At 40.3% G+C, this 72089-nt stretch overlaps 1 protein-coding gene across 1 annotated transcript; it reads right to left on the reverse strand.

Annotated features, from left to right (window-relative positions):
• Positions 1-13265: 13265 nt before the first annotated feature.
• LOC149781137 (uncharacterized) lies at positions 13266-58325 on the reverse strand. Its single transcript, XM_089934715.1, has 2 exons — positions 58194-58325; positions 13266-18382 (listed from the first exon to the last, which is right to left on the reverse strand). Exon 2 carries the CDS (start codon positions 18310-18312, stop codon positions 16024-16026), a length of 2289 nt encoding a protein of 762 aa, XP_089790841.1. The 5' UTR covers positions 18313-18382; positions 58194-58325; the 3' UTR covers positions 13266-16023.
• Between the last annotated feature and the right edge of the window lie 13764 nt (positions 58326-72089).

The raw sequence follows: 72089 nt of genomic DNA on the forward strand, positions 1-72089 counted from the left end.
GCTGGTGCACCCCAATGGATCGTTTTCTGAGTTTCCTTCATGTTGAATCACTGTCGCATAGATTGACTGCACACAGGCGCTAGCGAATCTATATAGACCACGTGACGTCACAGACTGCTCTCTTCGGATTGGATGCGGACTGACTGAATTTTGTAACGCGTGTTCGGATTGGTGAATGAACTCAATCCGTTTCAATCCTTCCTCTACCTATAAATAAGCGCAGTTCACTGCATCGATTCACCTGTTCTCGTCGCCTCACGATGTGGACCACAGTTGAATCATCCACCCTTGTGTCTTCCTTGATGTTTAGGACGGAGAAGCTCATGTATGTCCGGTCCAAGTGGACTGTTGTTGATAGGACAGATACTAGTCTATGGATGAGAAGAGTTTACATAGAAAGACAAGGATGCCTCAAGAGGGTACTTGTGCATGGACCTGCAGTTAGAAGGAGTTTAAGAAGAAGAAGAAGATGTGACAGATGCCGTCTATGTTAATATTAATATTAACATAAAGCCAAAGGCCCTTTTCAGGGCCACCCACATTTCTCGAAAAGAGATAGCCTTTCGATTGCCTACCCCTTTATAAAAATTTTAAAAAAAAAAATAAAAAAATCCCATGTTCAATTCCCCTTGTCCCTAAAGTAGTTTTTTTTTTTCTAACATGTTCAATTCCCCTTGTCCCTAGACAGACCCAAACTCTATTCCCCATGTTCAATTGCCTTTGTCCCTAGAATCGATATTTTTTTTCCATTGTTCGAATGCCTTTGATTCTAATCTCAATATTTCCTTTTTTTTCCTTTCTCCAATGTTAAATTCCATTGACGCTAATCTTACCCAGGGTTTTTTGCCCATGTTAAATTTCCATTGACGCTAATCTTACCCAGGGTGGTTAATGTTAAATTTCCATTGACGCTAATCTCGCCCAGGGGGTGTTTTTAATGCTAATTCCCATTGACGCTAATCTCACCCCTTTCACTACTGGCGGTGTTAGGAATAGTTTCCAAGATACCAGAAAAATATTTACAAGCGCAGATATGAGATCAAAATAAATTACTGAACGAAATACCCAACTGTTGATTTACTTGATTGATGCGTATTTAATCATTTTGACAATTAGTACATTCCCACTGGTGTTCATACAATGCTGGTTAGAAAAATGCGATAAAGAAACGCATAAGTCTTGTAATGATGCCACATAGTCAGCGGAAAGTACACATAGACAATCACACACCCGAGTACGAAACATTCAGAAAAAAAACTATAATCTTAGAGCAATCAAAACGACATGATAATTGTACGTACTTGTAGAGCAATTGACATACTCAAGAAATATACTTGCATACACACAAAATGCAATTCCAAACCTTGTAATATAACTCGGTTAGTTTCCGTCAATGAACACATACCGGCATTGTTTCACCGTGAAGCATTTCTCAGATAATCAATCTGCAAAGGCCGCTTGAATTTCAGGATAAAAAGGCGGAAAGTTTCAGGATGCTTTGCTTGAAGCAGACAATGCTATCACGGCTTTAATTTTCTTTTGACACATTTTATTACTACAAAAGAGGACATTCGGCGAGAGGTTTTAGAACTGTTTGTTAGACGATAAGCCATATAATTGTGTATGCAAGTTGGGACAAACTATGTTACGTTGCTGTAGTAAACGTTTGCTTTTCAGGTAAAGCATGAAAATGCTGGTAAATACAACACAAAACAGAGTGAACAAACTGCGACCAAGAAGCCATGACAACACACAGTTGTGGGATCAATTTTATCTAACAGTATTCTATCCATTATGCAGAGATCACTATTCTGAGTATGCCTCAAGTCGATTATCCTTTGTTTAAAATATCTGTCATATATGTGGTTCGTTGTTTACTATATAGCGCAGCCAAGTTTCAAAGGTAACTTGCCGAATGGAATACCCAGGTATTGTTTAATGCTTGTAAATAATCGTTGCTCATAAAGATATAGTTTAACATATAATGTAATATCTCCCCTAACGAGCGTAAAGTTGGAACTATGCTCTCATAGCTTACTTAGTGACTCTCCTTGAAAGGTTAGGGCGCACAAATAATAAATAATCTTTGCATTGGCGTACATTATTCAAATCGAAATACATACATCTCTAACATTAAACATACTTTGTCTTTGAAATTCCGTCATTTATTTTCTATATAGGTTAACATAGATTCAAACAAAACAAAACTTGACAAACTGAATACGGCGGTATTGTTTTAATGTCAGTGACGAACATGTATTTGTTTTATCGTAGAATGAACTTTTAAAGATATAGTTTCCAGTCTGCTTTACAATTTTCTCTCACAGAGAGGAATTTTTGAACTATCTAAGGATAAATATCTCTTTTACAATGTATCGAGTAAACTTGTTTTTTATTTATCAAACTATTTAAGTGATTTTGATAAACATTGTTCTCGCAAAAATAATTAAGGATTTCTTCACATTTTCATACTTTATCCCATCAATATCTAACATTTTAATATTTATTTCAGAAGGGTTTAATTCTTTTCAGAATTGTACGGTAAGTTACTGTCTTCAAATTAAGAGACCGAATGAAGAAAGCTTTACATTTCAACACAATACGGAGAACATAGGTCACGTGCCGTTCTTTGCGTTCAAAGTGTTTAGCTTTCGATACAAGTAAACAGACTGTCCTAATTAAGGATGAAGGGCCTATAAATGGGGATGTGGCGGATGGCTGAATATGTCGAAAATGTCTCTCAAGAGCTTGAACATGAAAATACAATACTTCTTCTGCCCATATCGATGTTTTGTACGGGAAATTAAGGAAGAGCTTTATTTTACAAGCCCAATATGAAGTTTAATTAGCATTTGTCTGATCAAGACTGGGTATTTATTAATAAGTAATAATATACAAGTTCCATCATTGTTATATTAAGCCACCACCCTACAAACCCCCAAATAAGATAATTATACTAGCATCATTTATGGCGCCCTTTTATTGTTTTCGTAGTTCAGGATATTTAGGTTGCTGTAGGCCGTTTTGAACATTAGAATTAACTTATGTTAAATAGAGAGTCTGTGTTTTAGACAACATAACCGACCAAACAGTTTAGATCTTTAACATAATGGTGCCCATGTATATTTTAAACGGCTACAAATCATTTCGTCCGTTAACTTGCTACAAACATTAGAGTAGCATATGTTCAAAATACGTAGATCAAATAGTAACGTAAAAGATGTTGTTGCCATGTAAATTATTTAAGGTGGATACATAACTAAAATAAATAAATAAATAAATCCACAGCATACTATATGTTTATTAATTACATCCAATTATGGGGCTTGTACGTATGTTATGATTTATTGTTCAAAACTAATCGTATAACAAGTTACATTATGCGGTAAGAGTACGTTAATTAAATTTGATTTATTCTCCAGTTTCTCTCTCTCTCTCTCTCTCTCTCTCTCTCTCGCACCAAATGTATATGGGCAACACGTCTATATCAAAAAATAATCTTGAGTCCCATTATAACGCAAAGGTAAAGATCGCCAAAGTGCAAGTTTAGTTCACTCTACTATGCACATTAAGTGCAAATTGCATGTGCTTAGAGGCCCCTTCATACTATTAATCCCATGACTTGTGTTTGATTCTTCAAATATATTAAACTGGAATATTTTACATGCAATGCCGCATTGTAAATTTCATGTTGAGAAAGAAAGAGCAAAAGACATTTACAGGAAAGCCTATCACCTTTCCATCTTTATTTCCAATGTCTAAATCACCATTATGAACGGTATATCTAACCTTGAGACAATTGATTTCACAATGTTTAAGGTAAATCTTTATTTACGCCAATGATTAATTCCAGACTTGAGTTTCATTTCATACTCACGTGTTGTGGTGAAATACTGATTTTAACTTTTGCCACAGTTTTTGGACTAGACTTTACTTGACATGATAACACTGTAATTGAAACATTAATTAAAATAATTAGTTAAAAAATTATTGACACGTAATTCATAATTTGTTTCCCAATTACCTATTACCTTGATCAAACCTGATTTAGTAGAGAAAATACATAGTGTTATACAGTTGAATACATTTCGTTACATCTTAAGATAAAGTATTTTGCCATCTACTGTAAATTTATGAATAGATCCTCCAGTGACTTTAGACAGCTATTTACGTCAAAAAATGACCTTAAATTAGCGACAGTTTCGAAAGAATACAAAACAGAATACATGCATGAGTGATTACGTAACTTGGAATCTTGCTAGCATTATCATGCTGATATCTTTGAACGTGCTTTTAGTTCAGGTGGATTGTAGTGGTGGCTGTCATTCTCAAACGCAAAATCCAAACCAGCAGACTATGCATAACGCGGTCCCTACGAGTATCGACATTTTCAGAGCGACAGTGAGAGGGTGTGCGAATAATCGGAAATTTTAAATGCGCACAACTAATCACAATTGATACATGGTCGCGTAAATGAAATGGTCACTGAAGAATCTGGATGAAATACGTATATTGTCCGTTTTTGATGAAGGACAATTACATGAATAAATTTATGAGTCAGTATGCGATGCTGACAATAAGAAGAAGATATTGTAAGTGTATAGACATTTCATGCAAAGATGATTTCATTCTCAAAGATGTTTCCTTTTTTAAGCTAGCTTCGAAAACAGGCTCATGCCTATAAGCAAACTGTTTATGATGTAGTAAGGCACTATTATCCGTTTGTGAGGCGAAAAAATGCTATGTTCAAATCGAATTGGTAAATAATGATTAAAGAGTAAATAATGCAATAACGTATTGCATGAAATTACATCAGTGTTTCATTTAAACATTCTGTTATGTACATCATGATTTATTATAGTGTAAGGCATTTTTCTTCATTTCTGCCGACAATTTTTGATCTGCTGATGAAAATTCCTGACAACGCTTGTATACGTTGTAACCTGATTGTACCCAGTGGGTCCTAAACCCTGCGAACTTATTAGAGTTTTGAATCAAAGAAGGGTTTCTTTAATAACACGGTCCCCATACCTGCATGTGATAGTCTTTATTTTTAAGCAACAGATCTCTTGTAGTTCACTGTCTTTGATAAACTCAATAATTCAATAAATGGTCGAGTCACAACTCTTTTATATAAATGTGATTCTCGTTTTTATTTGTTCATTTTGTTTTAGAAATATTAAAATCAGACATTAAAAATATTAGAGTCAGATTCAATTCGACTGTTCTAGAAAGTAGAAAAAGACAGTGAGTAGTACTTCTGATTATTTACATCGGGAACTTTTGTTTGCTTTGAAACGCCAAGAATTCGACAGTGTTATGGACTCCTTGGGAACCATCAGATTATAAATCAAAGATCAATGAATAGGATGACTAATTTTCGATTTGAACTTTTGCATATCATTGATGCTTTTCCGTGTTAAAAATCGGTAGGAAGTACGAACAATTGGGTGTTTGAATAACAAACAGGAGGGTGTTTGAATAACAAACATAAGGGCGTTTAAATGACATAGGTCGTCAGATGTATGATGAGAAAGTGCTTCGATTCATTCGAAGATTTCTTTTTCTCTACCACTGTAGTATTTGAAATGGTCGTAAACAATCGGAAGAAGGGATTACACTCTACTGTTGCATTTCTCATGGATTATCACAATAACATCGTAACTGTTCGAATGGATTGATGGTCTTTCGGCCTCAACACTATAAGAGCACACACACGTGGTTGAATTATCTAAATGATCTGCATTATCGAATTTTTGGTAGATGCTAACTGGATGAAAATGAGAAGCGATCATCAATGAGCTTGATCCAGTAATATCGCATTAATAACGAAACGATTCCTGGAGGCTGAATAAGACACTAATCATGGTAGTACTTCGATTTCGAAGAGGAAGTGTCCTGTGCAATCATGTTTTATCTGGAGGTACGGCGATGGCACTATATCCAAGTTTTGACATGCATAAATGTTGACAGATAATATATTGGAAGCCAGTTCTTGACATACGCTGACCTGTGGCGAAGCTTCCGGACCACTTCCATCTGCTTCTGGCTTTCACTGTATTGTCCTATTGTGTCTTTGAGGGCGAAGACACGACATTGAGGTCGATCTACGTTAGATTGTCTTCCAGGGGCTCTTTGTAGTCTGGTCTTCCTTGATTTCTTTGGCCATAAGACACTTTCTTTTTAACAAGCGGGTGCGATCCATTTTGATGACATTGTCAGACCAGAAAAGTCGGACCTTGATTAGTTTTGCTCGTTAGTTGTTGTCTTCGTTTTAACCATAATTTCGAGGTTAGTAACGTGATCTTGCCTTAGAACAGAGAACCCGCATATGGAATAATTCCAGATGCGTTGTGAGTCTGAATGGTCATGGTCTCACAGCCATAGAGTAGGGGAGGCTAGGACCACTGCATTATACACCTTCAACTTGGTGCATAGAGCAATATTGTTATGGTTGATTAATCTGTTGCGAAGCCTTCGTGTAGCTTTGATGGGTGGCCTATAGGAGCATCTAATCATAAGGCTCAACATATTATACAGAAACTGTACACATTGTAAAACCAAACATCAGTTTGGCAGGAAGTTTGGTTTATATTTTGTATGTAAAGTAATTAATTGGTACCAGATAATATAACTACTCATCAATGCAATCAATCTATAAAGACCTTATGGCATTGCTAAGAAAACGCTGGAGTAGTTTAGGAAATTGTGATTTGAGGGGTAACAGTAATGGTGGCTATAGGTGGAAGATAGTAAAGTGGACTCTGTAGATTTGGGCGGTTATAGGTGGTTAATTTTACAGTGAAATGGTTCATACTTGTTGGGATGATATTTGAATATTCAAGGAATGCAGGGCATACAACATTACTGGCAGATCAAAATCAATTTTGAAACAAAATGTGGTTTTCCACTCAAAATTCAAATATGATGGAGCAGAGATGGAAGTTTAGTGGTGCAGTTTTGAGACATTGCCTACCTGATTTGTTTGACTCATTCACCTTTTTCAGTGTAGTTTGCCTTCAATAGTAAGAATTGTTAGCCACATGGTGAGTAATAAATGTCAGTGTCACAACTGAGTAGTGAGACAAAATTAGTCCAAACAAGATTATCTACAAGCATGAGTGGAAAGAAAGATCAAGGCAAGCAACAAATAAAAACCAGGTTACAGACTGGCACCCTAGTGGAGACATCTGACACAAGTATGCGTGTATCAACCTTGAGTACAATTCAGCTGGACTTGGATGAATTAAAGCAAAGTGTCAGAGGGAGCATTTCAAAAGCAGATTTCACATCTGCTATTGCTGACTTGGTGAAAAAAGATGACCTAATATAAATTGTCTCAACTATTGTGAGGAAATTGTTAGAGAATGTGAACGAAGATCTGAGAAAGGAGATAGTTGCAGAAAGTGAAATGGTAGTAAACGAGAGGACAGGATAGTTGATGGATAGGGTGGATTCACTGGAATTCGAAAACCACCACTTGCGAGCAAAATTACAAGAGGCAAAGAAGGAAACTGATAAAATGAGGAGTGACGTGAAAGATTCTGAGAGGAGATTGAAGCAAGCAAGTGCGGCTTCAATCTAAATCTAACAATATTCAAGGAAGCTGAACATAAAAGGTTTGGGGCTGGAGAAGGAGGAAAAAAATGAAAGTCTGAGAAAGAGAATTCCGAAGTTGGTAAAGGAAGTCACAAAGATTAATTTGGACAAAAGGGACATAGTGTCTGTGCATAGGATTCCAGGTCGACTGGGACAACCAAGGCCAGTGATTGTCCCATTTTGGAGTGTGGATTGTAAACTTACAATTATCAAGAAGCGGAATGATTTTAAACAGTACAAAGGATATAGACTGGTAGATGATGTGACCAGAATGAATACTGAACTTGTCAATATATTATCAAGGCATCAAGAAATTGACATTGCATGGTACTTTCATGGATCTGTGTATGGTAAACCCAAATCAGGAGAAACAATAAAATTTGACATCTCTGATGAAATTGATGAGAAAATTAGATTATAAGTGTAATATGCAACCCTGTGAAATTGACCGAATAGGTATGTAAACTTTCGTGTTCATACTCCTGGTTCTACTCTAATTTGTTTTAATATTTTGTTTATAAGACACTTCTTTCCCATACCAGTTTTGTCCTTAATTAATATATTTGTTTATTCTTTATTCCACTGTCATATCTCTCCCTAATCAATTATCTCACTAGTTCATAAATCATCTTTCACTCATATACACTCATATACAAATTTACTCATTCGTTTACTCACCTTTTTCAACATTACACTTCCACGATACATTTCTCAGTCTCATATTCTTGCTCATACATTCAATCACCCATCACTACCATGTATGCGTTCATTCACACTTTCGTTTTCTTCCCTTTCACCCCTTATTTCATTCATTAATTTTCAATTTATATTCCTTTTAATCTGTGCCGTTTGGTTTACAAAACCTGTCTTAGCTCCGGAAAGGCCTGCCAGAAGTGCATAAGAGTTATCGCAAATGGAGTTGCTTCACTTGTTGTCCATCGCATACTGTATCAAAACGCAGCCAAATCTACAGCACTTACTGTAACACCAGGGATGATTTTATTATGGGTGTTTTTATCCTGTGTGAGTGTGAGTGTGAAAGCCATGCATATGATAAACTCAAGGAGATAATTACTTCATACATTCCTGTACAAGACTATGTATATGTAAAATTTATGCTGTTTTCATGGATAATAACATAAAAATTATCTTCTTCTTGGCATCCGTCCGTCTATGGGAGACGATGGCGTAGCTCCATAGTACGCTTTTGCTTATCCTTCTTTCTAGCTCTCTTTTCAGCTTGTTTTATTCTTTTCTCTTCCTCTGCGTTTTGAACTCCCTGCCTGACAGCTAGACGCCAGCTGGAACGGTTGTTTGCACAGCTCTCCCAGTCGTTGACATTGATGTTTGTCGTCTTCATATCCTTCTTGCAAACATCTTTGTAGCGCAGATGTGGTCGTCCAGTTGGTCGTGCACCTTCTGTTAACTCCCCATATAATAGGTCCTTGGGAATGCGACCTGGGTCCATTCTCTTGACATGGTCAAGTCAGCAAAGGAGCCTCTCACTGAGTATGGAGAACATGCTGTTCATGTTGGCGCGTTCCAGAACCTCTGTGTTGGATACTTTGTCCTGCCACTGGATGTGCAGAAGAGCCGCAGACATCTCAGGTGGAAGCTGTTTGAGTTTCCTCTCGTGTCTTGCAAAGGTGGTCCATGTTTCGCTACTGTAGAGAAGTGAGCTGAGCACGCAGGCTTGGTAGACACGCAGTTTGGTCTTCTCTGTGAGGTTGGGGTTGTTCCAGACCCTTTGGTTAAGTCTGGCCATCACTGCTACTGCTTTGGCAATCCTGCCGTTCACCTCAAAATCAATGGAGAGTGAGCTGGAGATGTTAGACCCGAGGTATGTGAAGTTCTCGACAACTTCCAAATTGTACCCATCGATGGTGACAGAGGGAGGGGAGTCTGTGTCCTGTGCCATGACATTCGTTTTCTTCAAACTGATGGTCAGTCCAAATTCCTTACATGCATGGGAGAGGCGGCATACCAGCTGCTGAAGTCCATCTTCCGTATGAGTAGTGAATGAGGTCACTTTAGCGACAATGGGAATTAGCATTAAAAACCACCCTGGGTCACTTTGGCGACAATGGAAATTTAACATGGGCAAAAAACCCTGGGTAAGATTAGCGACAATGGGAATTTAACATGGGGAATAGAGTTTGGGTCTGTCTAGGGACAAGGGGAATTGAACATGGGGAATAGAGTTTGGGTCTGTCTAGGGACAAGGGGAATTGAACATGGGAATAGAGTTTGGGCTTGTCTAGGGACAATGGGAATTGAACATGGGAATAGAGTTTGGGTTTGTCTAGGGACAAGGGGAATTGAACATGTTAGAAAAAAGAAAAAAAAACTACTTTAGGGACAAGGGGAATTGAACATGGGATTTTTTTTTTAAATTTTTAAAAAAAGAGTAGGCAATGGAAAGTCAGTCTCTTTTCGAGAAATGTGGGTGGCCCTGAAAAGGGCCTTTGGTTTTATGTTAATATTAACATAGACGGCATCTGTCACATCTTCTTCTTCTTAAACTCCTTCTAACTGCAGGTCCATACACAAGTACCCTCTCGAGGCATCCTTGTCTTTCTATGCAAACTCTTCTCATCCATAGACTAGTATCTGTCCTATCGACAACAGTCCACTTGGACCGGACATACATGGGTATGTCCGTCCTGAAGATCATTGTTGACACAAGTGTGGAAGATTGAACGTCGGTCCACATCTTGAGGCTCCGAAAACAGGTGAGTAATTGCGCTGAACTGAGTTTATTTATAGGGAGAGGAAGGATTGAAACTGATTGAGTTCATTGACCAATCCAAACACGCGTGACAAAATTCAGTCAGCCCGCATCCAATCCGAAGAGAGCAGTCAGTGACGTCACGAGGTCTATGTAGATTCGCTAGCGCCTGTGTGCAGTCAATCTATGCGACAGTGATTCAACATGACGGAAACTCAGAAAACGATTCACTGGGGTGCACCAGCAGTGGAGACCGCCCAAGGGAACCCGGACTTACTTTCAGAAGAGGTACATTGGGATTTTGTGGATTTTCTTACCTCGCAAGAATTTGTTCCGGAACCTTCGTCTCATTCCTCATTACCGCAAGTGGAGAATTTTAGACAGAGACAGAAAGAAGAATTGGAGAAATTTATGCAACGACAAAAGGAAGCGGAACAAGCTTTTCTCCTACAGCAACAGCAACAGCAACAAGAAGAGGCAAGAAAAAAACAACAACAAGAAGAAGTAGCAGCAAAGAAACAAGAGGGTGAAAATAAAACGGTCACGGTACTGTTGGACATTTTAGCGGAGTTAAGAAGTCTGAAACAAATGTATCAGACTTCTTTATCACGACCGAAGAGAATGCGACCTTCCCGAGCTAAACACGCCAACCCTGTGACTAAGCCTATCGTACCACCCTTAGTGATTTCAACCCAATCATCATCATCAGAAGTAGGCCTCGGCCGTGGCAAAGGCTTAAGGCAGTTAAAGTTGATTGCTTAAACTCACCCCTACACCAAAAAAGGCCCTTTTCAGGGCCACCCACTTCTCTCGAAAAGAGATAGCCTTTCAATTTGCCAATAACGCAAAAATCAACAAAAAAAAAATTACCCTTATAGTACGTGTCTGTGTATGAGTGCGTCAGTGTAGCTTCTTATTTAAAATCAAAACTCAAAGACACTTACCTTATATAATTAATGTATTATTTTCTCCATAGTTCCAATCCAATTCACAATTTACATCAGAACACTTTATAAAGTTCATACACTTGTTCCGTTTCTTTTTTTACTCTCTCTGTTATTTCAATTTCTTCACCGTCACAGTCTTCTCCTCCTCTTCCTCCTCACTTTCTTCCCTTCTTCTTTTCATCTGTTTCTTTTTCTTCACCTGGCTGTTTTCTTCCTCTGAAGAATCTCTATCTTCTTCTGAAGAATCCCTCTTTTCTTCTGACTCCTCTTGTTTCTTTTTTGGGCAATCTGGAGACCAATGTCCTTTCTCTTGACAATAATAACAGGTATCTTGACTTTTGTCTTTTCTAGTCCCTGTTTTTTTTTTCTTTTTTGACGGTCTGGACACTCTGAAGACCAATGCCCTTTCTTCTCACAGATATAGCAAGTATCTTGACTTTTATCTCGAAAGGAAGGAGAGTAGTCCGTCGGCTGGTCTGAAGAGAATTTTCTAATGACCCCTCACAAAGCTCTGATGAAACGTTCGATTTGGTTAGTCTCTTCCATCGTTGTGCTCGGTTTAAGAGTGAAATGAATAGTGAAAGGACAAGACACACACCCTTTTATATACGCTGGTTTGCCATGACTATAAATTAGTCTATGGTGTTTAAACTTGAGTCATTTGACGTTTTGCACTCAAGATGAAACGATCCTATTCATTCGAGAAGAAAGAAGAAGAAAGTAAGAGGCAGAAACGTGATCTATCGCCTCGTACCAGAGCTGAAGTCTTGGCACAAATTCATGCCAGTGATTTTGAAGAGGACATGAGTGAACCAGAATCCGAACACTCTAAACAAAGTTCACCACCCTTAGTCAACTCTGAAAAGTACTATTCCATTCGAGAGATGGAAAAGCGCTCCTCTAGAAAATTTAGAACCACGGCTTACACCTACACAGTGATGTTTAAAGATTTCAAGTCCGACGTACCATTGGAGAAAGCAGAAGGGCTTATCACCGAGATGTGGGATTCTTTGCTCACCGCACTCAAGCGACAATGTCAACCCAAAGAAGACGATCGCTTGACACTATCCATAGATCACGACAGCTTGAAATCCCCGATGGTAAAGCCACACTGAAAATGACCCACGTCTCTCTTCCTCAAGGGACAGGACGCAAAAAGGTCTTATTGCTGAACGACCTTCGCAGCACCAAAAAGAGTCTCGTTCAAATTAACAACCCTCAAGACCAGATGTGTTTAGCCCGAGCCATCGTGGTGGGACGAACCTATGCCAACAAGAACGACACGGGAGAATGGAAAAGAACCTGGAAAACTATTCAACAATCGGACCGAGCCAAACAACGAAACGAAGCAGAACTCCTGTTGCAACAAGCTGGCCTGTCCAAAGACACACCCTGTGGCATTCCTGAAATGCAAAAATTGCAAGACGTCCTAGCTCCACGCTACAGCTTGAAAGTGCACCCTGAAGAAATGCGTGGGCCTCTGTTGTTTCGAGGGAAAGACTTTAAGGATGGAAAATATATTCATGTCTATTATCACGATGACCATTTCGATACCATTACCACTATCACTGGATTCCTGGGATATGTTTATTATTGTGAGAAATGTGACTATGGCTATAAAAATCGAGAACAACACAAACATTGTGGATGGAAATGCTCAGGATGTTAGGCCTCTCCACCCTGTCTGAGCGAAGGACAAGAAAGAGTACATTTTCCTGCTTGTCTGCGCACGTTTGTCAGCCCTGCCTGTTACCAACAACATCTGAAGACGCAATGTTCACAGCAGAAATGTGCTTGTCAACCCCTGAGATTGCGCCCTACGTGTGGACAAGACCTACGTACCATCAGTACCAAGACACACGTATGTTCAGGAAAAAAAAAATGTCACATTTGTCATCACATCGTGGACTTCGAATACCAGTGCTACGTGCAAAAATACCAATATAGAGGATTGATTCCATGTTACAGATATACCACCCTTCCATCTCCACCCCACCCTCGCTTTCACCTGAGCAATTACCGACAGTTTTAGTTATGGTTATTGTTCTTGTCTCGGGGTATTGACATTTTTCATGTTATCATTTGTTATACATGACACAGAAAACCATGGATCAATATGACCGAACTGAAAGACGATTTGTGCAAGAGAAACGGTTAATATTATATTAACATTTGCCAATCAAATTTCAATAATTCATAAAAAGGGACAATGCATGGTATTTCGAAACAAATTCTAAAGTAAAGTCGAATTGTAACACGAAAAAGATAAATATTTTTCCAAGTTAGAAATACAGTTTCAGGTGAACGGCTGAATACGAAACAAATGTTTACTACGGACTCATAAGACTTTATATAATAATAATAATAATAATAATAATAATGAGGACTTTGTATAGCGCCTAATCTTTAGAAGCTCTATGCGCTTTACAACATTAGACAACACCTATAAGATAAAAACCACATATAATGATATGATTACAAAACCAACACCATGAAATTAGAAAACATAAAACAACATGGTGAGAATATTTAAGGTAGGAAACATTATTAGGTTTTTAAGTTTGTTCTTGCAGTCGAAATAAGTGAGTTGTGAGAGCACTCTAGGATTGGATCACTGTGTCTTTGTGTCTAAGTTCAGTGGGCAATTCATTCCACGTTGCTGGGCCCTCGTATGCAAACGAACGCTGTTCATATGACTTTGTTTTCATAGTGGGAACAATGAGTATACAACTGTCAGAAGAGGACTTTAAGTATCTTTGATGGTGTGTAATGCCGGGTGAGGTCCGATAGGTATGTTGGACTAGAATCCGACAGTGAAACGTAGCACGGAGAACAAATTTTTTGTTTGACTCTGGATCGAATTGATAGCCTGTGTAGGGTACAGAGCAGTGGGGAGCTGTTTTCTGATCGTGGTATTCTAAGTATAATCCGAGCAGCTGTGTTTTGACATTTTTAAAGTTTCTGGAGCAGATATTGAGATGAATTAGACATAATTGTTACAATAGTCCAGTCTTGAAAGTGCTAATGAACAAACAAGTGTTTTGATGGCATCAACTGAAAGATATTTGCGAATGGAGCTTAGGCATCTAAGCGCAAGATATGCAGCCTTGCGTAAGTTTATGACATGTTAGTGCAATGTGAGAGTACTGTCCAGAGTAACACCTAGGTGTCGTACTGATTTTGTGAATTTAATGTTGATGTTGCTGATATTTATTGTTTGAAATAAAGGATGTGAATGACAAACTCTTTGTGTTGTGATCAGAATGACTTCACAAGTATCCTCATTCATAGGCAGCTTATTACATGTCATCCATGATTTCACATCAGAAATGCAGCTCTCTACACCTTGAATGGTAGCATCAACTTCAGTTGGGTGGCTAGATTTGTTTATTTGGGTGTCATCAACGTACAATTTGTGAGACACTGGATGATGATATATGACTCTTGAGAGCGACTGAGTGTACAGAATGAAGAGAACAGGTCCAGAAACAGACCCCTGTGGAACACCACAACATATATCAACTGGACTGGAGTGTATTCCATTTGCAAATACAATTTGTGTCCTCTTGACCAGGTAGGGCTTGAACCACAGTAAGGCTGTATTATGAATGCCAAATATATGGTGGAGACGGTGAAATAATATATCACTTGTCCAAATGTTTTTGGTAAAGTCCGATGTTTTACATTTATTTATAAAGCAGAACACAATGAGCTTCCTAGCAGATAGGTAAGTTTAAGTTTTTGAAATCGCTTGTAGTTGTATCAGGTACAAGACGGTGAACCAAAGTATGCTCATCTAATGCAAAACTGCATCAAGTTTCAATGACAAAGACAAGGTAAGGCAGGTAGGGTTAACACTGTCCTTAAATAGAAGCGCAATAAATACACACATTATCCCGAAAACATGCCGTTTATCATTTAAGTGTAAATGCAGACCGCGGAGGGATAAACGCGGCACGTTTCAAGTCAGACAGTTCATCTTTAAGAGCATCGCTATAACAAAAAAGAATTACGACGCAACTTAACTCAAAAACGCCATACAAATTAGCAACACTTACACATTTTGCAACAACAAAGCTCGATTGATTCCAGATCGCCAGCGCCTCATCGAGCAATCAGACAAACGGTGATAACCTTTCGCAGTTAATTACTTTAAATGGACGGAAGCATTTTAAAGACGGATAATCCATTTTTTTTACAAAATGCACGGTGTGTAAGAATATACCTAAGTCATAGCTGAAGGATATACAATATAAAATCATATATTTTATGGCAATCTAAATCATTTGTCATTAATATGACCGTCACGCACGATGGCAATTGTAAGGCAAAGTACAGCGTCTACTGGAAAAGCGTTTCAGATACGATGATTGTTACATACTGTATTAGTATCAGCCTGTAGAATCTAGAAGACGATGATGGTTCGCTCTATGTAAAAATATTTACTTGTAACTCTTGTGAATAGACTTCTATATTGGTGTACAAAGTTTGTCAGACGTGTCGAACTAAGAAGTTATCGACCCAGCAAACAGTATTACAGGATCACTCATATGCGTAACAAAGATCTATGTAGAAATGAAACTGCAACAGCAAATTTTTCAGCAAAAGCATAAACAAGTATTTCATGACAGGCAACTGTTTATTTGCTGCGCCGTTGTATTAATACAGTCGGCATGTCTGAAGGGTTCAATTAATGTCTTTCCTATTTGCTTCCCATTTTCTTTACGTAAACGTCTTCTTCGACGTTTGCTAATAAATATCCGAAAGCTTTCCCCACACTATTCGGGCCACGTGCCACGGAGCAGCGTTTCTCCTGCTGGTTCGCTTCATTGACAGAAAAAAATTTTCTATTGCTTTTTCTATTTTTCCCTGTTTCAAGTAACATGTACCGAGTAAATTTAGAGAAACTGGCAAATGGGAATTGGGGACCACGCTGCAAATAATCTCCATTGCCTGTAGGACGGTGTTAGCTTCATCATAACGTTCCAGATCATGGAATGCCAGAAAAGCAAGATAACTTACATAGAAATAGGGGTCGACCACCAAGCACACGATTGATGTTGGTCGAAAGCTTATGTGACACATCCCTTCACCAACAACGAACATCTCAACCTTCGCGTCGTCTGGAATAGCAAGAATTTCGTTTTTCAGGAACACAACCACACTACCACACATGAGACTATCTATGAAGACATTTAAATTAATAGCATTCATACCAGCCTGTTCAGAGATTACGATGTTTGGCCTCAAATTGGCCTGAAACTGTTTATCTGAAGAAACACGTGAGCCAATGGCATTCAACGGACTTCCGAAATATCTTTGAAGCAATGTGAAGGCTGTAGAGAAAGTAGACTTGAAATTCCCACGCATGCATGCATAGTTGGCATGCTTTGCCAGGCAATCCGCTTGATTTCTCCATGAAGCTATTTCTGTGTACATCTCACCACGGGCTTCCATACTGTACATTCCATTGATATGGTCGTTCACCTGGCGGGAAAATGACAAGAGATGAGTCCCGTATATACTGCATACGCTTCCAAGGAAATCTTTCAACATCTCCTTTCTGTGTGTATCGTTGCAAGCGTAAATATCTAAAATTAAATTATGTATCATCTGACTAAATGTACAATGTATATTATCTTCATCATGAAGCTCAAGTTTGTCTAGCTCTTCTAGATATGAAGGCAATATAAATGCCTTTGCAAATCTTGTAATTGTTCGAGACAAATCGACACTATTTAATATCATTTGCTCCGCTTGATATCCTTCTGGGTTGTATTCATCACAAACACTATCAATGAATGTTTGATCAATGGCAAAGTTAGAGAGTCTTGTAAGAACTGGCCATCCTTCAGCAATAATGCAGTGTAATACAGCTACCAATTGTCCCTTCATATCTCCTGTAACCTTATTTCTGAACAAATTTTCGTCAGGCATAAAATAACTTGGACAATATAATTTGTTCACACACACAAACAGTCTGTTTAGAAGAAGAAAAATAAAATGTACTAAATTAGTCGGAATCCATAATGTTGCATCGGTCTCTTCTATAGTCCAGAACATCAACGTCTTGAGATGATAGGAACTGATAATGTCTTCCCTAAACTGTCTTGTCACATTTTCAGACACAATTCTCTTGAGCAGGACATAGCATTTTGCCTGTGTGGCATTGAATGATCGAACAAGCTGTCTCTCTGCATCATTAAATGAATATCTCCACTGCATCCCTTCGAGTACATGGCTTTTACAACCAACAGGAGCAAGATATATGCCTTGATCTACTATTTCTCTGATCTGTTCTTCTGTTGGCCAGCCATATTTTCGTGTCCTTGAAACCCATTCAGATGCAATTAAAGGCCACTTAGGACAGCGAAGGACAAATACAAAATCACCTCTGGTAATGTTAAAATAAATATTGTCAACGATATGACCATAATAGCTATTATACGACTTTAGGGCCGGACCATGGGTCAACAACTGATCATCGCGATTGACGCAAGAAACATTGTTAGGCGTGTCATTGAAATTAACATGTATATTGAAAGGAGTCACGGACGCTTCCAATATCTCCTTTACTCGCGAGCTAGAAATATACTTACTTCCGTTATTTTCTTCAGAGAGCGCAAAGAAAAAACTACATGTGCCCTCGTTTATCTCACGAAGATAACAATAACCAGGTACAGACTTTTCGTCTTCTATTAAGTATATCTGAGTTTCAGTGTTATATTGGTGTGCGTCTCTGACATTTTCAACTGCTACAGTATTTGGATAAATGAACACGTAGTCGACATCTCTATCAGGCAGAATGTTGACAGGATAGTAAAGTCCCTCACCAAAGCTTCCGTATATTTTAGGTTGAAATGTGCGGAATATTTCGCCTAAATGACCACCAGAAATTAACCATTCTAATAAAGACACAATTGTTGCCATCATTTGTCTGATGGTCTCAAATCCATCTATGAGCATTTTCTTATCGAAGTTGGCACTTATCAAGCGTAGGTTTGCGTATCCAAATATTTTATCTTTGTGTTCAGCCATTCATGTTGTCTATTTCCCATCTAAGCTGCACGAGGTTATATGCCTGCGTAAACGTTTACTCTCTTGTCACCTGCAAAATGCAAGCAAAATGATGTAGTCAAATGTTAGTCTTGTATAAATGTAATTAATATTTAAGATAGGCCCAGATAAAATTGACACAACATTAATCAACAAGTATTAATATAAGTTGAAATCTCATTTTTATTTTAAAATATGCTTTTACATTAAACGTTCATAAATTCTACAAAAGGTTGAACTAGATAGTGTGTCCATTTATTGACCATATGTCAAAAGTAGTGAATGGGGCTCCCTTAGCCTCAATGGAAATTAGCATTACAGAACCCCTTGGGTCAATCTAGCCTCAATGGAAATTTAACATGGGGAAAAATCATGGGTCAATCTAGCCTCAAGGGAAATTTAACATGGGGAAAAATCTTGGGTCAATCTAGCCTCAAGTGGAATTTAACATGGGAAAAAAAGTCTTGGGTCACTCTAGCATCAAGGGAAATTTAACATGGAAAAAAAATCGTGGAACTGTTGAGCGACAAGGGAAAATGGAACAGGGTCGGGACCCTATTTTAATAAGGTCCCGACCTGATCTGATGGGTCTATGGAAAGGGAAGAGGGGAGAGGGATAACACACACACACACACACACACACACACACACACACACACACACAAATACAATAAAAAAATGGGGTTGGCAATTGAAAGTCAAGATCTTTTCGAGAGATGTGGGTGGCCCTGAAAATGTTTTTTTAATAAAAGGGGTAGGCAATGAAAGTCAAGGTCTTTTCGAGGTCTATGAAAGGCCCTGAAAAGGGCCTTTGGTTTTATCATGATCTTCTTCTTTTATTTCCTCCACTTTTTCCACCAAGTTCTCACTTTTTCCATCATTCCTTTCTTTTTCTTCTTCTTCTTTTTCTTCTCCTCCTCCTTTGGCATCCAGTCCGGATGGCCCAAGACTCTGAACTTTTCCTGGACTTTGACCCAATTCTGATTGAGTCTCTCAAACTCTGCCTGTTTCTTTTTTGTTTTCCTGATCTTTTCTTTCTTTATTCCATCTCTCTTTAATCTTCTTTACCTCTACCTCCATCACTTTTCTCATTAACTCCTCTCCTTTCTTCAGTCTGTCCAGACCTCTCTCCACAAAAGAGCACTCGGTCCTAATGTGACATATTTTCAAGAAAGCACCTGACTTTGCTTGCATTGTCAAGTGCTTCCTTTAGGCTCCCCACTCTGACATAGGCATGATTCATCACACCTTTCAATCTCTTTTCCTCCTCTTCTATCATTCCTGCTACCACTTCTTTTGCTACGTTTAAGCATTTAGCGTAGTCCAGGTATTCTGCTATCTTCCATTCTTTTTCTAGTCTCTCCACTACATATATACCATCCATTATCCAATAGTATATATGTACCAATTTGTTGAACAACTCACTTGCAACCACCATCTTCGTTTCGGTTATTCCGTAGAATGGTTCGAACATCAGACTTTGTTATAGTTAAAGCGCGGACGTGAAGGAAAGCATCCCCCAAGAGATACAATTTATATTACCTAGATCATCACTTAAAAAGCGCGAACGTGAAGGAAAACATCCCCTACTTTTCTCATTTCATATTATCTACTATCCACATACGTGAAGCAGCAATAAACAAACCCCAAATCTACTATCCACACACGCAAAGCATTAAAATGAAATCCATAATCTACTATCCACACAAACTTACTTAATCACTTACAAAACCCCATAATCTACCATTCACACAAACCTACTTGATCACTTACAAACACAAACACATTCACTCACATTAGCGGAAAAGAGTCAGTGTTTATATTCACACTACTCTACATAGACACATTGGCAAATGGATTACTATTTCTTTTCTAAAGGTTTGGGTAGCCCTGAAAAGGACTGTATTTTTTAAGAACTCCAGGGACACCTGGTTAATGATGGCACCTTCCAGGCCTGGAAACACACTCACATCTTCTACTCCAATCTTTCCAGTTGACTCGTTTTACTGGGAGCGCAGAGGGAGGATGATTGGCTTCAACACCCCAATCCTCTGTCTCTGGTATATTGTAAGTCATCCTCTCTCCTATTTTTCCTCCTCTTCCTTTTGTCTTCTCTCCTCCTCTTCTTTCTTTATCCTTGCCTCTTCTACTATGGCCTCCGCGGCCAGTTCATTTACTATGCGCCTGGCATATTCCAGGTGCATCTGGAGTTCTAGCAGCTTCACAATCCTTGTATTCATTGTCTTGCTGTTAACAGGTCGACGATGGGTAGCCCAACTGACGATTAGTTTTCAATTTATACTAAAAGCGCTGACGTGAAGGAAAACATCCCCCTAAAACCCAAAATTTATATTACCTAGATCATAACCAAACAACGCGCGGACCTAAAAGAAACACTCACTGACTTTTGTATCCTACCCATCACTATTCTAAAACATTTTCATGAAACAAATGATATACTATCCACAAACGCAAAGCACTCGAATCAAACCCAAATCTACTATTCCCACACGTCAAACAGCAAAAAACATGATCATAATCTACTATCCACACAAATGTACGTAAGCGCTTGCAATCACACCCACACACACCCACACACACACATAAACATATACAATCACACTAGAAAAGAGTGAGTGTTTATAATCACACTACTCTACATACACACATTGGCAAATCGATTGTTATTTCTTTTCTAGAGATTGGGATAGCCCTGAAAAGGGCTGTTTTTTTTTGTTTTTGCTTGCGTGAAGTTGAAGCTAGGGCGATCTTTTAGTTTCTAAGAATGCGACGTCCTCTGACGATAGACTTTCTGATGATAGGTCTGCTTCTTCGGAAAGAGAAGAAGAACTCTTTGGTGTCGATACGACAATCGACAAAGCCTCTGTCAGGTTCAGGTTCCTGCTGCTGCTGTTGTTGTTATTGTTGTTGCTGTTGCTGCTCTCTCTGCTGTTTCTGAAGTCTGTACTTCTCTGTCCATTCTTCTTTTTCTCTGTTCATTTCTTCTCTGAAGAGCTCTTCTATCAGGTCTTCAGTGACTTTTAACATTCTCACATTCTCTATCTCTTCAGCCTTCGGTATCAGACTGTGTCTGACCCTATTCAAATTCACGTAGGCTTCGTTTAGCTTAGCTAGTTTGGAGCACATCTTCGTAGGAGGATGAGTCGACAATGAATGGTTAGACTGGAAACTGATGTCGTTACCCACTTTAGGTAACACTTCCACGCGTCGTACGTAGAGCCTGGATTCCTCGATGACAGTTTTGCAAACAGTAGTACCTATCAAATGGAAAGCGGCACTACTACGATTCAGTCTCAGGCGGACATTCACCCCGTTCAGCAAATACTTTTCTTGTAACCACATGTCCAAATGCAAACGATCCATCAGTTCTAAACTATTTCCACTTTTGATTTTGTCTCTTCGTTCTACAAATCCAGCATTGTGGTCTTTGAGTGGATTAATTTCGGATATTTCAAACTGGCCTGCATCGTCAGCTTCCCTTACCACACAGGCATTGAGATGAGTGTTCTTGGCGTCTATTCCGTACGTCAAGAGATTTTCCAGGTACGCTCGATAAGGGTAAGTATCCATGCTGCCACTGACTAGTTTGTTATTTAAGTGCAAGTCCACTCCTCTAAACAAGGAATGCATGAAATTGTTGACGGGAGCTATTACCTCATCACCATCTAGGGGCTTATTGTCCTCATCGACAACTTTGACTTTCAGGTACAAGTAACTGCTATTCACATCGGTGTAATCTTTAGGCTGTCCTTTGATTTCAAACTCGATGGGGGCTGAGGCTGTCAAAGAGGAAACGGGGTGAAATTCCACCCACTGAGATTCTTGCATCGTCATCATGGTGGGGGGCATGGCAAACATATCCAATTCCGACTTGCAACAAGCGCAAGACTCTTGGTGCATCATTTTTTCTGTGTGTCTCAATAATCGAAAAGTCTAAGTCTCGAACGGTTCTTCTTTCCTTTGTCTTTCTAGCTTTAGAAGTGTGAAGTCTGGTGAAAAGGTGTTTTCTTCGTCGTCTTTTTCTGCCTTGTCCTTGCTGTGGAATGCCTGACTCGGTAGCGTGCAGGGCATTTATAGGCGTTTCTCGTCGACCCAAAAGGTCTTTGTCTGTTTGCAATAAGACATTTTTGCCTTCCCTCAAGAAGGCTTCTTTACGGTTTTGTTTGTCAATGATGACATTTTGGAGAAATTCTTCGCCGTGTGTCAATGCCGCATCTTTCAAGGCGTGCAATCCGCGTGTCACCATCGGTTTCAACACCGAACGAATGGCCGATTTTAACATATCTCCTAAACCGTGTCCTCGCTGTCGAGCAACCCCTCGGTACACTGGATACATGACTTACAACTCGTGAGAGAATCGTTTCGAAAATGAAGTTTCACCGTGACTTTTCCTTTGGTGAATGGAATATTTTGTCCCAGATCTCCTTTTATAGCAATGTTGACCGTGTCCAAATAAGACTTGCTGACCGGCAAATAGTGAGGATGTACAAATTCGCGGTGGACGTGATAAGTGTTTCCACCTTCCTCGTCAGCGGTCGTGGCAGAATCCACTTTGAAAGGAATGACACGCAGTAACGGTACGGAGGTGTGTCCCACCACGTTATACTCCACCACATCCGAGTACACAAAGATCAAATTCAGTCCTTGGTTCAGTTCTACCGGGGCACGAAAAAACTTAGTAAAAGAATCGTTGTCGGAAATGACTGCTAATTCGACTTTTTGTTGTTCTACTTTCTTCCTCAGTTCCATGTCCCCGCCCAACATGGCAAACAATTCAGGACAAAATAAAATGAACATGATTTTACCCCCCTGAGGAAATTTCATCAGGAAGCGACGAGCTACTTTGTGGTATTCCAGGGTGACACTTTTCTTAACACTCTCCAAAGCTTTCAGAAACACGGCATTAAACCTGGAGGCTATGGTGCTGACCAAATGTTGACCACTAAAATAATAGCCTGGGGGAACGAACAAGTGATAGGTGGTCGACTTTTGATTTTTTATGCCAGGGGTTTTCTTATCATATTTGACGTGGGTATCCAAGTACTGTTGCATTTGCTGGTCATGAACTTCCACCGTAAAAAAAAAATTTTGATTGGGAAGGACATTGAAGACTTGGGTCGGGTGAATGATTTCTACTAAAGCCACTTCCCAATGGGCTTCGTGATCTAACTGGATGGCTTGAGGTAATTTGACCGTGTAACAGCACAACGTGTTATGTGGAAACATCTCCATAGAACTGTCACTAGGTAAGTTTAAGTAAAATTGGTTTTGGTGACTCATAATTCCAGAGTTCTGTGGCTGTCCGAGGGGTTACTGGAAGCCAGAGGCGTGTCTACGCCAAAAATGGGATTGTTGTTGTTGTTGGAGGGGTGACTGACACTGGCACTGGACACAAGGTTCCCGTTGTTCCCGTTCGATGTGAATTTCAGGGAGGGACTAGGAAGCAGGTAACTGATGCAACTGCTCAATAAAATGGTCCACAATTGTTTGTCTCTTGCTGCAAACTCAAATTGGCAATGGCTGCCCCGATGACACAATACACCACGAAGATTTGGCAGAAAAAGATTTGTGTTTTAGGCACTCGTTCTCCACACCACACCCACAAGGGTTGTTTTTGTAAATCTTGCAGAGAAGAACTGGGTGAAGGAGTGGTCACCGTAGCTGCGTCTGTGTGAAAGGGCATGATGGTCACTTCTTTTATAGTCGATGACTTGCGAAGCGTCGATCCAAGAATCCAAACTGGGCAGGTATCCTTTCCAACGTACTTTGACTTCTTTGACACGTCGTTTGCCCAATTTACGGTTATGCGTTCGAGAATGCTTTCGATGTCGTACACGTCGTCTCCATTTTTGGTGACACGTTATAACTCGGGCAAATTAAGCACTTCTCCGTTCATGTCTTCCAATTTATAGACGGCAGGATGACGACCATGCACTCGTCCAGTGACACGAAACAATTCGGTGGTCCAGTTAGGTACGTAACCTTTGTCGAAAGTGCGCTTGGTTTATCCAATGCGTACCCAATCTACTACGGTCAACATTCCACTTTTCTTGGGGACAGCTCTCATCCCGGACGTACCAAACAGGCGCTCAATCACAAGCACTTCGTTGTTGGGAGTCACCTCTTGCGGGGCACGTCCAATGTTTCGATGGTAAGATTGGTTGTACGCTTGCACCAGGTGCGGTAAGATGTCGATGTACTTCAGAGTGTGGTGATGCGTAAAATATTTCCACATGCGTTCTTTCAAAGTGCGTTGGAAACGTTCCGCGATGCTGGCTTTGGTTTCAGGATTCTCGGTGGTAAAAAAATGAATGTCACGTTTCTTTAATTCCTTTTGGAAAGCTTGGTTCAGAAATTCGGTACCTTTGTCCGTTTGCCATCGAAGAGGGTGACGACCGCTTTGTTTCAACACCCGTTGCAGGGCTCGCACTAACTCACTGCTCTATTTGGAAGTCAAGGGCACGACCCAGACAAATTTAGAAAGGACCTCGATGACACAAAACAAATATTTGTAGCCGCGATTGTAGCTGGCTAAATGAGAGACATCGGCTAAATCGGCTTGCCATTGATGCGCGATGCCTTCCACTCGGGTGCGACTTCTGGAAAACTTTCGTCGAATGGGTTTGTGTAAAGTGTAAGTAGCTTGTTCTTGCACCATCGTTGCACTTGAGGTAAACGGAGACTTTTTAGTCGCGTTTTGGCAGCACGATACAATTTTTGAACTCCTGCGTAACCTGCAGGATGTGAGGTATCGTAGTAGATGCTGGCTAAGACTTTTTCTATTTGTTATCTTCTGTGTTAATAAGGCACCCACTCTTGGAAGATTCTACTCTTTTTCTCTTGGGGTATTTTCTTGGATTGTAATGCTTTGCGTGTGCGGCCAGCAATAGGTGTCGAGGAGGGGAATGCCTGAACGGGGAATATTTTTTCTTGTTTCACTTCTGTCTTCACCTTCGTTTTCTCTTCTGATGAAGAAGGGGTGGTCATCATCTTTTTAATCCATCCAATTCTGGAGGTAGGTGGTGTTGTTAACTTTCGTACTTTTTCTGGTGGAGTTTGAAACCCTTCCTCTTCTTCTTCTCCTTTTTCTGTCTTGGTTACTGGTAGTAGTAGTGCTGGTGGTGGCGGTGATGATGCTGGACTTTTCACAAGGTCTTAAAATCTTTCAGAGTGGGAAGAGCTGTTTCGTCTAAAGCTTTTTGGTGAAAGAGTTGCAGTCGTTGCAAGAGTTGGCCGTACTTTTGCGATTTTTCTCTTTCGGACAAACCTTGGCGATCGATTAAGGACTGCAATTCGTGTTGCAACTGGGACATGTCGCTCAAATGGGGATTGGGAGGTAAATGCGGGGTGCGTTGTTCTTGCCATCGATGGTATTCCATCCATCGTTTGTAAGGCACTAAAGCTAGTTATCGTCCTTCCATGGGATGTCAAGGGTCGATTCTGAGATCTTGGGACTCCAGAGGTCCTTTTTATCTTGCTCCCATCAGTCCTCCCAACACGATTCCCAAGACTCCTTTCAGTACTGGGCCTAGCAAGAGGGGTAAAATTCCTCCACGTTGGACCAACATCTTCTTCTTTTGTCCGATGGGGATTTTCTTTGAACCATTTGGCGAAGAACGTGACGATGCTTGCCTTAGCATTGTTTCTGGTGTTTTGACAAAGGGATCGTACCTTTCAACACGTTCAAACAACATTCGCACACGGTATCGATGACCTCATTGGAGGCTGATTGAATGAGTTTTTTCGTAGCGGTGGAGAAGCTTTGGACAGGACAGATAGCATGTCCCCATGTTTGACTAAACGTGGAGGCAGTCCTTTCCTTTCTTTCCTTGGGGTTTAGAAGAGGAATGTTTTCTGGAGGTAGACATTTTTTGCTTGTGGGTTCCGGGACATTCACCAAACAGACACTAACATCGATGACATAACACATGCCCTTTTATCTTTTTTGGGGGACTATCGCTTTGTCATAAAGGTGACAACGTTTTTCCAAAGTCGCCAAGGAATCGTCCCCTTTGTTGACGCCTCTTTTTCTTTGAACGACTGTCTCTTTCTTAGGGTAACGTCGATGCTTGGTTAAGCGCTTTCTCGGATGACGAGTCTGCCCTTGTCTCTTTCTTTTTTGACTTCTTGACGGTCACATCTTTTGGAAGTTCATTAATACCCCTACTTGGTCGCAGGCCTTTTCTACACTGGAACGCGTCGCCACTGATTGTCTTTACGGCGTATCAACTTGAGGACAGGTATGACACGTCGTGTAGGGGTACGCAACGGACTAAATCAAGCCAGTTCTTCCTTGGACAAAGCCAGTAAACTTTGTAACATGCCCGATCTCTCTTGGACTTTGATTTTGGGAGCAGGTCTTATGTAAGCAGCGGCCACTGCCGCTCAACTGGAGGGTCCTGCCACTGGGGAAGTTCTTGGGGTCATCAACGGAGAAGTTCTTGGTGTGATCAACGTCTCCAAATACTTCTCAGTTCTTGGTGTCATCAACGGAGAAGTGACTGTACCTGAAGCTACCGGAGACGCGGTCACCGCCGTGGCAGGTCGTGGTTTGCGAGTGTAAGGTTGCGTCCTGGCTGAAGTGCCTCTCTTGCGACTAGTTTTCTTCTGTTGGGCTTTTCTTTTTCTGGGGACTTTATCTCTGTTTTTTTTTTTTGGGGGGGGGGCTTTTCTTTATCTGGGGTGGTATCTGGTAAGAGGAGGGTCCAGCCACTGGAGAAGTTCTTGGAGACACAGGTCTCCTTGGGGATCTTGTCTTGGCACCGTGGCTCTTTTTCTTCTTGGAGCTTCGTTTGACTTCTTTTTTCTTGGGGAGAACTTTGGGAGCATTAGGATCCCATCTTAAGAGAGAGCGAATAATGACCTCTCCTAGAGTACCGCTCCCTCCAGGTTTCAAAATGATATGTTTTTTGGTTTGAGTGTCAATGCGGGGATCGGCCAGTTGGGTCAAAGCGACTTTGTTTCGATGGAAAAAGCGTTTGGTTTGATGCGGAATCTGAAAGATCCCTTGTAGTAATTGACGTGCTGTCACCGTGAACCATCGTAAGACTTCTTTGAGACTAGCTTCTAAGACACGAGCCCGTATTTGTGCATTTTTTTCTCGACTAATGCCATACAAGGCACGAATTAATTTGACGGGAAGATGTGATTGAAGGGAAGTCATGTTCAAACTGTTTGAGACAGACAAAAATTGTCTGAGATTCTTATAGATTTTTTGGAGTGAAGTTAAGTCGAGGACGGAGACGTGTACAGGACAGGCCCTCCGTCTTGACACCAGTGGTGAAACAATTCGGTACGAAATCGCAAATCCTCGGGGGTCGTAGGTTTCAAATCGACGAGTAAATGGGAGTGTGGAGTGTGAGTGGCATCGTCATACGCCGCAGTCAACCATGGTGCGATGGGCTTTACTTTGTTGAAACAAATTGTGAGTGATGTAAACGACACTGGCATTACGATGATGCCCTTTGCGCGTGAACCACAGTTTAATTTCTTCTTCGTCTTCTCCTAACATGTCGTCGAAAATGACCAAATGGGTTTGACGGGAGTCAGAGACGATGCCATCGTCTTCTTTAGGAATGCCTTCCACAAACACGATGGAACCGCCTTGACTTTCTCGCAAGAGAATGTACGCCGATTGCCACTCTTTGTAACACCACACGATGCGGTGGGGTGGTCGATCGATCAAATGATGTGTATGTTCGATCAAACTTTTGACAAATTCGGTTTTGCCTGAACCGCTTGGTCCACCAATGAGATGTTAAAAGGATGGCGAAGATACAAAGCCTCCCAACTGGCACGATCTAAGTGTTCGTCGATGACTTTGACAGTAGAGGAAGAGGAAGCAGAGACAGCAGAGGTAGCCATAGTGTTAGGAATATCACTTGTGACACGAAAACAAACAAGAGAAGAGTTTATATACTTTTCTCAGGACACGTTTATTGAATGTTTTAAACATGAACACGAAAGACAAAAATACATAAAAGCCAAAGGCTTCAGTACAACGATAAAAGGCACATCGAAATTATCAACGTGGAATAGAAACAAGTGTCTGTACAACATCTTTTGGGTAAGGTTCTGACCAGTTCTATAGGGGGTAAGGTTACACAAGTATCCTCCCGAAAGGGTCTTTCAGGCATGTCCACGACAGTCCTGTCCTGGGTGACGAGTTCTTCTTCTGGCACTGTCACTAACACAGGTTGAAAAGTGACTTTTTTCCTTGAACAACACTCGTGCATACTGGGCCACTTCTTGGGTCCACGCCTCAAAATCCCATTCTTTCCAGGCACGGACATCTGTCCAATGGGGTGTAAGTCACGAGCTACATACACATCGTCATACACGTCTTGGGTAGCTAAAAGTTGACGAATCTTTTTTTTCCCGTAGAGGTCGAGAAGTATCCAGATGAAAACGCAAGGCTTTGAGCAAAATGAGTCTTTCGTGACCATTTAAAGCCATTTGGTGGTAAGTACTGATCGTAAAGAGTCCACAAGGAATCGGCTGGTAAACGAAATCCCAGAAAACAAGTCACTAAGACACACACCACTTGTCGACCCAAATTGAATGGATACAGTTCTTGTAATAATTGATGGTAATGATCCACGGTTTGAATATGGTCATTTGAGTTCCTTCCACGGAATCTGTTCAATCACATGTGACATAAGCCGTGGCATGGATTCCTGATTTTATAGTCTCTTTATTTCGGAAGCAATAAAGGTACTTTCTAACTAGACATCTTCGTTCTCCGGTGGTGACTCTAAATCTTGCATACTGTAACCTACACTTCAGAGTTTGTTTAGATGTTTCCTCTTCCGCTAAGCAGATTCCACGTAAAATATGTTGGTAATACTTTAACTTGTCTTTCTCAATGCGTTGCTGTAGGTGAATCTTGAAGTAACCAAAATGATGAACATTTCGTTCATTCACTAACTCAAAGTGTTGAACAAGGTCTGACCACTGAAACAATTTGTGACGAATCAATTCTTTTATACCATTCAGGTACCAGTGGTTAAAGATCTGGTGACGTAACGGATGCAATTGTTCTTTACGTTTCACTTGTATTTTGACCAGCTCTCGGTAAATGTATTCTCTCAACTCCACAGGCAAAGCACGAATGTTCTCTTGTAAAGTATCGATAAACAGGTCAGTCAGTGCAATTCGCAATCTTCTCCTAGAGTAAACGTAATTCACATAGTGAGTAATTTCTGAACACTGCCATTCAGGATAACATCCAAGAATCTCATTGAAGTCTTTTGTTGTAAACGGTCTAGAGTGATATAATAGGACCAATGCACACTTGACCCAGAGAAATCTAACACATTGATTATTTTTTTTCACTTTCCTCTTATGAATTTATCGACACAAAAGTTCTACAGTTACCCATTGAGATTTCACTATGGCAAGTCCCTGCCAAACTTCCTTGTAAATCTTCTCTTGCAGTTCTTTAGGTAATGATTCAATATCTTTTTTGAAATGAAGTTTAAATACTGGTCTCGGTGATGTCCAACATGTGATTCCTAACCAATCTGGTTTCTTCTTCTTCAACAACATGGTAAATTACTTCAATGTCTCGGTCCCACTAAGGGTCAGTAATGACAATTCGTTCACCAACGAGCATGTTCTAGGTAGGCCAAATCTTGTGGTTCCCAGGGGTGAAGTGGCACACCGCAACTGAAGCACTTGACTTTATCCCCTTCGCCCAAGTAGAAAATTCCGGCTCTGGCTAATTCTTCGGGGGTCGGTCCTCCCAGATACTTAGGCCATTTTCCTTCGTACGATTGAAGACGATTTTCAAAGTCGCAGTATTCAGACAAACGCACAGGGAACGAATATTCGTCTTTCACAGGTTCGTTTCGATGAGGGAAGGGTGACATGGACAGACATTTGCTCAGGGCTGGATGACATCCGTAGGGGTTAGACGTGAAGCTGAACATCCACATCGACCATGAAACCCAATAAAGTGTCCACGATGACCAGGGACATCGATTTTCATCCCTCAGGTTCGACACGCACATCATCACTTTCCATGATAGGGGTAGTGAAAACAAAGTTCCCAGGATGCTTTACGGCATCGCTAAGGTCACAACGTACAGCATCGTTCCCATCGCAAGGCTCACAATCGCATTCTACTTTAGAGTCCCCAAACTTGAATTGTACCTGTCTGAACTTGTTTCGTGTTTCTCTGAAAGTATTCATCTTGTTCGCTTGGTCTTGGTAGTCACAATGAACTATCGATCTTGCCTAGGGTTCCTTTTTATATGCAGACCAATACCGACGTGTCCATACGGTAAGGTGAAATGATTGGGAAGCCGCACTCGCTTCTGGTACACGATTTGATAGACTTTTTCCAAGGGTCGACTGACGATGTAGTGAGTGGGTAAACGTACAATCTTGTTCGGCTGGTAGGTGGTCACTTTAAAGTGTTGATCTTTTCCAGACTGTAAGGCTTCTTTCAATCGCCAAATTTCACCTCTCGACTGGTACGATAATTCAGAGTCAATCCTTTCACTTTACACTTCGTGTGCACTTCTCCTTGTTTGTCCCACTATTCGTAACCGTAATTTTTAGGATCACCACTGGCGAAACTTAGAATCTTGTCGTCGGGATGTTCGTCTGTCCAGGCTCCTAAACGGTCTCCTTCGATGTCAGGGTGCTGTTGACTTGGGTGATCGATGTGTAAATGCAACTGTCCGTGTCAAAGTACAGGACACGTTCCCCTAACAGTTCTAAAGCTTCGTACAACTTTAAGCGAGCATGAGCTGTCACGTAAGCCGCAATGATGACATTTCCAAAGGGGTCGTCTTGTACAATGTCCAGATCTTCTTCGTTATTGACGAAGATCAAATTCTCGCGAAAGACGTCCACGTGTTTCATAAATTTGGTTTTATCGTGAATCATCTGAAAGTAGCGGGAAGGTTATGTCAAATATTCCGTCTTGGATAAACACGGTCGTTGTGCCATTTTTCCCCACGAGCAATTTAACATCACTTTGGCAAACGATCGCCTGCCTTCGTTTTTCTCGATGTGATGTAAAGTGATGCCTTCTTGTGCCCAGTATTTCTCTTTGAATTGTATTTGGTCTTCTGAATTGTGACACCAGGACGGATAGCCGCTGGCTTCTTGCTTCGGATTCAAAAAGGCATCTACGTAGTCTGCGAAAATACCTTTCTGCGTGGGGTCACCCTTGTGGTATTGTTGTTTCTTGGGAAAGTAACAAATTTCGTACACTTCTAACAGTTGGTATCCCATGTCCAGAGCTTTGAACAATTCTACGCTGACCCACGTCCCCGTCAAGGTCCGTTCTTCCTGGGTGTGCTGACAATTCTAGTCTTGGTTGCACTTTTAGTTACAAGTACGGCACAAAGGAAACATCGGTTTGCCTTGCCAATGGTGAGGTAAGACGGGATGGTACAAGTCCGTGGGAGGCAAAACTTTACACTTAATCAGACCTTCGTATTGTCGAATGTTTTTCAGGTCGATGTGTTCCGTCAACAATTGTGGGTGCCCTGCAGGAAAGCGACAATATTTGCACACGTAGGGATACAGCGAACACACGTCCAAGTATTTCATTTTTTCTCCTTTCTCTTCGTCGGCTTGGTACAGCAAACAGGTGGCATTGGTTCTTCCTCCGTACAAACTATCCCGCGGGTCCATGAACTGGTAACTTTCCACGAGGCGTTTAAACTCGGGATCGGCCTTCAAACGGTGATCGTATTCATGTTCCCACAGTTCCACCACTTGGTATCCTTCCTGTTCTAACTTTAGGCGTCGCTGACAAGTATCCTGGTACAAGTCTTCCATGGTTCGTTGTAAAAACTGATTTTTAGTGCCACGATCAGGGTAACAGACGGGACATCCGTGAAATAAGCAACCATTAAACTCGTACACGATCTTGGGGTTTTCTAAGTCCCAGCCATCGACCGAATGCATTCCGATGGTCTTTTCTCCCCCTCCCTTGCGGGCATGCTGAATCCATTTGTCTTCCTTGTCGCACAAGTAATGTAACCAGCGTGGGGCTTTGACCGAGTATTGACGTTTGACATAGTTGGTCGTTTGAGGACCAATGACAGCCACGGTGTTTTCAGGCATGAATCGTTGCCGATAGACTGAGGAATACGCTTTGCCAATGGTGCAAGCTTCTTTCAAAGGATCGACCCCTCCGTGTTCCATGAACAGTTCTCGAAATTTTCCACAGCAACGCCGTAAAATGTCCACGTCGGAACGACAATACTTTAGCATTTCTTCCTGAAAGTCAAAAGGGTCTGAGGCGTGAGCCTGGTACCAAGCGTAGAAAGCTTCTCGTTGTTCGGTACGCATGTTGTCAGGGTCGTAATAATGAGTCTCAGGCAAATGGGGAAGAACGGCATGTTGATTGGATTCCGTATTGAAAAAGTGTGGAAAGTACCCTTTAGCCATTTCTGTCATTCCAAACGTTTTAGGCATTCGACTCAAAGGCATGGCTAAGTAACTCATCGAATCTTTAAACTGCACTTGTCCCACTTGCATGAAAATGATTTTGGCTCCGTTCAAAGTGACTTTAGGACGTTCGGTGTCATGTTCCGCACAGTATCTGAGAAGAAACTGTCCATCGTATCCGGAGAAATTGTGAGCTATCACTGTGGCATGACGATGACAATCTCCGTAACGTTCGATGTCCTCTTGGCTCCACGTCTTGTCAAAGGGGTCTAAGACCCATTGTGCAAAATCGGCTAGCGTGTTCGGTCCCCGAAAGATTTTTTCACACCCTCCAGGAATCTTGCTGCAGTGAGGGCAATGACTGAAGATAGGTTCTTGAATGCACTTTTCGCACGCTCGATGAGCCACACAAAAATTAGGAATGTGAATGCCAGTCTCTTGCATGCATTTGAAATCGAAAAAGATGAAATTTCCTTTCTTCTTGTGACCATCGTCTTTCTCTGGTTGGGGTTGGTATTTTTGCACGTAGCATTGGTGTTCCAAGTCCACGATGTGGTGACAAATGTGACATTTTTTCTCTCCTGAACATACGTGTGCCTTGGCACTATTGGTACGTATGCCATGTCCACACGCGGGGCACAACCTCAGGAGCTGACAAGCGCATTTCTTCTGTGAACCTTGCGTCTTCAAATGTTGTTGGTAACAGGTAGGGCTGACAAACGTGCGCAGACAAGCTGGACAATGCACTCGTTCTTGTCCTTCGCTCAGACAGGGTGGACAGGCCAAACATGCTGAGCATTTCGTTCCCCAATGTTTGTGTTGCTCTCGATTGTTATAGCCATTGTCACATTTCTCACAGTAATAACTGTATCCCCGGAATCCAGAGATACTGGTAATGGTATCGAAATGGTCATCGTGATGATAACGGTGAGTGTATTTACCATCCTTAAAATCTTGGCCTCGAAACAACAGAGGCCCACGCACTTCTTGAGGGTGCACTTTCAAGGAGTACCGTGGAGCTAGGATATCTTGAAATTTTTGCATTTCAAGAATGCCACAGGGTTCGTCTTTGGGTAAACCGCCTTCTTGTAACAGGAGTTCTGCTTCACTTCGTTGTTTGGCTCGGTCCGATTGTCGAATAGTTTTCCAGGCTCTTTTCCATTCTGCCGTGTCGTTTTTGTTGGCATAAGTTCGTCCCACCACGATATCCCTGGCTAAAGACATCTGGTCTTGATGGTTGTTAATTCGGACGAGACTTGTTTTGGTGCTGCGAAGCTCGTCCACCAATAACATCTTTTTGCGTCCAGTCCCTTGAGGAGGACAGACGTGGGTCATGTCCAGTGTGGCTTTTCCATCGGTGATGTCAAACTGGTCATTGGATTGTTGTACGTTTTGAATCTTGTCCATGACATTGGAAGCGGTCAATTCTGCAGGGCTGCTAAACTCGATCCAAACAGGGGATTTCAAACCGTCGTGCTGTATGGAAAGTCTCAAGCGATCGTCTTCTTTGGCTTGACATTGTCGCTTGAGTGTGGTAAGTAAAGAATCCCACACCCCGGTGATGAACCCTTCTGCTTTCTCCAACGGTACTTCGGACTTGAAAACTTTAAACTTCACCGTGTATTTGTAAGCCGTGGTTCTAAATTTTCTAGAGGAGCGCTTTTCTGTCTCTCGAATGGAATAGTATTTTCAGGGTTAACTAAGGGTGGTGAACTTTGCTTAGAGGGCTTGGATTCTCGTTCACTCATGTCCTCTTCAAAATCACTGGCATGAATTTGTGCCAAGACTTCAGCTCTGGTACGAGGCGATAGATCACGTTTCTGCCTCTTACTTTCTTCTTTCTTCTCAAATGAATTGGGTCGTTTCATCTTGAGTGCAAAAACGTCAAATGACTAAAGTTTAAACACCATGGGCTACTTTATAGTCATGGCAAACCAGTGTATATAAAGGGTATGTGTCTTGTCCTTTCACTATTCATTTCACTCTCAAACCGAGTAGAACGATGGAAGAGACTAGCCAAATCGAACGTTTCATCAGAGCTTTGCGAGGGGTTATTAGAAAATTTTCTTCAGACCAGCCTTCGGACTACTCTCCTTCCTTTCGAGATAAAAGTGAAGATACTTGCTATATCTGTCAGAAGAAAGGGCATTGGTCGTCAGAGTGTGCAGACCGTCAAAAAAGAAAAAAAGGGGTTAGAAAAGACCAAAGTCAAGATACCTGTTATTATTGTCAAGAAAAAGACACTGGTCTCCAGATTGCCCAAAAAAGAAACAAAAGGAGTCAGAAGAAGAGAGGGATTCTTCAGAGAAAGAAGAAGAGGAAGAAGAAGAGGAAGAAAGCAGACAGGTGAAGAAAAAGAAACAGGAGAAGAAAAGAAGGGAAGAAAGTGAGGAGGAAGAAGAGGTAAAGACTGTGAGTGGGAAGAAATTTAAAAAACAGAGAGAGTAAACAATGACACAGAAGAAGTCTATGAACTTTTTTAGAGTGTTTTGTTGTGAATTGTGAATTGAATTGTAAATATTTATAAAAGAATAAATTAATTATATAAGGTAAGTGTCTTTGGGTTTTTGATTTTAAAATAAGAACCTATTCTCACGCACTCATACACAGACACGTACTATAGGGGTAAAAAGTTTTTTTTTGAGTTGTTGACAACTGAAAGTCTATCTCTTTTCGAGAGACGTGGGTGGGTGGCCCTGAAAAGAGCCTTTTTTGGTGTAGGGGTGAGTTTAAGCAATCAACTTTAAATGCCTTAAGCCTTTGCCATGGCAGAGGCCTACTTCTGGACTGCGTAATGTTGATGATGATGATGATTGGGTTGAAATCACTAAGGGTGGTACGGTAGGCTTAGTCACAGGGCTGGAGTGTTTAGCTCGGGAAGGTCGTATTCTCTTCGGTCGTGATAAAGAAGTCTGATACATTTGTTTCAGACTTCTTAACTCCGCTAAAATGTCCAACAGTACCGTGACGGTTTAACTTTCACCCTCTTGTTTCTTTGCTTCTTCTTATTATTTTTTTCTTACCTCTTCTTCTTGCTGTTTTTGCTGTAGAAGAAAAGCTTGTTCTGCTTCATTTTGCTGCTGTATAAATTTCTCAAATTCTTCTTTCTGTCTCTGTCTAAAATTCTCCACGTGTGGTAATGAAGGAGAAGGTGACGAAGGTTCTGGAACAAATTCTTGCGAGGTAAGAAAATCCACATAATCCCAGTTCACCTCTTCTGAAAGTAAGTCCGGGTTCCCTTGTGTAGTCTCAACGGTTGGTGCACCCCGAATTGATTGTTTTCTGAGTTTCCCTCATGTTGAAAAACTGTCGCATGGATTGACTGTGCACAGGCGATAGCAAATCTATATAGACTACGTGACGTCACAGACTGCTCTCTTCGGATTGGATGTGGGCTGACTGAATTTTGTAACGCGTGTTTGGATTGGTCAACGAACTCAATCCGTTTTAATCCTTTCTCTTCCTATAAATAAGTGCAGTTCACTGCATTCATTCACCTGTTACTCGGCGCCTTAAGATGTGTACCGATGTGCAATCTTCTACGCTTGTGTCAACGATGATGTATGTCCGATCCGAGTGGACAATTGTCCATAGGACCGACACGAACCTATGGATACGTAGGATTTACGTGGAGAGGAAAGGATGCCTCAAAAGAGTTTTAGTCTATGGACCTACCATTATACGAAGCCTAAGACGAAAAAGATGTTGCAGATGCCCTTTATGTTAAGGGCATATTAACATAAACCCAAAGCCCCTTTTCAGGGCCACCCACATCTCTCGAAAAAAACTTTTTTATTTTATTTGTGTGTGTGTGTGTGTGTGTTTGTGTGTGTGTGTTTTATCCCTCTCCCCTGTTCCCTTTCCATAGCCCCATCAGATCAGGTCGGGACCTTATTAAAATAGGGTCCCGACCGTGTTCCATTTTCCCTTGTCGCTCAACTGTCCCACGATTTTTTTTCCATGTTAAATTTCCCTTGAGGCTAGAGTGACCCAAGACTTTTTTCCCCATGTTAAATTCCCCTTGAGGCTAGAGTAATCCAAGACTTTTTCCACATGTTAAATTTCCCTTGAGGCTAGATTGACCCCTGATATTTCCCCATGTTAAATTTCCATTGAGGCTAGATTGACCCAAGGAGTTCTGTAATGCTAATTTCCATTGAGGCTAGGGTAGCCCCATACACTACTGTCAAAGCTCAAGCTCTCTCTCTCTCTCTCTCTCTCTCTCTCTCTCTCTCTCTCTCTATATATATATATATATATATATATATATATATATATATATATATATAATTCCAATTTTTTATACATTGTGTTTTCTGAGCTTTGATTGTATGTAAACAGTCACGTGATACATATCTGGAATTTTTTACACATTGATGCATTCTGCGGACTACTTTTGTTACGGTTAGGGTTACCAGATGATTTGAAATCAAGTTTTATCTATATCTACGCTTTGCATAGTAATAACAACAATCTCCCACTCACCCACTCTTCTGATTTCTGATCAAAAACGACAAGCCACAGCTTAAAATTGACCGCTAGAAGTTAAAACAATGTAATTGCACAGACCTTCCTGCATTTCAACACTCACCCCTTTTGCCAAAGCAGGCATATGTCAGGTTTTAGAAGCCAATCTTCGGAAACTATTGCATTTCCGCTCCACAACATGTTAGAACAGCGGTCGTTAAAGTTCATGATCATATGTCAGCTAAGGGATGTTACTATAAATGGACACGATTTTGCTTTCGAAAGATCGAAATGCATATAAAGTAACTACGATAGTAGTAAATGGGGTCACCCTAGCGACAATGGGAATTAGCATTACAGAGACCCCTGGGTCACTCTAGCGACAATGGAAATTTAACATGGAGAAAAATCGTGGGTCACTCTGGCGACAAGGGAAATTTAACATAGAGAAAAATCGTGGGTCACTCTGGCGACAAGGGGAATTGAACATGGAGAAAAATCGTGGGTCACTCTAGGGACAAGGGGAATTGAACATGGGAAATAGAGTTTGGGTCTGTCTAGGGACAAGGGGAATTGAATATGGGATTTTTTTTTTTTAATTTTTTTAAATTTAAATTTAAATTTAAGTTTAAAAAAAGGGGTAGGCAATTGAAAGGCTATCTCTTTTCGAGAAATATGGCTGGCCCTGTAAAGGGCCTTTGGGTTTTTTCTTTTTCTTCTTCTTTTAACTTCTTAACTTTTTCCACCATCCTCTTATTTTGTCCATCATTCCTTTCTTCTTTTTCTTTTCTGTTTCTGGTATCCAGTCCGGGTGACCCATGGCTCGGAACTTGGCCTGTATTTTCATCCAGTTGTTATTCAGTTAGTCGAATTTTAATTTCTTCTTCTTATTCTGTTCTTCCTTTCTTTCTTTAGTCCACCTTTCCTTTATGTTTTCTACTTCTTGGGTCATCACTTGTTTCATTATTTCTTCTCCTTTTTTCAACCTGTTCAGTCCCTTCTTCATATATGACAACTCCGTCCAATACACTATATGTTCTAGGAAGCACCGGACTTGGATGACATAATCCAGTGCTTCCTTCAAACTCCCCACTCTTACATAAGGTGGGTCAATAAATCCTCTTGATTTGTTGACTTCATCTTCTATCATTCCTTCTATTATATGTCTGGCGGCCGTTATACGTTCGACTTGACTGGTTACCAAGTGTTCTTTATCTTCATACTCCCATTCCTTTTGTATCCTTTCTATAGCATATTCTGCATCTATTATCCAGAAATAGATATGCCTCAATTGATTAAATAAATCAGTCACTTGCGTCATCTTGTCTAGATTATTCTTTGTAGAATGGTTTGAACGACGAATACTGTGGGTTCTTATACGAAAAGCGCGGACGTGAAGGAAAACATCCCCTACTTTTTCATTTCATATAACAAAACCCAAACTATACTCTCCAAATACGCTAAGAAACAATTAACAAAATCCATAATCTACTATCCACACAATCGTACGTGAGCGCTTACAGAACTCTAACTATACTCTTCACATACGCTAAGAAACAATTAACAAAATCCATAATCTACTATCCACACAATCTTACGTGAGCGCTTACAAAGCCCTAACTATACTCTCCACATACGCTAAGAAACAATAAACAAAATCCATAATCTACTATCCACACAATCGTACGTGAGCGCTTACAAAACCCTAACTATACTCTCCACATACGCTAAGAAACAATAAACAAAATCCATAATCTACTATCCACACAATCGTACGTGAGCGCTTACAGAACCCTAGCTATACTCTTCACCTACGCTAAGAAACAATAAAGAAACCCATAATCTACTATTCACACAAACATACCTTAGCTCTTACAAGCACCAACACACAAACACATACCCTCACACTATCTTAAAAAAGAGTTAGTGTTTATATTCACACTACTCTACCTACACATTGGCAAATCGATGGTCATTTCTTTTCTAGAGTATTGGTTAGCCCTGAAAAGGGCTGTTTTTTTGTTTGGAACTTCATGGACACCTGGTTAATGGTGGCACCTTCCAGGCCTGGCGCCGCATACACATCTTATCCCCCAGTTACTTTTTACCTTTTGAGGGGAGAGAGCAGAGGCAGGATATGTTGCTTCAGAATCCCAATTTTCGCTCTCTGGGATTCTGAAATTTCTTCTTCTTCTCTCCTTTTCCTCCTCCTCCTCTTCTTTGTATCTTCTCTCCTCCTCTTTGTATCTTCTTTCCTCTTCTTCTTTATATCTTCTCTCCTCCTCTTCTTTGTTTCTTCTTTCCTCCTCCTCTCTTATCCTTCCCTCCTCCACAATGGCTTCCGCGGCCAGTTCATTTAATATGCGCCTGGCATATTCCAGATGCACATGAAGTTCCAACAGTTTCTCCAGTCTCGTGTTCATTTTTGGTGTTGATCAATCAACAAGGGTAGCTGGACTGCCGAACGAGTTTCAAATTATAGTGAAAGCGCGGACGTGAACGAAAACATCCCCTAAAAACATAAAATTGATCTTACCTAGATCATGACCATAAAACAACGCGCCGACCTAAAAGAAACACTCACTCACTTTTTATGCTACCCATCACTATTTTAAAATTTTTTATAAATCACTTCAATAGACTATCCACATACGCAAAGCAATCCAATCTAACTCCAAATATACACCTCAAACACCAAAAAAGACATCATTTTAATCTACTATCCATACCAATTTACTTAACCACTTACAAACACAAACACACAAACACATACCCTCACATTTTTTTAAAAAAGAGTTAGTGTTTATTTTCACACTACTCTACCTACACACATTGGCAATTCGATTGTTATTTCTTTTCTAGAGTATTGGGTAGCCCTGAAAAGGGCTGTTTTTTTGTTTGCTATGGCATTCTTTTTAGTTTCTAAGAATGCAATGTCCTCTGAGGATAGACATTCTGGCGATAGGTCTGCTTCTTCGGAAAGAGAAGAAGAACTCGTTGATGTCGATACGACAATCGACAAAGCCTCTGTCAGCTTCAGGTTGCTGCTGCTGCTATTGTTGTTGTTGTTGCTGCTGTTTCTGAAGTCTGTACTTCTCTGTCCATTCTTCTTTTTCCCTGTTCATTTCTTCTCTGAAGAGCTCTTCTATCAGGTCTTCAGTGATTTTTAACATTCTCACATTCTCTATTTCTTCTGGCTTCGGTATCAGACTGTGTCTGACCCTATGCAAATTCACGTAGGCTTCGTTGAGTTTAGCTAGTTTGGAGCACATCTTCTTAGGAGGATGAGTCGACAATGGATGGTTAGACTGGAAACAACCCGGTTTTTAAAGTCAAAGCGCGGACGTGAAGGAAAACATCCCCACACAGTTTTTGAGTCGCAACGTTTAGTGAATGTCATGAGAGGGATAGTAAGAAATGAAAGAGCATCGATCCAACATTCTTATAGCTAAACAAAAGACAAAGGCATTTTTTTCAAAACACAACATTTTTTATTCAAAAATCACTTAACACTAAACAACAACTCTAACATTTTTAACAATAATCCAACAATATAACATCAAAAAATTTTTTTCAAAACACTAAACAACAACAACTCTAACATTTTTAACAATAATCCAACACTAAAAGTTTCTCCACTAGGTAAAGAGGGATAACAGTCTTCCATGGTTTCTAGTAATCTAGGATGACTTCTCTCAAACTGTTGATTTCTATGGTATTATCGAATTCTGCATACATGATGACGTTCACCGTTTCATCAGGGTCTCGGTCTTTAAACTGAATTTCCACACGAATCTGGCCGGATTTTATAGGGTGGAAATGTCCCTCGTCGCTGTCTTGGTCTGGAGTGAAATCGAAAGCCCACAAAGCGTAGCCTCCTGCATAATCCTCGTACGTAATACCGTGACTGGTATTGGTTCCTAACTGTCCGGTGGCTTCGTACAGGGACAAGTACGATCTCAAGTAATTCTTCTTGGTAAAGACAGGTTCGAAAGGTCGGGTACACAAGGTCTTGCCATCGCGACTGACTTCGATTTTGGACACGCCAAAGTGTTGAAAAGTAGAAAGGATTTTTTTCGACAGCTCCGTTGAAGGCTGTATTCTCGACGAAACCAACGATCAAACGTTTGGGTAACTGTCCTTGGAACAGATGATCTTCGATCATGGATCGCTGTCCCTTGGGAATGGTGAAGGTTTTCACTTCCACGCGTCGTATGGGATACTTGGCGGTCGTTCTGCTCAACGTCTGACTGATGTCGTTTCCCACTTTAGGTAACACTTCCACACGGCGTACGTAGAGTCTGGCTTCTAGGATTTTGGTTTTGTAACCGTCACTATCAGCCATCAAATGGAAAGCGGCACTGCTACGATTCAGTCTCAGGCGGACATCCACCCCGTTCAGCAAATACTTTTCTTGCAACCACATGTCCAAATGCAAACGATCCATCAGTTCTAAACTTGTGTCGGCTCCCGTGATTCTCTTTCTTCGTTCTACAAATCCATCATTGTTGTCTTTCTTTTCATCAGTTTCCAATATTTCAAACTTGGTAGGTTCGTCAGCTTCCCATACCACACAGGCATTGAGATGAGTGTTCTTGGCATCTATTCCGTACGTCAAGAGATTTTCCAGGTAGGCACGATAAGGGTAAGTATCCATGCTGCTAATGACCAGTTTGTTATTCAAGTACAAGTCCACTGAGCTGAACAAGGAATGCATGAAATTGTTGACGGGAGCTACTGCTTCATCGTCTATAGCACCTCCAGTCTTATCTAGAATTTTGACTTTCAGGTACAAGTAACTGCTATTCAGATCGATGTAATCTTCGGGCTGTCCTTTGATTTCAAACTCGATGGGAGCGGAATCGGTCAGTGAGGAGACGGGATGAAATTCCCCCCACTGGGATTCTTGCATCGTCATCATCGTGGGGGGCATGGCAAACAGATCCAGTTCCGTCTTGGAACAAGCGCAAGATTCTCGGTGCATCATTTTTTTGTCTCTTTTCTCAATAATCGAAAACGTCTAAGTCTCGAACGGTTCTTCTTTTCTTGGCCTTTCTCGCTTGAAGTCTGGTGAAAGGGTGTTTTCTTCGTCGTCTCTTTCTGCCTTGTCCTTGCTGAATGCCTGACTCGGTAGCGTGCAGGGCATTTATAGGTGTTTCTCGTTGGCCTAAAATGTCTTTGCCCGTTTGCAGCAAGACATTTTTGCCTGCCCTCATGAAGGCTTCTTTAGGGTTTTGCTTGTCGATGATGACATTTTGGAGAAATTCTTTGCCTTGAGTCAGTGCCGCATCTTTCAAGGCGTGCAATCCGCGTGTCACCATCGGTTTCAACACCGGGGCCACCGAACGAAAGGCCGATTTTAACATGTCTCCTAAACCGTGTCCTCGCTGTCGAGCAACCCCTCGGTACACTGGATACATGACTTACTTACGAGTCGTGAGAGAACCGTTTTCGAAAATGGAGTTTCACCGTGACTTTTCCTTTGGTGAATGGAATATTTTCTCCCAGATCTCCTTTTATAGCAATGTTGACCGTGTCCAAATACGACTTACTGACAGGAAAATAGTGAGGATGTACAAATTCGCGGTGGACGTGGTAAGTGTTTCCACCTTCCTCGTCAGCGTCCGTGGCAGAATCCACTTTGAAAGGAATGACACGCAGTAACGGTACGGAGGTGTGTCCCACCACGTTATACTCCACCACATCGGAGTACACAAACATCAAATTCAGTCCTTGGTTCAGTTCTACCGGGGCACGAAATAACTTGCTAAAAGACTCGTTGTCGTAAACGATGGGTAATTCGTTTTTCTTGAGCATGGTCTTTCGCATGTCCATGTCTCCGCCCAACATGTCAAACAAATCAGGACAAAATAAAATGGACAGGATTTTACTCCGTTCAAATTTCATCAAGAAGCGACGAGCTGCTTTGTGGTACTCCATGGTGACACTTTTGTTGACATGCTCCAAAGCTTTCAGAAACACGACATTAAACCTAGAGCTTATGGTGCTGACCAAATGTTGACCACTAAAATAATAGCCTGGGAGAATGAACAAGTGATAGGTGGTGTACTTTTGTGTACGGGTTTTCTTGTCATATTTGACATTGCTATCCATCCACTGTTGCATTTGCTCGTCATGAACTTCCACATCAAAAAAATTTTGATTGGGAAGGACATTGAGGACTTGGGTCGGGTGAATCATTTCTACTAAAGCCACTTCCCAATGGGCTTCGTGATCTAACTGGATGGCTTGAGGTAATTTGGCCGTGTAACAGCACAACGTGTTCTTGGGAAACACCTCCATGGAACTGTCACCGGGTAAAGTTAAGTAAAATTGGTTTTGGTGACTCATAATTCCAGAGTTCTGTGGCTGTCCGAGGGGTCAGTGGTCGTCAGAGGCGTGTCTCCGCCCAAAATGGGGTTCTGGTTGTGGTTGGAGTGGTGACTGGCACTGGCACTGGACACGTGGTTCCCGTTCGAGGTGAATTTCAGGGAGGGATTAGGGAGCAGGTAACCGATGCAACTGCTAAAATGGTCCACAATTGTTTGTCTCCTTGTTGCAAACTCAAATTGGCGATGGCTGCCCCGATGACACAATACACCACGAAGATTTGGCAGAAAAAGACGATTTGCGTTTTAGGCACACGTTCTCCACACCACACCCACAAGGGTTGTTTTTGTAAATCTTGCACAGAAGAACTGGGTGAAGGAGGAGTGGTCGACGTAGCTGCGTCTGTGTGAAAAGGCATGATGGTCACTTCTTTTTATAGTCGATGACTTGCGAAGCGTCGATCCAAGAATCAAAACTGGGCGGATATCCTTTCCAACGTACTTTGACTTCTTTGACACGTCGTTTGCCCACTTTACGGGTTCTGCGTTCGAGAATGCTTTCGATATCGTACACGTCGTCTTCTTTTTTGGTGACACGTTGTAACTCGGGCAAATAAAACGTTCCTTTGAGCACTTCTCCGTTCATGTCTTCCAATTTATAGACGGCAGGATGACGGCCATGCACTCGTCCAGTGACGCGAAACAGTTCGGTCGTCCAGTTAGGTAAGTAACCTTTGTCGAAAGTGCGTTTGGTTTTGCCATTCCACACCCAATCTCCTACGGCCAACTCTCCGCTTTTCTTGGGGACAGCCCTCGTCGGGGACGTACCAAACAGACGCTCAAACACCAGCACTTCGTTGTCGGGAGTCACGTCTTGCGGGGCACGTCCGATGCTTCGATGGTAAGATTGGTTGTACGCTTGCACCAGGTGCGGTAAGATGTCGATGTACTTCAGAGTGTGGTGATGCGTAAAATATTTCCACATGCGTTCTTTCAAAGTGCGTTGAAAACGTTCCACGATGCTGGCTTTGGTTTCGGGATTCTCGGTGGTAAAAAAATGAATGTCACGTTTCTTTAATTCTTTTTGGAAAGCTTGGTTCAGAAATTCGGTGCCTTTGTCCGTTTGCCATCGAAGAGGGTGACGACCGCTTTGTTTCAACACCCGTTGCAGGCCTCGCACTAACTCGCTGTTTGATTTGGAAGTCAAGGGCACGACCCAGGCAAATTTGGAAAAGACGTCGATGACACAAAACAAATATTTGTAGCCACGATTGTAGCTGGCCAAATGAGAGACATCGGCTAAATCGGCTTGCCATTGATGATCGATGCCTTCCACTCGGGTGCGACTTCTGGCAAACTTGCGTCGAATGGGTTTGTGTAAAGTGTAGGTAGCTTGTTCTTGTAACCATCGTTGCACTTGAGGTAAACGGAGACTTTTCAGTCGCGTTTTGGCAGCACGATACAATTTTTGAACTCCTGCGTAACCTGCAGGATGGGAGGGATCGTAGTAAATGCTGGCTAAGACTTTTTCCATTTTTTGTGTTGGTTGGTGTGTTAATAAGGCACCCACTCTTGGAGGATGCTACTCTTTTTCTCTTGGGGTATTTTCTTGGATTGCAATGCTTTGCGTGTGCGGCCGGCAATAGGTGTTGAAGAGGAGGAGGATGTCTGAGCGGGGGATATCGGTTCTTGTTTCACTTCTGTCTTCACTTCTGTCTTCACTTTCTTTTTCTCTTGTGAGGAAGAAGGGGTGGCCATCATCTTTTTAATCCATCCAATTCTGGAGGTAGGTGGTTTTGTTAACTTGCGTACTTTTTCTGGTGGAGTTTGAAACCCTTCTTCTTCTTTTTCTTTTCCTTTTTCTGTCTTGGTCACTGGTACTGGTGGTACTGGTACTGGTACTGGTGATGGTGCTGGACTTTTCATCAAGGTCTTAAAATCTTTCAGAGTGGGTAGAGCTGTTTCGTCTAAAGCTTTCTGGTGAAAGAGTTGCAGTCGTTGCAAGAGTTGACCGTACTTTTGCGATTTTTCTGTTTCGGACAAATCTTGGCGATCCATCAAGGACTGCAATTCGTGTTGCAACTGGGACATCTCGCTCAAATGGGGATTGGGAGGTAAATGCGGGGTGCGTTGTTCTTGCCACCGATGGTATTCCATCCATCGTTTGTAAGGCACTAAAGCTAGTTTTCGTCCTTCCATGTGGTTGTCAGGGGTCGATTCTGAGATCTTGGAACTTCCGAGGGCCTTTTTATCTTGCTCCCACCAGTCCTCCCAACATGGTTCCCAAGACTCCTTTCAGTATGGGGCCTAACAAGAGAGGTAAAATACCTCCACGTTGGACCAACATCTTCTTTTTTTGACGAATGGGAATTTTCTTTTGAACCATTTGGCGAAGAACGTGACGATGTCTGCCTAAGCATTGTTTCTGGTGTTTGGACAAAGGGATCGTGCCTTTCAAAACGTTCAAACAACATTCGCACACGGTATCGATGACCTCTTTGGAGGCTGTTTGAATGAGTTTTTTTCGTAGGGGTGGAGAAGCTTTGGACAGGACAGATAACATGTCCCCATGTTTGGCTAAACGTGGTGGCAGTCCTTTCCTTTTCTTTCCTTGGGGTTTTCTGGAGGGTGACATCTTTGAGTCTTCAGGAGCACCAAAAAAAACACTGATACCCGACTTGGTCACAGGCCTTTTTTATACTGGAACGCGTCGCCACTGATTGTCTTGACGTCGTATCAGTTTGAGGACAGGCATGACACATTGTGCAAGGGTACGTAACGGACTAAATCGAGCCAGTTCTTGCTTGGACAAATCCAGTAAACTTTGTAACATACCCGATCTTTCTTGAAATTTGATTTTGGGAGAAGGTACTTTGTGAGCAGCAGCCACTGCCACTAAATTGGAGGGTCCTGTAACTGGGGAAGTTCTTTTGGGAGTCATCAACGGAGAAGTTCTTGGTGTGATCAACGTCTCCAAGTACTCTTCAGTTCCTGGTGTCATCAACGGAGAAGTGGACAAACGTGAGGATGCCGCAGACGCAGTCACTGCCGTGGCAGATCGTGGTTTGCGAGTGTAAGGTTGCGTCCTGGCCGAAGTGCCTCTCTTGCGACTAGTCTTCTTCTGTGGACTTTTCTTTTTCTGGGGACTTTTTCTCTGTTTCTTTTTCTGAGGGCTTCTTTTCTTTTTACGGGTTGGTGGTGTCTGGTCAGAGGAGGGTCCTGCCACTGGAGAAGTTCTCCTTGGGGACCTGGTCTTTTTCTTCTTGGGGCTTCGTTGGACTTTTGTCTTGGGTATAACTTTGGGGGCATTAGGATCCCATCTTAAGAGTGAGCGAGTGATGACCCCTCCTAGAGTACCGCTCCCTCCAAGTTTCAAAATGATTTGTTTTTTGGTTTGAGTGTCGATGCGGGGATCGGCCAGTTGGACCAAACTTTGTTTCGATCGAAAAAGCGTTTGGTTTGATGAGGAATCTGAATGATTCCTTGGAGTATTTGACGTGCCGTCACCGTGAACCATCGTAAGACTTCTTTGAGACTAGCTTCTAAGACACGTGCTCGTGTTTGTGGATCTTTTTCTCGACTGATGCCGTACAAGGCACGAATCAATTTGACGGGAAGATGCGACTGAAGGGACGTCATGTTCGCACTGAGAGTGAGACAGACGAAAAAGGGTCTGAGGTTTTTATAGATTTTTTTATGTGGAGTGAAATGAAGTCGAGGACGGAGACATGTACAGGACAGGCCCTCCGTCTTGGCACCAGTGGTGAAACAAGTGGGTACGAAATCGCAAATCCTCGGGAGTCGTAGGTTTCAAATCGACGAGTAAATAGGCGTGTGGCGTTTGAGTGGCATCGTCGTACGCCTGAGTCAGCCAAGGCGTTCCTAACTATTTGGCTAAGACTTGCACTTGCGATTTATCTCGAGGGCTTTTAAACAAGACCACGTAATGCGCATTGAGACTGATGGTGCGATGGGCTTTACTTTGTTGAAACAAATTTTGGGTGATGTAAACGACACTGGCATTACGGTGATGCCCTTTACGCGTGAACCACAGTTTAATTTCTTCTTCGTCTTCTCCTAACATGTCGTCGAAAATGACCAAATGGGTTTGACGGGAGTCAGAGACGATGCCGTCGTCTTCTTTAGGAATGCCTTCCACAAACACGATGGAATCGCCTTGACTTTCTCGCAAGAGGTTGTACGCCGATTGCCACTCTTTGTAACACCACACGATCCGTTGAGGGGGTCGATCGATCAAATGATGTTTATGTTCGATCAAACGTTTGACGAATTCGGTTTTGCCTGAACCGCTAGGTCCAGCAATGAGCATGTTAAAGGGATGGCGAGGATACAACGTCTCCCAACTGGCACGATCTAAGTGTTCGTCGATGACTTTGACAGTAGAGGAAGAGGGAGCAGAGACAGCAGAGGTAGCCATGGTGTGAGAAATGTCACTTGTGACACGAAAAAACAAACAAGACAAGAGTTTATATACTTTTTCAGAACACGTTTATTGAATGTTTTTTTTCAAACATGAATACGAAAGACAAAAATACATAAAAGCCAAAGGCTTAAGTACAAGAATAAAAGGCACATGATAACCATGAACGTGGAATAAACACAAGTGTCTGTACAACAACCACATGTTTTGGGTAAAGTTCTAACCAGTTCTATAGTAGGGGGTAAGGTCACACAAGTGTCCTCCCGAAAGGGTCTTTCAGGCCTGTCCACGACAGCCCCGTCCTGGGTGACGGGTTCTTCTGGCACCGTCACTAACACGGGTTGAAAAGTAACTTTTTTCCTTGAATAACTCTCGTGCATACTGGGCCACCTCTTGTGTCCAAGCCTCAAAACCCTGGTCTCGGTGATGTCCAACATTTGACTCCTAACCAATCTGGTTTCTTCTTCGTCAACGACATGGTAAGTTACTTCAATGAACAATGAACTATCGATCTTGCCTAGGGTTCCTTTTCATATACAGACCAATACCGACGTGACCGTACGGCAACGTAAAGTGATTGGGAAGTCGCACTCGCTTCTGGTATACAATTTGATAGACTTTTTCCAAGGGTCGACCGACGATGTGGTGAGTGGGTAAACGTACAATCTTGTTCGGTTGATAGGTGGTCACTTTAAAGTTTCCATTCTCTCCCGATTGCAAGGCTTCTTTCAATACCCCAAAGTTGACCACTCGACTGGTACGATGATTCAGTCAGTCCTTTCACTTTGCACGTCGTGTGCACTTCTTCTTGTTTGTCCCGGTATTCGTAGCCGTAATTTTTGGGGCCGCCACTGACGAAACTTAGAATCTTGTCGTCGGGATGCTCGTCTGTCCAGGCTCCTAAACGGTCTCCTTCGATGTCAGGGTGCTGTTGACTCGGGTGATGGATGTAAATGCAACTGTCCGTGTCAAAGTACAGGACGCGTTCTTCTAACAGTTCTAAAGCTTCGTACAATTTTAAGCGAGCATGAGCTGTCACGTAAGCCGCAATGATGACATTTCCAAAAGGGTCGTCTTCTACAAAGTCCAGATCTTCTTAGTAAATGACCAAGATCAAATCCTCTCGAACAACGTCCACGTGTTTCATGTATTTGGTTTTGTCGTGAATCATCTGGAAGTAGCGGGAAGGTTCTGTCAAATATTCCGTCTTGGGTAAACACGGTCGTTGTGCCATTTTACCCCACAAGCAATTTAACATCACTTTGGCAAACGATCGCCTGCCTTCGTTTTTTTCGATGTGGTCTAGAGAGATGCCTTCTTGTTCGTAGTATTTCTCTTTGAATTGTATTTGGTCTTAGGGAGTGTGACACCAGGAAGGATAGCCGCTGGCTTCTTGTTTCAGTTTCAAAAAGGCATCCACGTAGTCGGCGAAAATGCCTTTCTGAGTAGGGTCACCCTTGTGGTACTGTTGTGTCTTGGGAAAGTGGCAAATTTCGTACACTTCTAACAGTTGGTATCCCATGTCCAGAGCTTTGAACAATACCACGCTGACCCAGGTTCCCATCAAGGCACGTTCCTCCTGGCTGTGATGGCAAGGTTGGTCCTGGTTGCACGTTTCGGCACAAGTACGGCACAAGGGAAACATCAGTTTGCCTTGACAATGGTGAGGTAAGACGGGATGGTATAGGTTCGTGGGAGGCAAAACTTTGCACTTGATCAAGCCTTCGTATTGTCGAATGTTGACCAGGTCGATGTGTTCCGTCAGCAATTGCGGGTGCCCTACGGGAAAGCGACAATATTTGCACACGTAGGGATACAGCGAACACACGTCCAAGTATTTGATTTCTTCTCCTTTCTCTTCGTCGGCTTGGTACAGCAAACAGGTGGCATTGGTCCTTCCTCCGTACAAACTATCCCTCGGGTTCAGGGGGTCCATGAACTGGTAACTTTCCACGAGGCGTTTAAACTCGGGATTGGTTTTCATACGGTGATCGTACTCGTGTTCCCACATTTCCACCACTTGGTATCCTTGCTGTTCTAACTTTAGGCGCCGCTGACAAGTGTCCTGGTACAAGTCTTCCATGGTTCGTTGTAAAAACTGATTTTTAGTGTCACGGTCAGGGTAACAGACAGGACATCCGTGAAATAAGCAACCGTTAAACTCGTACACGATCTTGGGGTTTTCTAAGTCCCAGCCATCGACCGAATACGTTCCGATGGTCTTTTCGCCCCCTCCGTTGCGGGCATGCTGAATCCACTTGTCTTCCTTGTCGCACAAGTAATGTAACCAACGTAGGGCTTTGTCATGAGTATTGACGTTTGACAAAGTGGATCGTTTGAGGACTGATGACAGCCACGGTGTTTTCAGGCATGAATCGTTGTCGATACACTAAGGAACACGCTTTGGCAATGGTGCAAGCTTCTTTCAAAGGATCGACCCCTCCGTGTTCCATGAACAGTTCTTGAAATTTTCCACAGCAACGTCGTAAAATGTCCACGTCGGAACGACAATACTTTAGCATTTCTTCCTGAAAGTCGAAAGGGTCCGAGGCGTGAGCCTGGTACCAAGCGTAGAAAGCTTCTCGTTGTTCGGTACGCATGTTGTCGGGGTCGTAAAGTGTGGAAAGTACCCTTTAGCCATTTCTGTCATTCCAAACGTTTTAGGCATTCGGCTCAAAGGCATGGCCAAATAGCTCATCGAATCTTTAAACTGTACTTGTCCCACTTGCATGAAAATGATTTTGGCTCCGTTCAAAGTCACTTTAGGACGCTCGGTGCCTTGTTCCGTATAGTATCTCAAAAGAAACTGTCCATCGTATCCGGAGAAATTGTGAGCCATCACCGTGGCATGACGATGACAATCTCCGTAACGTTCGATGTCCTCTTGGTTCCACGTCTTGTCGATGGGGTCTAAGACCCATTGGGCAAAATCAGCTAACGTGTTCGGTCCCCGAAAGATTTTTTCACGCCCTCCAGGAATCTTGCTGCAGTGAGGGCAATGACTGAAGATAGGTTCTTGAATGCACTTCTCGCACGCTCGATGAGCCACGCAGAAATTAGGAATGTGAATGCCGGTCTCTTGCATGCATTCGAAATCGAAAAAGATGAAATTGCTTTTCTTCTTGTGACCGTCCTCTTTCTCTGGTGGGGGTTGGTATTTTTGCACGTAGCATTGGTGTTCCAAGTCGACGATGTGGTGACAAATGTGACATTTTTTCTTTCCTCGACATACGTGTGCCTCGGTACTGTTGGTACGTATGCCTTGTCTACACGTAGGGGACAATCTCAGGAGTTGACAAGCACATTTCTTCTGTGAACCTTGTGTTTTCAAATGTTGTTGGTAACAGGTAGGACTGACAAACGTGCGCAGACAAGTTGAACAAGGCACTGGTTCTTCGCTCAGACAGGGTGGAGAGGCTAAACATCCTGGGCATTTCCATCCACAATGTTTGTGTTGCTCTCGATTGTTATAACCATAGTCACATTTCTCACAATAATAAACATATCCCAGGAATCCGGTGATACTGGTAATGGTATCGAAATGTTCATCGTGATGATAGACATGAATGTATTTTCCGTCGTTAAAATCTTGGCCTCGAAACAACAGAGACCCACGCATTTATTGAGGGTGCACTTTCAAGGTGTAGCGTGGAGCTAGGGCATCTTGCAATTTTTGCATCTCAGGAATGCCACAGGGTGTGTCTTTGGACAGTCCGGCTTGTTGTAACAGGAGTTCTGCTTCGTTTCGTTGTTTGGCTCGGTCCGTTCGTTGAATATTTTTCCAGGTTCTTTTCCATTCTACCGTGTCGTTCTTGTTGGCATAGGTTCGTCCCACCACGATGGCACGGGCTAAGCACATCTGGTCTTGAGGGTTGTTAATTCGGACGAGACTTGTTTTGGTGTTGCGAAGGTCGTCCACCAATAACATCTTTTTGCGTCCTGTCCCTTGAGGAAGAGAGACGTGGGCCATTTTCAGTGTGGCTTTACCATCGGTGATGTCAAACTGGTCATTAGATTGTTGTACGTGTTGAATCTTGTCCATGATTTTGGAAGGGGTTAGTTCTGCGGGTCTGCTAAACTCGATCCAAACAGGGGATTTCAAACCGTCGTGATCTATGGATAGTGTCAAGCGATCGTCTTCTTTGGCTTGACATTGTCGCTTGAGTGCGGTGAGCAAAGAATCCCACATCTCGGTGATAAACCCTTCTGCTTTCTCCAAGGGTACGTCGGCCTTGAAATCTTTAAACTTCACCGTGTAGGTGTAAGCCGTGGTTCTAAATTTTCTAGAGGAGCGCTTTTCCGTCTCTCGAATGGAATAGTACTTTTCAGGGTTGACTAAGGGTGGTGAACTTGGTTTAGAGGGTTCGGATTCTGGTTCACTCATGTCCTCTTCAAAATCACTGGCATGAATTTGTGCCAAGATTTCAGCCCTGGTACGAGGCGATAGATCACGTTTCTGCCTCTTACTTTCTTCTTCTTCTTTCTTCTCGAATGAATAGGATCGTTTCATCTTGAGTGCAAAACGTCAAATGACTCAAGTTCAAACACCATAGACTAATTTATAGTCATGGCAATCCAGCGTATATAAAAAGGGTGTGTCTTGTCCTTTCACTATTCATTTCACTCTCAAACCGAGGAGAACGATGGAAGAGACTACGCAGATGGAACGTTTCGTCAGAGCTTTGCGAGGGGTCATTAGAAAATTCTCTTCAGACCAGCCGACGGACTACTCTCCTTCCTTTCAAGATAAAAGTCAAGATACTTGCTATATCTGTCAGAAGAAAGGGCATTGGTCTTCAGAGTGTCCAGACCGTCAAAAAAGAAAAAAAAACAGGGGCTAAAAAAGACAAAAGTCAAGATACCTGTTATTATTGTAAAGAAAAAGGACATTGGTCTCCAGATTGCCCAAAAAAGAAACAAGAGGAGTCAGAAGAAAAGAAGGATTCTTCAGAAGAAGAGAAGGATTCTCCGAAAGAAGAGAGGGATTCTTCAGAGGAAGAAGAGGAAGAAAGAAGACAATTCTATTTACAAGAGGCAAAGAAACAGGAGAAGAAAAGAAGAAGGGAAAAAAATGAGGAGAAAGAAGAGGAAAAGACGGTGAAGAAATTCAAAAACAGAGAGACTAAATAAGGAGAAAGAAGAAGTCAATGAACTTTTTATTAAAGTGTTGTGTTGTGAATTGTGAATTGGATTGTAAAAAATGGAGAAAAGAATACATGAATGATATAAGGTAAGTGTCTTTGAGTTTTGATTTTAAAATAAGAAGCTACACTCACGCACTCATACACAGACATGTACTATAAGGGTAAAATGGTTTGTTTTTTTTTGTTGTTGATTTTTGAGTTATTGGCAAATTGAAAGGCTATCTCTTTTCGAGAGAAGTGGGTGGCCCTGAAAAGGGCCTTTTTATTTTGGTGTAGGGGTGAGTTTAACCAATCAACTTTAACTGCCTTAAGCCTTTGCCACGGCCGCGGCCTACTTCTGATGATTGGGTTGAAATCACTAAGGGTGGTACGATAGGCTTAGTCACAGGGTTGGCGTGTTTAGCTCGGGAAGGTCGTATTCTCTTCGGTCGTGATAAAGAAGTCTGATACATTTGTTTCAGACTTCTTAACTCCGCTAAAATGTCCAACAGTACCGTAGCCGTTTGATTTTCACCCTCTTGTTTCTTTGCTGCTACTTCTTCTTGCTGTTGTTGCTGTTGTTTTTTCTTACCTTCGTCTTGTTGCTGTTGCTGTTGCTGTAGGAGAAAAGCTTGTTCCGCTTCCTTTTGTCGTTGCATAAATTTCTCCAATTCTTCTTTCTGTCTCTGTCTAAAATTCTCCACTTGCGGTAATGAAGAAGGTTACGAAGGTTCCGGAACAAATTCTTGCGAGGTAAGAAAATCCACAAATCCCAATGTACCTCTTCTGAAAGTAAGTCCGGGTTCCCTTGGGCAGTCTCCCCTGCTGGTGCACCCCAATGGGTCGTTTTCTGAGTTTCCGTCATGTTGAATCACTGTCGCATAGATTGACTGCACACAAGCGCTAACGAATCTATATAGACCACGTGACGTCACAGACTGCTCTCTTCGGATTGGATGCGAGTTGACTGAATTTTGTAACGCGTGTTCGGATTGGTGAATGAATTCAATCCGTTTCAATCCTTCCTGTACCTATAAATAAGCGCAGTTCACTGCATTGATTCACCTATTCTCGTCGCTTCAAGATGTGGACCACAGTTGAGTCATCCACCCTTGTGTCTTCCATGATGTTTAGGACGGACATGCTCATGTATGTCAGGTCCAAGTGGACTGTTGTTGATAGGACAGATACTAGTCAATGGATGAGGAGAGTTTACATAGAAAGACAAGGATGTCTCAAGAGGGTACTTGTGTATGGACCGGCAGTTAGAAGGAGTTTAAGAAGAAGAAGAAGAAGATGTGACAGATGCCATCTATGTTAATATTAACATAAACCCAAAGGCCCTTTTCAGGGCCAGCCATATTTCTCGAAAAGAAATAGCCTTTCAATTGCCTACCCCTTTTTTTAAATTTAAATTTAAATTTAAATTTAAAAAAATTAAATTAAAAAAAAATCCCATATTCAATTCCCCTTGTCCCTAGACAGACCCAAACTCTATTCCCCATGTTCAATTCCCCTTGTCCCTAGAGTGACCCACGATTTTTCTCCATGTTCAATTCCCCTTGTCGCCAGAGTGACCTACGATTTTTCTCTATGTTAAATTTCCCTTGTCGCCAGAGTGACCCACGATTTTTCTCCATGTTAAATTTCCATTGTCGCTAGAGTGACCCAGGGGTCTCTGTAATGCTAATTCCCATTGTCGCTAGGGTGACCCCATTTACTACTTACGATGTTGCTACAACAACACGTGCCACAGGCAAGCGTAATTTAAAAAAAGAGGAATATTTCTAGCTAAACCGCAACAACATTTCTTTTACATATTAAATTAATGATCATAACAGTATATCAATGACATTCTACCTCATATCACAGTATAAAAAATCGATCGATGAATTTTGGCTAGCCAAGAAATGGCTATGTATTCTATCGCAGTTAAGAGGCTAATGAAAGAAAACTTTGATATACATACAAGTGAATATTTCGTTGATTAAATATGCTGATCTGATGTTAGAAAGGAAGTAAATTGGAATTATAAGGATTAAATGATCATGGTTGGGTATTTATCGATGTGAAAATTTTACCTAATCACTCACAAAGATTACGTTAAGTCATTCGGACGCAACTATGATCATTTAATCCTGTGTTATATATATATATATATATATATATATATATATATATATATATATATATATATATATTGCGATTCCCGCCCATAACATTCCAAATCTAGTTATTTTGCATTAGCAAGAATGACCACAACAGCGGTATGGTTTACATTTCTTTGCTGAAGATAACAAATCATACAAATATGGAGACTAGAATTATGGCTTATTCCGTAGAAAATGAATTTAAAATTCTCTTTGCAAATAAAGGTAAACAATCATATCCATGAAACATATCAAATATGTTCGACATGTTGTCAATATGCTCGATAATTGTTTCCACAATCTGAGTAACAACATAATGTGAACATCGTCATGGACAAACATTGTTGACTAATGCCCGAGACAAGCCTATTGTAAAAATTGCTTTTATAATCGTTTCAAGAGATGATTAGAGTTTTTGTGTCTGGAGTAATAACTGTTGAGCATAATAATGATCTTAGGGTGAATTATCAAATTATGGTATAGATTTACTCTTTTTGATGCAAATTATCAAATTATGGTATATATTGACTCTTTCTTACGCAAATTTTCACATAATGGTATATATTTACTATTTGTTATGCAAATTATCAAATTATGGTATATATTTACTCTTTCTTATGCAAACATGAATGGGAAGGGTATATTTTATGTTAGATTTTATATCATCCGAATTATTTTCCGCAATTTTCCTTATACAAGAAAGGCTATGCATTACCCAAAATCTGCCAGATTCAGGCCAGACGGTAAACTATGGTATTGCATCCTTATTCGAAAATGTAGCACGTCACGGAACCAAGTGAAAAGGAGAAAGACTTACTTTAAAAAATATCGGAAAGAATTCGCTCGTTGTCATTCTACAAATTAATTGGTACTTCTTGTCACATCTGTAGTGGTTTACATCATAAGAACATGTATATTGGTATTTTCAAGACTTTTGAGTAGCATTTTGAACCTTTTCCTAAAAAAACAATGGAATTTCGGAATGATTTTAAATTATGATTTAGTTCAGAAGTAAATAGGCACGTTACAATTCATTCTGGTTTGTATTTGCGTCAATTCGGGGAGTTCTGTTATAGGTCCGCTATTTTTTATATAAATCACATTGCTGATAATGTGTTTAGTGTTAAGTCATAAATTGTGTCAGTTCCTAGAGACAAGTGTCAGATACAATACAATTTAAAATAACGTATATCTACCCTGGTGTATGTTCTACAGAATTATATCGCAATCTATGGTCCTACTTTATTTGTCGACTTCTTTTCCTTCTATTTTGTCCACTCGTCATCTCTCTCTCTCTCTCTCTCTCTCTCTCTTGAGTCATGCACGCTTATAGTGACGGAACTTACATTACATTTCTATGTTGGTCATACAGTATCGTGTATCTATTACACCACACAACACATGACATGCGTGTTTAAGAAAACCTCTTGATTGCATATAGTATTATAAATGTTTAAGTATCGATTTTAACTGCTACCAATATCGTAGCTAGGTCAGTAAACGGCGGATAAAGAAATAATTGATTAGTGTCGATTGCTAACTAAAATTAAATGACTACCGGAGTTAGGGTGCGCCGTCTCTAAACGAAATAGAATGCAAGCACGACAACTCACAAATTGTACATGTGAAGGCAGAAGAAGCAAACTTTGCAACCCAAACACTTATATGTAAACTCACAAAATCTGTTGTGTAATGATTATACGCCATGAAGCCTGTTGGAGACCTCTTTCATGTTACTATAATATCATTACCCAACAACATTCAACGTATCAATTTGAACAGGAAATATGTTAGCGAAATATTTCTTCATTTCTGCAGGGGAAAATTCAACGATTTGACAAAGAACAAATTGGAAGCGTTATATATGCAATTGTAAATATTGCAGTCCCAAAATTATTGTAAAAGACCCTACTACTTTCAATAATGTATTGATGTATCTCTTAATCACATGGGCACAAAATAAAGAAACATAAATAAGACAATCGAATGTGTTTGCCTTTAAAGTAAAAAACAAAAAGAAAACATGGTTTATCTAAGTAGATATAAAGAAAGATTCGACTTCTGAAGTTGGATCATTGTGTATTATCACTAACGGCGAATAAATGTGAAAATGTTTGTTATTTTTTCTCCATACAGGTTCCACATCTCTATGATATATGATTATCTGAATTCAAATTGAATTTGCTGTGCACCTGAATGGGAAATTGTGTTATTTGTAACCGTTGGCTGCATAGCTGTATCCAAAATAATCTAGACCACCACCCCAGCGACGTATAGACAGCGAATGTGTTTGTTCATCCACTGTCAGATACAGGATTTGAATATTGTACCTACAACTACTATATTTGTACGTAAAATCATAATCAGGTACATTTATAAAATCTGGAACTTGGATATGTTTAAATGTTTGCGTTGTGTGCATTCTTCAAATCAGAGGGATTTTTACAACTGTTTTGCTTGATCTGCCACCTTGCTTTTCATTATTTGATGTCACCCTTACCATTTGAGCAAAAGTGAAAGATTGCGCTGCGCACTCTTCCAAGTTTTTCCTCATGTTATTTATTGTAAAACATAAATAAAACAGTTAATATCTCTTCCTAAGACCTCATTTAGTCCATTCCAGTTATACGACAATATGACAGTTGAAGTGACTCTGAAATTTGATAATTGTTAGAAAGTTGTAAATCATTTAGATTTAATTCGGAATAATTTCATTTCATATCAAAATATACACGTCTGAGTCATATATTGATTACATAATAAACCATTTATAAATACAGAGCCGTAATGAAAAGTGGCAAGTTCCTTGAAATGGTTTCATAAATAAGACAACCCTGATAACTGATTCATCGTGTACCTCCATAATCACTATTTACATTCATTCATGATTATATTTAACCCCCTAATAGTTCCAACTTACCTCGTTCAATATATAGATTCCTAATCTTTGTCAAACTACTTCTCCATGCATAAGCATTTACACTTTCAACAAAATAGCTATTTACCCATTTAGACACGGACCAGGATGTTATATGCCGTAACTATGCTTTGGAGATGAATAAGGTACTGTTTATCAAGAACTTTGTTTCCAATGCATACGCACTTATCAATAAATAGCGGTTAACCTATAAATAACGGATTATCATGTTGAAATAAATCATTACGTTTGGGGTAGGGAAAGGGTCAAAAGACATAATTCATTTTAACAGCTTTTAAAATAATGTTCAGTATATTGGTTACTTTTTCAACATATCCTACAGTAAAATAATGGAGCAGAAAATGTACTGGAGTAATAATTATGATGTAAAACTTATTATCGATATCGGGTAACCGCTTTTGAAGGCAGTGAAAAATGTTACTGTAGGCGGTTTGATAACTGATATCGCGGTCCACCGCTTTGACCATTTAAAATGACCGAGTGGTGTAATGCTCTCTATCGGCGTAGGTACGAGTCTCGGGCTCGGCCAACGTTGGTATGCAAGGAAACTTGCAAGTAGCTTCCCGTGGGTCAATGCTTATTCTCTATTCTTGCCAAAATATGGATCACGCTATTCTCCTCTTTAAAAAACAATGAAGAATCGGAAAACTGACACGAGTTAAAAATGCTACCAATCTGTTAAATCATTATCTGCCCTGAAGTAAAAAATGTCTTTATTTCTCATAGAAAGTTATGAAATATTGCTGCCAGTAAATTATACTGGTCTATCACACACTAAAATAAATAAATAAATAAAAGCTTGGAAATAAACAAACAAATCTATCAATCTGATCTTGGGACACATTCACGTTGAAGCCGCTTGATAATAGGGTCGCCGCGTGCATGCCTAGTCTGAACAACCAACTAAGCATATACGTTGAGCTTTTATTATATAGCAAATTATATACGAAACATTCAACAAGATCTTATGTAACTCGAATGATAATGAGGTCAAGCGGATGATATTGCCATTTCCATGGTAATCGGACTGTCCAGCTGTGTATTTAATCCGCTTTTGAAAAATATTGATAGGCAAAACATTTTACATTAAATTTAGCTGTTTTGATACTGATCCTGGGTTTTATTACAATATTATTATGCTTTGTGATGTTATCAAAAACAATTTTGAAGTGTAAACTGATTTTGATTTTCCTTGTAAATTGACAGAATGGACCCGGTACTCGAGGTATTAATTCCCTTGAGAGATGTGATATACGTAGTAAATTTGTTGGAAGGCTGAATTTAGGATACTGTAGAGATATTTCTGTGAAACGTTTAGATGTGATCACTGAAAATATTAATGTTCAATTTAAACAATGATGTGTATTGGGTCAGCAGTTATAATAATGTATGTGCAATTGTTATTAATATCATATATTTAACCAGTGATAAGGTATTACAAAATTATCTTAATAAATTCGAGACATATTTACTCACTTTGAAATTAAGCCTTAACACATATACAATCAGCGATAACCTTTAGTAAGAATGGAAGGTTTATGAATAATTCAATTTTTCAAAGATGAGGCTATCGAAATAATTAAAGAGTACTAACATTGTGGTGTTAATAATACAATCCTCTGGTTGGATAGACATAAATACTTCTTGTTATAGCAAGAAGACTCGACTTACCAGAATTCACCATGGTCAATCAATATCTTAATGACGCATATGTATGGGGAAGGCCAATGGATTCATACTGACAAGAATATATCATGTAATAATCGGATAACCATCCTAATTTTAGGAACATACTCGTGCACACTCTAAATGTACTTAATCGAAAATAAATACACGCACACAAAAATAATAAGACTATCCAAATATAAGTTGAAAGCTAATAAATTATGAGAAAGTTTCATGGATATCTCAAATTTGAAGGTTCGCTAAGTTGTCTGACTGGTACACGTTTACCAGACATGACGTGTTCCTTTGTGAGACTGAGAGTCTTTCAATGGCATCTAGAATGGACCTTTTCAGATACATTATGAGTAGTAGCGCCACTGATTTCAATCAGGTCTGAACGAGAAGGTACGGTGATTCTGTGCACCGTTCTCTTACTTAAATCCAACCCACGATCAACATATATCATCCCCTCCCCCCAAGATATCTCCATGTTTCGCGGCGGTACCTGCGAAACAAATTAGAAGGTGAGAAAACACCGGAGGCGTTATCTTATGGATATAAACCTGCACACATACAACTCTAATAATTTTCGTAAAAAAGCTGACTCCTAGAACTAAAGAAATGAGCCGAATAGGAAACCGTAATCACCAGCAGAGTCAGTCGCTTACCAAACTGCAATAAGTAAGTTTTGTATACGCTCATGCGTTAAGAAGTGACATTTCAATAAGTACGGCATTATCAACACAAGTGGATTTTTGAATGACAAAGACTTTGAGAAATTCAGAATGCGCGACTGAAAACAAGCTCATGGTCTCTAAGTCTCTCAGCTCAATATCATGATTCAATCTAGTTGACGACTGCACGGGAAAAAACACAAATGATCAATACATCCATATTAGCATAGTACAATATGGAAAGGCATTTGTTGAAGAAACGTGCAGCCAGCTAGTAATGACTAATGCGAAATACGAGAACGTCGAGAAAATCTTGGCATCTTTCAAATAATGTCGACTCGTCTGCATTCAAAGGCCTAGTTCCCATTACACGTAAACATCAATGCTGATTTGATGGGAATGGTGCTGACATACATTTGATGGGGATGGTGCTGACAAACGACGAATACTGAACGAGTAATATTAGCGGGTAAAGGATTGCTTAAAGAGTGCACAACGTCATTTGTGCCACTAGCTTTCTAGAACATTGTGACGACTGTCCAGTGAGAACAAAGTGTTGCTGTATTCTTTAATGAGCAAGAAATCTAAATAAATTTTGTCCTTCGCAGACAGAAAATGTATTAAGAAATTCTTTGATGATTGAAGACAATCTACAATTCAAAGTCATCAGGAATATATAAAGGAATAAGGTACCCAAGCCACCTGATAATTACGGACCTACCACGACTTTGAGTTGTTTTAAAAAGACTGAACTTGAAAAAAAGACTTCAGAAGCTTTTAAATATTTGAGATTTTCTAAAACATTCAGGCCATGCTCTCCAACTACTTCTCGTATATTTTGTCTTCACGATCTGACTGAAATTGTAAGTATGTTCTGTCTTATTGATCTTAGTAGGGCTTAGGATGATTTGTTTCTGAGGAATATGGTTGTAGATGAAACTACAAGATAACAATGTCAATGGAAAGGTAATTACGATAATACATACTATGTATCATGCAATCAGATCTTGTGTCAGTTATTCGGGTCATGTTAATAATTATGTGAGATAATGTGGAAGTGCAACACCAGTCTTATTTATCGTGTATCTAAATGCGACGCATCTAGTTACAATGGTGATGGACGTCTGAAAAATGTGAAATATGTTTTAGAAGTAATGGAGTTGGAGAATACAGGAAAGAAATAGACTATAGATATTATACTCTCTAGACCTTTTGTGTCTATTTTTAAACCAGCGCGGGAATGCTGCATTACAATGACTGCATACAGTTGTCTGTGAAATGAGAGTATGTACACGTTTATAAAGAATAATACCTATAACGAACAAATGGAAACACAATCATGTTATTATTCGTTTTACCATCCAAGTAAAGGTAGTCACATTATTACATTGGCTGTTATAATTTCACAGAGGTTTCGAAGGCACATTTTGCGCATCAAATGGGCTTCTTAGCAATTTTAGTTTTGCTGATGATATGTCATTGATAAGTCCTTCTATCACAGGTTGAAGGAAATTTTTAAAGATATGTGAACAATACGCATTAGAGAATGATATCATCTATAATACAAAAAATCAGTATACATGGTCTTTCAGCCTGAACTTCTTTCAAATTACCATCTCTTCCTCCTATACATCTTAACGGCAATGCTCTTACGTATGTCGACATGTATACGTATTTGGGTCCTATTTTGAAATCAATCGGTCAGATAATGAAGATATGATGAGACATTACCGATTCTGCGTACTCGAACATACATGTTTCTACGTAAATTTAAGAATTGTTCATTGAATAGCAAAACTAGATTATTCAAATCTTATTGCTGCAGTTTGTATTGTGCTCCTCTGTGGACAAACTTTTAAATGTATGAAAAGAAACCTAGTTATTGGTTATAATAATAGTGTTCGTTTTCTATTAGATCTTCCTAGCTGGAACAGTGCCTCCAACATGTTTGTAAATTATGCTTCATTCAGTTTTAATGAAGTAATGATAAAGTATGTATTCTCAGTGATGACAAGAATATCGAATAGTAAGAACTGTATCTTGAAATCTCGTTGGATTTTGACATTCGTTTTAATTTTCATATTATTAGTAAATGGAACAAATTACTCTTTAATGTGCTACTTAATTTCATTCTTGATAATGCAGGGCGCAGTTAATTGATGTATACTTGTACGTATGATATACATGTTTCTTATGTTTACAATGTTTTAACTTGATATCTATACTTTAATTTAGATGTATGAACTATTTTGTCTGAAATAAAGAAATCTTATCTTATCCTATCTTATAAATATTTTGAGTACTGTATACTATACATGTAGGCCGACATCATTGTCCATATTCCTACGCAAAAATCATGCCAATATCTCGCCGTATGGCTTTCTATATAGCTGGAGGTTCAGAGAAGTGTTAAAATGACAATCTATGCATGCGCAATACGACAAAACATTTGATGAAAGAAATGCACTCACTAAACACATTTTACCGAACGGTAGCAGATAAGCAAAACTAATAGGCAAATCCTGATGATTGTAACGTACCCACTCATCCAACCACAATATGACCCTGGGGTGATACACTGTTGCCGTCTGTACAGTTGAGACGAGCAGCTGTTACTGTAATTGCCATTTTTTGTGTATTTAACCTTGGACTCCTCTTAGCTTCACTGGGTGGTGTCCATACAGAACTTGCAGTGACTACACAGTCATCAGAGAGAATAAAAACATTAAAAAAAATAAACTATTCAGGCTAACACGGACATAAAAAGTCAAATTATTACTGACTATGTCTTAAAATATACCTTTTTGTATTTATTTGAATGTGGCATTTACATTGCCAGATTACCCACTGAGAATACTAAGCATGTGCTTAAGGCACCAGCTCAACAGGGGCACCAGAAAAAAAATATTGTTATTTGCTGATGATAAATTGAATAATTATATATCACCATTTCGATCTGCACGCGCGAGTATTTTGATTTGGAATGGTGGCAGCACTGGCATTGTCCAGCCTTTTTAGCGTCTGATATTTGTTTTGTTTTTTAATTACACATTTAGTAGTTGGGTGGGGTGCTGTAATATTTTCAGTGGTGAGGGCCATGGAAAGCATTAATCTGACAAACGTTATGTATTATCATTCTCTCTTCCTCAATATCACACAAATAAGATGTCATAATAATGGAAACATCATGATATGGATGACAATTCAAATTATACAAAATTATCATCTGTCACATAAACATAAAAGGAGCCAGATGACTACTGATGAAAGTAGTGGTCACACTGTAGAAAAACAACTCTTCATTTGTTTCCCTGTTGTCATATTCACATTCTGAAACAGATGATGCATCCTTAGTTCGTGATGCTTTCTTTGTCAACTCATCTTTTAGCCGTCTTTTGAAGCCAAGGAAACTAGATACATGGGCTCAACACCCAACAACCCGAACACCAACCTTGCAGGTACAGTACCATAATGTGATGGAGTCCATGGAATATTTCAGCTTGTATTTGATCCACAGCGAATGGATTTTATTTCTGGAGTGGCGAGACTGGATTTTTACATGCGGCAGACCTGGAAAATCCATACATGATATAACCTCGTTGTGCCCGTCCTCTGTGAGATGCTCGTTTGTATACTTTGGAGCCTGTTTGACTTGATAAATTGCCATAGTGATATCACGCATGTAATCAACTGATATCCTGGGGAATTCATTCAGTTTTCAAGTGGATGCATCCATCTTGAAGTACAATTTGTGCCTATTCAACAAGTTGTTCTAACCCTAACCCTAATTCTTATTCAGTTACATGAATTGATTCATTTTCAAGCCAAAAATGGTGGAAATAGTCGTTATCCGATAAGGAAGAAGGAACATCAAAGTTAAGGAATGGCTTTGTTTTCATTAGCTCACGCACATATTGTAAACGTGGTTTAATATCTGTTCCTGAAAAGTTTTCAAACACTTTTGTTGCAGTGATAGATAGCAGAGATTCATTAGTGAAGTAGGAGATTTCCAAATGGAATTTGCAACATCTACTATTTGATTTTATATTTTAAAAAATACAACACTCTGCAAAAGCTTGGCTGATTGGGACATAAACAAGTTGATTTTGATGCCGATTTTATCTTGTACATACAACACAATGTGAGATTTTGATGTTGATGGAATTTGAAGTTGAATTGATTGTGGGCTTTTGTTGGCAGCATTTGAAGTGTTTTAGACCATTCACCAAATTGTTATATCTGACATAAAGTCCCAAAAATTTTAATTTGTTGTGTGCTTTTCATACAATTGCAAGTATTAATTTTGGCAATCATATTTAGTCTATAATGCTACACAGAGACGGTGAATTCCATATAATCAGTTCTTGTAGGGATGGAGCCAGAAACTGATTTTATGAACAGTATCTAAATAAGAAACAACTCGGCTTATTATGTATGAATTATCATAATTATTGTTTTATATCATACTATCTTGTGTCATCCATTATGTCATGTTACACTCATTTTTTTTATTTATTTCAAAATTGTTTTGGTCTGAATATATTGTATGTTTGATAAGTATTACGCTTAGTGCCAACTCCACCCCCACCCCCACGCCCAATGTTTGTTTCCACTAGAAAAAATAGGTAGATTGACTTTCTTTTAGTATTATTATTAAAGTTATTATTATTATTATTATTAGTAGTAGTAGTAGTATTTTAATAGTAGTGGTACTTATATTCCAGCATGATGTCCTTTGAATTAAAGATTTTCATCGGTACATGTTATTATGGTTATGATTTTTTCTGTCGTTAAAATCAGTAAATATATTATGTTATATAAGATTTATATAACTGCAGACTATCCTTTGTTGTTTGCCCAGTTAATGATTTAGTTTAAAATAATTAATAGTGTTGCTGTATGAAAAAGACCCAATAAGCAAAATTTAATGAAAAAATACGCCGGTTTTAACTGTTATCGCCATCTGGAAATTGATATATTCATCCTGACACGAGACCAACCAATCCTAACACTAACCTCTTAATGCCTTGAGAGACAGCTGTTAGTACCATCTTTATAAATCTCTGGTATGACTCGGCCTGGATTCGAAACCACGACCTCCCACATACGAAGAGGACGCTCTAACCAATAAGCCACCGAAGCGATAAAAAGTGCTATATTATACTTAATTACGGTGGTTCCTGGAAAAGAGGCATCAAAAATTATTTTGCCAAGCATCAGTGACTTATAGAGCAAATAACCAAACTTCTTTTCACCTAATATAAACCAGAAAAAAAGCATCTTGTTTTAAAATATGCATCACTTTTCAGTGCAATTTGTATATTTGCTTAACAATGCAATAATGCTGCAGCTGCAATTACTACGACATTTGAAATTTAACAAATGATTAGGTGTTGTATTGACCGTATCGACGCATATACGAACTCGACCCCATTTACGTGACACGCAGAAAGAAGGAAATATCCTGAAAAAAGAACAAGAAACAAATGTCATGATACGATTTCCACCGTAATCTGAGTGGTACGACACGTTCCAATCAGTGTAAGATTAAACTAGGCATAACGTGTTCAGTGACCAAAGACAACGAAAGCTTGTACTTGCTTTCTCGCATCAGATAGTTGATCAAATGTCACTTTTAGTTTCGTTTTATTTTTAAAGGGTATTTGGCATGTAAATTTTCTACCTAAATTTGTGTGTGCTGCTTTCTCTTGTAGTAGTAAATTGCATTATTAGTATTTCATATCGAGCTGAGTATAACATGTTCTCTCTATTAATTGAAGTCTGTGAACATGAACAGTGAAAATATAACATATATAATAGGTCGACATATGGCAAGACAATTTAAAGTCGTTAGATTGTTTGTTCTAAGTCATGTTTTCTTACATTTGATCCCAAATTATGATTTGATCTTATATTTTATATTAGTCAGGCTGACAGTAGCTTTTTATAATTTTCAAAGCTCTCGTTGATGCTATACTATTTACATGTGCTCACATGTTCGTGTTTTTAACTTGTACGCTTCTTTTATACTTGTATCACTTACCTTGAGTGCGATACAATACAGTATGAATATATCAAGCATTGTTTCTTCTAGTGGAAATATCCGCACGATTCGTGCCGTTTCAATTATCAACAAAGGCAAATAACTGTTTTGTTATTATAACACAAAAATGGGCATTACTAATTCAGGCAAGGTACTTTTGGGTACTAGAATTACACAGACATGTTGATTGAAACGACAAAATAGGAAAATCCAGTTAAAACATCAGTTCTAGCTTTACAGTTTTTGTATTGCTGTCTGGAGTGAAACATTATCACCAGCCTTATTTCCAATTGGCAAAATAAATATTCCTCATGACCTCGTCGTCAACGATTTAATAGGATATTTATTGATTACACATCGACATGTTAACAAACACCTTCATTTACTAAAAATAACCTACATGTAATCCCACTTTACTATGGACATTATCAGCACCGAAGGATTAAGGGCTCTCGATAGATCATAAATCACTACAACTGGATGTAAAGCGATTCTCTGATATCAAACAAACACGAGTTTTTAAAAAGAAATGTTTAATCTCCGTCAATAAAGTATGCTGTAATATTTAGTACTGAGTCTCAGGAGAAAACAAAAACTATAGCAGCAGAGAGACTGAGCCCACCAACTATTTCGTCAAACAGAACCTTCTATCGAAAACACTCTTGATAGAAGTATTGTCTTCACAAAATAAACCCTTCTGGTCAGAAAACACTGATAAATAGGCTTTCTCCGCTGACCAGAAGGGTTATCTGATGAAAAATATCTACCTATATAACTACTTCTCGATACAAGGGTCTACTAGACGAAACATTCGGTGTTGTTTCAGTCTCTCTGCTGCTCAAAATGCAAGCATTTTTAATACAAAGTATTTCTAACTAAAAATTGTATCTAACACAACTCGATACCGTGTCCGAGGATCATGTAAATTTATTGTTACAAATCCGTGTGGTTTTGCCTGAGCACGACTAAAGAAATTTCTGAATTTATTTATGTCCGTGTCACCGCTGCACCAGGTCTGATGAATATTTCGTAACGTGTGTGCGTCAACGCCGTTAAATACCGCGAGAATGTTACAGTTATCTCTGATCACTTTCGGGATTTGTGTATATCGTTGAGTTACATAAATCACATCGGTGTTTGTATGCCTGCCGCGTGAAAATATCCTGGCAGGGTTTGATTGTCGTCGCCGTTTCTGCTGCTGTGAATTAAAAATTTAAGTTAACAATAATGGCCAACATTGGAGAAGCACATTCCGCTAGACTAGCTCGAGAGCGACTAGAAGCAATAAAAAAATTTCTTCCTGTACGAGAACGTGTAAGACAAAAATTACAAGCACGGCAGCAAGCACAAGTTGAATTTGCAACAGGTGCAGAAGAATTATTTAAACCCGTTACAACAGCTACTGAGAAAGCTGCGGTGGTCACTGAAAGAGCTTTACTGGGGGATCCAGGTGATATAACAAAACCGGGTATTCTTCCAGTGTTAAAACAAACCGCTGAGCAGACTGAAAAATTTGCTAGAAGAACCAAACAAACAAAAAAGATTTTACGAGATCTTCCAACTGATATAGCTGCAGCTCAACCTCCACCCACCGTTGTAGCTCAACCTCCACCCACCGCTAAAGAAGGTACTGAAGTCGCCAAAGCTGCTGCACCCAAAGCAGCAAAGGAAATTGTTGAACTGACTGCAAAGTTTGATCCGGGTTTTATTAAACTCCTTAAAAACACACCAGAAGAAAAATTACCTGAATTGATATTAGATGGTTTATATGAAAAAGATAAAACTTTAAAAGAGAAATATAAGTCCACGAATGATGACAATTTTATTAAATAGGCGTATCGTATATACTACGGCAAGAAAATGGTCAAATTTAACGATTCAAAATTTGCAACCCTTGTAAATGCAATGAAGAAACTTGATGAAAGTAGACAACAAGGACTTCCACCTCCCCCCTATTCACCGCTATTGGAGGAGCCTCTAGATGACAAAGATGATGATGTTCTCAAAGATCTTGGCTTATATGGAGCTACAGGTAGTGGTCTTGGTGGTCACATTACTTGTCCTGATAATATCATCAATGATGTATCACGGCTAGAAGTTCTCTTAGGAGGATGGCGTGCCGGAAATAACTCACCAGAAATAATTAATGAAGCGGCTGATATCTGTCAGCGATTATTTCAAGGCGGCATCATGGATATTCAAATCTATCGAGAACTTATTGATGAACTCGTGGACAGCGATTGAAAGTCGTCGCGATTAGAGAAATAACTAATTAAAAAAAATGATAGTACACAATTCTCATCGTAGACCAGTCATGGTCAGAGTGGTAAATTCACGAGTACCCGTATACAGGATGACTTATGGAAACGGATTAGGCGATGTTGTTCAGGGTTTATTTGCGAGAATGGCACCTAAAGCAATACCGATCGCAAAACAATTATCAATGAAAGCCATTGATGTTATTAAAGATAAAGCTATTGGTGCTGTTGGTAGCGCTGCCGGTAAAGCATTTTTGGCAATCAAGGACAGACTAGCACGACTGATACGTAGAAAACCTCCGCCGGTAAAATTACCAGCCACCGCAGACATGCCAGCAAATGTTAGCAAAGTAATAAATGAAGCCACAAATCAAAAACTAGCGGCGCTGATAAATCCTGAACAAATAAACACAAGTTTGATTGCGGGAAGTGGTCTTCGTTTTAGACGATAACTTCTATAATAAAATGTTTAAACGGGAATCCGACCCAGCATTCGACATAGACGAACTGGTTCTTAAAAATGAATCAGTGCGTGATTATCAGTATTACCCTTATGACGCAAGAGAACCAAATAAACGAGGACGAACTGAACTTCAGGTTCAAGATACAAGTAGATATTTCCTGCCCGCTAAGCATTTATTGAAGTAGAAGGAGAAATTATAAAAACAGATGGTACAGAATACGGACCTGATGTTAAAATCGGTCTTGTCAATAACGGAATTATGGCCTTGTTTGATAGTGTTATTTACATGATTGATGGAAAAAAATATTGGATCAATTCAAAAGGATGTTGATGTTGCTACAACAATAATTGGTCTAGCAAGATATTCTGATGATTATACAAGATCAGCTGGTCCATCAATGATGTTTGCCAAAGACACTTCTAATTTTCCTAACAGTGATCAGTACAATATTAGACGACCAAGAAATAATGCCGATAACGCTGACGCTGATGTGTGGCCGGTGGTTCATGGTGCTAATACAGAATTTAATTTAGGTTTCGCTGCACGTAGACAAATGCTAAAAGGTAATCGTATAAATTTTTCATGTGCCATTCCGCTGTCGCATATCTTTGGATTTTGTACAGATGTCAGAAAGGTGATTTTTGGAGCAAAACATACGGTCGTGCTTGTTAGAAAAGCCAGCGACAATGATGCTATATGGCAACCTCTAGGCGACCCTGGTCAGGTAAACATAACAAAACTATCACTGTGGATGCCGGTAATGACTCCTGTAATTACTGAAGAACAGCGACTGCTTTCTTTTATGGATCAAGGTGGTAAAGTGTTGTTATCGTGGCTTACAACAACCACAGATAGTGCTCAAAGTACCAATAACGGTTTATTCACATGGCATATAGAATCACAGCAGGGGGTTGCCGCGCCGCGACATATTTTCATTGCTCTTCAGGATGCTACACGGGTGGGTAATGAAACACGTTCGCATATGATATTTGATCAACTTGGTATCACTGACGTTTCTCTGAGAATAAACAGACATCAAGAACCATCTGAGAACATAATGCTAAATTTTGCTAACAACCATGTTGCACGTGCATATCAACGATTGACAAAATATCTAGCGCGTGATCTAAATATCGACACTGGTTTGCAAATATCACAATTGGATTTTATATCTCATTATCCAATCTATTACTTCTCGCTGGAGCATCTTGATTTAACCAGACAGTCTGTTGTTGATATACACTTTCGGGCTACCGTGAATAGAGACGTAGGAACTATAGCTAATTACAGAGCAATCGCGGTCATACTTTCCGATAAAGCAATGTTGCTTGAAGGTGCTGGTGGACGAATGAGAGTCATTGACGCACCAATAGAAAATATGTAACACAATTAAATGAATCTCGTATTAAATAAAATGTCATATAATCAAGTGAATGTTGCTCTGACTCCTGGTCAGATCAAGAAATTGAAATCAAAACAGGCAAATGCCACAGGAACGTCAATAACACTCAAGCATGGACAACTTAGTGGTGGTCAAAATAAGCTATCGGTTACTCAAACACAGCTAAATCAAATCAATAGTGCTAAATTGACAGGAAAAGGAATCAGACTTGATTTTAGTGCCGCAGCTGTCCATGATATGATTAAATCCGGTGGAATATTTCCACTTATTCCAGTACTTGCCGCAGCAGCAGCCGCAGCAGCACCGGCAATAGCAACAGCTGCGGCGTTAGGAGCAGTTGGAACCGCAGCTGGAATGGCACTAAAGAAAGCAACTGGTGGAAAATATAAGAAACGAGGAGGAAATATACTAGCATTACGTGGACCACTTGCACGACTTGCCAGAATGCCACCAGGTCGAAGTATGACTCTTTCGCAGCATAATTTGTCATCGTTGCCGCCTCAACAAGCTCAAAAAGTCCAGTCTGCATTAAATATCGCAGGAAATATACTTCCTAACATTGCAAGATCACTAATACTACATAGATCAGGATCTGGATATATTCGCAGTCACAAAAAAGGGTTCCGGTCTAAGAAACTAGGAACTCCGCCATCATGGTACCCAAAAAGGTTTTAAATGTTTCACTTCCAGCGAGTAATTTTGATTTACTTGATTTACTTGATGCCGCTAAACAATTGCGTATAAAATCCTTCAGAGGCGTCTTTATGCTAGATCAATTACCAGCACGACCGAATAATCCAGAAACTGGAATTATTAATCTTGATAACAGCGATGGTCCAGGAACTCACTGGGTAGCTTACGCGATCGATCCACGTGGAATTATCTATTTTGATTCGTACGGGCTAGCACCGCCAGTTGAGTTTCTTCGATATACAAAAAACATCCCCCTGTCAAAGTCAGGGACAAAGTCAGGTAAGGTTTGGTATTCAACGTTACCAACACAAACACTAACCGATCCTCCGATATGTGGCCGTGAAGTATTAAATGTTCTTGATGCGATCTCGAAATCAAAGATTTCTCCTCACAAAGTCGTGCATGAATACACGTTGAAATCACAGATGTGATTTCCAAATTTAAACTATCCCATAACTAATAATGGTTGATATTTACGGAAGATCAAGCAGAACAAAGGAAGAAAAAAAAGATATCGATTTATCAAAGTATGCGACCAAAGATGAAATTGATAATCTTTTAAATCTGACCGGGATAGACCCAGATGAGGTTGTAATTTTTCAAGATCGACATGGCAAGCTAAAAACCAGTAACATTAAGTGGAATGACATAATTCGCAGGGTTATTGGAGCTACCACGG

This window comes from Sinohyriopsis cumingii, chromosome 15, assembly GCF_028554795.1.
Source record: "Sinohyriopsis cumingii isolate HCF-2022 chromosome 15, ASM2855479v2, whole genome shotgun sequence".
Lineage (NCBI taxonomy): Eukaryota > Metazoa > Mollusca > Bivalvia > Unionida > Unionidae > Sinohyriopsis > Sinohyriopsis cumingii.

Bases quoted from the DNA above. Each gene is read 5' to 3' on its own strand.
- LOC149781137 (XM_089934715.1), bottom strand. From the start codon at position 18,312: ATGGCTGAACACAAAGATAAAATATTTGGATACGCAAACCTACGCTTG.